This window comes from Nicotiana tabacum, chromosome 5 (assembly GCF_000715075.1).
Source record: "Nicotiana tabacum cultivar K326 chromosome 5, ASM71507v2, whole genome shotgun sequence".
NCBI classification, from domain to species: Eukaryota; Viridiplantae; Streptophyta; class Magnoliopsida; order Solanales; family Solanaceae; genus Nicotiana; species Nicotiana tabacum.
In genome coordinates this window covers 159114778-159186866 of record NC_134084.1, presented here as the reverse complement: position 1 = coordinate 159186866, position 72089 = coordinate 159114778, and the positions used below count along the sequence as shown (strand labels likewise).

General features: G+C 39.4%; 2 protein-coding genes and 1 long non-coding RNA gene across 3 annotated transcripts; 2 read left to right on the top strand and 1 right to left on the bottom strand.

Annotated features, from left to right (window-relative positions):
• The first annotated feature begins 22919 nt into the window (after positions 1 to 22919).
• On the top strand, positions 22920 to 25035 carry LOC107798931 (uncharacterized). The gene is made up of 3 exons (XR_001651028.2): positions 22920 to 23634; positions 24370 to 24527; positions 24827 to 25035. It is a non-coding gene; the product is annotated as an uncharacterized LOC107798931 (long non-coding RNA).
• A 3544-nt stretch (positions 25036 to 28579) lies between these two features.
• Positions 28580 to 31959, bottom strand: LOC107798932 (pentatricopeptide repeat-containing protein At2g15980-like). Its single transcript, XM_016621960.2, has 2 exons — positions 30105 to 31959; positions 28580 to 29330 (listed from the first exon to the last, which is right to left on the bottom strand). The coding sequence occupies exon 1, from the start codon at positions 31821 to 31823 to the stop codon at positions 30348 to 30350; it is 1476 nt and encodes a 491-aa protein (XP_016477446.1). The 5' UTR covers positions 31824 to 31959; the 3' UTR covers positions 28580 to 29330; positions 30105 to 30347.
• Positions 31960 to 44126: 12167 nt separating this feature from the next.
• On the top strand, positions 44127 to 45522 carry LOC107768678 (uncharacterized). The gene is made up of 2 exons (XM_016587819.2): positions 44127 to 44531; positions 45183 to 45522. The coding sequence occupies exons 1-2, from the start codon at positions 44274 to 44276 to the stop codon at positions 45414 to 45416; spliced, it is 492 nt and encodes a 163-aa protein (XP_016443305.1). The 5' UTR covers positions 44127 to 44273; the 3' UTR covers positions 45417 to 45522.
• Positions 45523 to 72089: the final 26567 nt, after the last annotated feature.

Here is a 72089-nt window from a genome sequence, read left to right as displayed (position 1 = left end):
TCTCGTCAGTTGAAGCCCCATGAGAAGAACTACCCTGTTCACAATTTAGAGTTGGTTGCCACTGTTCACGCATTGAAGATTTGGAGGCATTATCTTTTTGGTGTGTTTTGTGAGGTGTTTACTGATCATCGTAGCCTCCAGCACTTGTTCAAGTAGAAGGATCTCAATTTGAGGCAGCGGAGATGGTTAGAGTTGCTAAAGGACTATGATATCACTATCTTGTACCATCCGACAAAGGCCAGTGTGGCGGCTGATGCTTTGAGTAGGAAAGTGGTGAGTATTGTTAGTTTGGCATATATTCTTGTTGGGGAGAGACCTCTTGCAGTTGATATTCAGGCATCGGCCAATCGCTTTGTGAGGTTGGATATTTCGGAGCCCAGTCAGATCGTAGCTTATGTGGTTTCTCGGTCTTCCTTGTTCGATGATCCTCATTTGCTTGTCCTTAAGGATAGAGTTCATCATGACGATGCCAGAGATGTGACTATTAGTGATGATGAGGTGTTGAGGATGCATGGCCGGACATGTATGCCCAATGTAGACGGGCTTCAGGAGTTGATTCTGGATTAGGCCCATAGCTCGCGGTATTCCATCCATTCGGGTGCCGCGAAAATGTATCAGGATTTGAGACAGCACTATTGGTGGAGGAGAATGAAGAAGGACATTATGGGATTTGTAGCTCGGTGTCTCAATTTTCAGTAGGTGAAATATGAGCATTAGAGATCGGGTAGCTTGCTTTAGCGGTTAGATATTCCAGAGTGGAAGTGGGAGTGGATCACCATAGATTTCGTAGTTGGACTCCCACGGACTTTGAAGAAGTTCGATGTTGTTTGGGTGATTGTGGATCTGCTGACCAAGTCCGCGCACTTCATTCCTGTGTGAACTACCTATTCTTCAGAGTGGTTGGCAGAGATTTATATCCGAGAGAATGTTCGCTTGCATGGTGTCCCAGTTTCCATCATTTCAGATAGAGGTACTTAGTTTACTTCGCAGTTTTGGAGGGCTGTGCAGAGAGAGTTGGGTACTCAGGTTGAGTTGAGCATAGCTTTTCACCCTTAGACGGGCGGGCAACCCGAGCGCACTATTCAGATATTGAAGGACATGTTGCGCGCTTGTGTCATTGATTTTGGTGGTTTGTGGGAGCAGTTTCTACTGCTCGCGGAGTTTGCATATAACAACAGTTATTAGTCGAGCATTCAGATGGCTCCATATAAGGCTTTATATGGGAGACAGTGTAAATCTCCAGTTAGTTGGTTTGAGCCCGGCGAGGCTAGGATTTTGGATACAGACTTGGTGCAGGATGCTTTAGACAAGGTGAAGGTGATTTAGGAGCGGCTTCGTACAGCGCAGTCAAGACAAAAGCGTTGTGTTGACAAGAAGGTCTGTGATGTGTCTTACATGCTTGGGGAGAAGGTTCTATTGAAGGTTTCACCTATAAATAGTGTTATGAGATTTGGGAATAAGGGTAAATTGAGTCATCGGTTTATTGGGCCTTTTGAGGTGCTTCGAAGGATTGGGGAGGTGGCTTATGAGCTTTCTTTGCCACCCAGCTTATCGAGTATGCATCCGGTACTTCATGTTTCTATGCTATGGAAGTATATTGGTGATCTGTCTCATGTTTTGGACTATAGCACGGTTTAGTTAGACTATGATTTGACTTATGACGTAGAGCCAGTGGCTATTTTGGAGCGTCAAGTTCGAAAGTTGAGATAAAAGGATGTAGCTTCAGTGAAAGTACAGTGGAGAGGTCGGCTCGCAGAGGAGGCTACCTAGGAGACCTAGCGGGAGATGCGAAGCAGATATCCTCACATATTTGAGGCTTCAGGTATATTTCTTGACTCGTTCGAGGACGCGTTTGTTAAAAGGAGGAGGATGTAATGACTCGGCCAGTCGTTTCATGAGTTACCGCTCTGTTTCCCCCATTTCTGCTTTCTTATGTGTTGTTCAACTACATTTCATCGTATCGTGCTAGTTAGTTTAAGCTTGGGGTAGTTTTGGAGTGTTATGAGACACTTAGTCTCTAAAGTTGACCATTTAGTTGGAAAAGTCAATCGGAAGTTGACTTGTGAGTAAACGATCTCAGAATTTGATTTTTATGGTTCAGATAGCTTCGTTAGGTAATTTGGGACTTAGGAGCGTGTTCGGAATGTAATTTGAAGGTCCGTGGTAGATTTAGGCTTGAATTGGAGAAATTGAAAATTTGACGTTTTTCGGTCGGCAGTGGAAATCTTGATATAGAGGTTAAAATGGAATTCTAACAATTGGAGTAAGTCCGTGGTGTCATTTGTGACGTGTGTGCAATATTTCAGGTCATTCGGAGTTGATTTGATAGGTTTCGGCGTCATTTGTGGAATTTGAAAGTTTCTAAGTTCTTAGGCTTGAATCCGAGGTTGATTTGGTGTTTTAGTGTTGTTTTGAGTGATTCGAAGGCTCGACTAAGATAGGATGTGTTGGCATGTTTGGTTGAGGTCCCGAGGGCCTCGGGTGAGTTTCGGGAGGTTATCAAACCAAATTCTTAGTTTTGAGAGTTGTAGATTTTGCTGGTTTTCTGTTGCAGAGATTTTGTTCATCGCGTTCGCGGAGGGTGTCTCGCATTCGCGAACAGTGTCTTATGTGGTGGTGGATTTTGTTCTACGCGTTCGCGAAGGAGAGGACGCAAACGCGAAGGTTAAGACAGCATGTGCATCGCGGACGCGAGAGTGGGGTCGCGTTCGCAAAGAGGAGTGAGGCAGTTGGGGACCCCGGGTCTTTGGTCTACGCGTTCGCGAGGTGATGTCTGCGTTCGCGAAGGAGTAAACTGGTAAAGCATCGCGTTCGCGAAGGGTTAAGTGTAGGCAGTCTGAGTTTGGCCTACACGAGTGCGAGAGGACGGTCGCTTCGCGATGAAGAGAGCAACTGGGCAGAATGTATAAAAACCCATATTCGTGATTTTTAACCCATTTCTCACCATTTTGAACGGTTTTGAAGCTTTTTGAGAGGGATTGAAGAGGGATTCAAAGGGAAACACTTGGAGGTAAGGTTTTTGAACTCAATACTCGATTCTATGGTGATTTCTAACTAATTTAAAGCCTAAAATTGGGGAATTAGGGCTTGAAATTGGAGAGTGTAAATTGGGGGTTTGAGGGGTCATTTGAGGTCCGATTTTGATGTTCTTGGTATGTATGGACTCGTGGGAAGATAAGGATTCTATTAATGTAATTTTTAACGGATTCCAAGACGTGGGCCCGAGGGTCGGGTTTGGCCAATTTCGGAATTTTTGCGTTAATTTGATTATTTTCGCTTGGGCTTTGTTCCTTTAGCATGTATTAATGTTGTGAAACTAATTTTGGTTAGACTCGGAGCATTTGGAGGCTAATTCGAGGGGAAAAGGCATCGCGGATTAGAGTTTGGACTGGTTTGAGGTAAGTAATGATTGTAAATGTTGTCCTAAGGGTATGAATCCCCGGATTTCACATCGTGGTGCTATTTTGAGGTGACGCACACGCTAGATGACGAGCGTGGGATTGTGCACCATTGGGGATTATGACTTGGTCCGTCCCGTACAACTGTTAAGTCGTGTATTTGATTGAAAACTGTTTGATATCATTGTATTTTGGAAAGTATTACCATATTTTGGGTTGAATGTCATATTTGGGCCTCGTGCCAACTGTTTTGGATCCTTGGGGTTTTTTACTACTATTTCTCATTGTTTTGACTTAATATATTACTCAATCATGCTGTATTCTATTGTTTTCATAACTCACCCGTATTTACTCCGTTTTGATATTTTAAATGATATTTTGGGCTGAGCATCATGTTTTACTGTTGCCCGAGTGGCTTGAGAGGTTTCTGACTAAGTGAGGCCGAGGGCTTGTGTTGTGAGGATATTATGGGATCGAGTTGCGCGCCGCAGCATGTTGTACTAATTTGTGATATATGAGAAGCCGAGAGCCTGATCTATTATACCACGAGATGGCTTGTGATAGCGCTGGGGCTGTAGGAACCCCTCCAGAGTCTGAACATCCCCAACTAGCGCGGGTACCCAGTATGAGTGATGTGATATTGCCCGAGGGGCTGTTGTTGTTTCATGTTGTTGCCCGAGTGGCGGTTTATGGTACATGTTTTGCCTGAGGCTATTTATGTTTCTATCCTTTTACTCACCGTTTTCATCACTCGTTTGAAACTATTGAAAGATGTTTTAAAAAGGTTTTTACTGAACTGAGTTGTTTTTACGAGTTAATTGATTTACTGTATTATACTGGACATATACTGTTTTGTTGTAGTGCTATGACGTGGAATTACTTGCTTTCTTACTGCTCAGCTGCTTTTACTTTTATTACTTACTAAGTTGTTGTACTCACATTACTCCCTGCACCGTGTGTGCAAATCCAGGAGTCTCGGGACGCGATAGTGAGTGCTGATCAATCTTCCAGCAGGTCTCCGGAGTTGGCTAGGTAGTTGTTTGGCGTTCGCAACCCTACACTTCTCCTTCTTATCTTCTCAGGACTCAGCTTGTCTTAGTATTTTATTTTCGGACTATGTTAGCCTTTCTTGTTCCTAGAAGAGTTCGTAGTTGCTCATGACTGGTGACACCCCGATGTCGGGCTTGTGTTATATTTTCGCACTGTTTATTTTAACTTATATTATGGGATTTTAGTTAATTAATGACTTAAAATGACTTCTTATGATTTTCTGTTTGGTTTTGGGTTTGTGTCGGCTGGCCTAGTTTCACGATAGGCGCCATCACGACCGGGTCAGTTTTAGGGTCGTGACATCATGGACGGTGGCGGAGCCGCATTGAAGCAAGGGGTGTCAAGCGACACCGCTTCGCCGGAAAATTACACTATTTTGCTAGATAATATTTCTTTATTTTATGTATATTTACTATACGCTGACTTCCCTTAACTTTGCGATATATCTAATGATTTATGTTTTGACACCCCTTGATGAAAATTTTGGATACGCCACTGGTCATGGATACCACTTGTGAGCACGTGATTTTTGCCCTATATGAATTACTCCCGTAAATTCAAAACAAAATAACTTCTTTTCATTATTTGGAATTTTTAAAATTTGGTGGCATTTTCTGATAATTGTTTGCATTTGTCTGCGCATTTTTATTTTTGTTTAACTAATGAAAAATACAAAAAAATATAATAAAATATGTTGCATTTGCATTTAGGAATTAATTTTATATTTTTAGGATTAATTGACAAATTATTTTATAAAAATAGGAAAAATCACAAAAATAGTTTATTTTGCACTTTTTATTTGTAACTTTGAATTTTAGTAGTTTTTTTTAATTGGGTTTCTAATTATTTGTAGTAAAAATTATTAGAATTAATTAATTAATTTAATATGGTAGGTTAATTCAGTTTAAAAATTAGTATTAATTAATCTAGGATTTATTTTGATTTTGGGAAAAGAAAGGAATTGTGAATTGAAAAGAGAATGAATTAAAAAGGGGTAGGAAATAATGAAAAGGAAATTTGGGCCAAAATCAATCCCAACCCCCAGCCCAAACCTACATCATCTGCCTACCCGCCCCAATCACACAGAAACCCGGCCCAAACCCGCCTGACCCGATCCACTCCTCAAAAATACACACCCTAGATACAGAGCTCAAAATCAGAGACCCTAAACGATGAACGCTACTATTCGTCTTCTCCAAACTCGCGCGAACAAGCCCCAAATTCAGGCAAATCCATGGCGAGTGAGCATCAAACCCTTAACTCACGCGTTCCTCCTTCTCTCATCTCGCTGTTACTAACGGTTTCTGACCCAAGATTCCCCTCTTCTCTCACTCGTCCAAATTTGGATTTATATAACGATTGGAAGGTTCTGGAGGGGGATTCGCTGGATGAGTGTGAGGCATTGGATTGATTTCACTCAATCCGAGCCCCACATTCATCAAGGGGTTCATTCTCAAAATGACTCAACCCGATTTTTTGAGGAGGAGGATTTTTCGGAGAAGAGATGAAATTTTGAAAATGGTCTTACTTCTTCTTCTATACTGAAATTGAAGTTGAGTTCGAGAATAAGAAAAGAGATATATATAAATATGTTCATGATTCTTTGATTTTTTTTTTTGGTTTTCAATTACTTTCCAAAACAAAAAATCAAAAGAGATATTCCATCCTTTCCTTCTGGGTTGGAGGTGGTTTGAAAATGGTGCTTGATTGAGAGTCGTTGAGTTTGTTGTTGTCCGAGTTTTGATTTCTACTCGATTTTGTTGGTGGTTGTGCTGATATTAGCTATTGTATTTCATTTGTACGCAATGTTTGAGCACAGTTGATCGGAAGTATTTATTGATTCCAAGTTCATTTCTTCTTCATTTATATTTTTCTTCCGTGATTTTGTGTTGTGTGCGCATGTTCTGTTATGTTTTCAATCTAAGACTGCTTGAAAGTCAGTGTTTGGCTGTTTGAATTAAAAGCTGAGTCATGTTGGCCTTGGTTCAGGTCTATTTCTGGTTGTTCTTTGTATGTGTTTATTCTGTATTGGGCGAGCGATTGTATGCATTGGTATAATGGCTGCAGCTGTATGAAGTCGTCCCATTCGTTTGTTAAATTTAAGCATGGAAACAGATTCATAAACCTTAAGGGTTGAAGCTTTCTTATTCGACCATTTATGTCGGTTTAGTTGAGTTATAGACTATTCGGCTATATGTTTTGTTTGTGAAGAGGTATTAGTTTTCTGTGTGCAAATGTGAATCCATTGCGCTTGCTAGATTTTTACATGAATGGCCAAACTTCTGATCCACTCTATGGTTGTTAGATTAGACGTATTTGTTGTTTGTCGATTCATTGAGTCACAGAATTTCTCACCCATCTCGAGTGCAATATGAGTTTATGAAATAGACACTGGTCATCTTTTGTTGTTGTTGTGTTACTCAGTCAATGGTATTTACTAGGACATGCTACGAATGCACGAAGATAAGCGATTCAATGCTTGTTCTAAAGCAGTAGTTGGTCTAAACTTTGGCTATCCAAGTACAATTGATTTAAATTTCAACAATAGCTTCTTGAGGTTTGGTTCATTCCTGTTGTGTTTGGATTAGCTTTGCGTTGGTCTAAAGGGGTCGAAGCTCCATCGTGTCGCTGTTTGTATATGCTCAGATTTGCGCTATTTGCCTTATCTTGCTGGAAATCTATCTGTATTTTTACAGCTATAAGAACTTTGTTCTTTCGCACTGCCAAAAACAGTTGATTCAAGTGATGAATCATGCTGAAATATGCAGTATTGTGGGATATATGTTTGGATTGTTAGCCTGCAGAAAATCTGCCTTTGTTTCATTTTTGTTACTCTCCTTCAGACGTCGCTGTTATTTTTCTTGTGTGTTCCTCCTTTCAAGGATCGGCAGGCAGTCATGATTCACTCAAGAGTTTCATATGATATTCGAAAATGCCTACTTGTCTATCATTTCCTTTTCAAAGTAAATCTGCTTTCTTGTTGAAAAATGCATTAGTGTACTGTTCACTTGCTTCAGGATACAAGGAAAGTATCAGTGGTAGTTTTTTTTTTGAAACACAAAGAGCCTTCAGTTCATTTTGCAATATTGATTGATAAGTGATTACATTTGGTTTATGGGAAGCTTTGGAATGGCCTTGTAAAGGTTTATTTCTCACACTACTTCTTGGTTGAGATATGATTCATGAACATATGAGTTTATTTCTTATCTTGAGTTTATTTCTTATCTTGAGTTTATTTCAAACATAGGCCTGAAACGATTCTCGCTGTTACTTGTTATGGCTCATTTGATCTGGTTAAGCTTGTTTGTCCAGTTTGGGCCAATCTCAGGCCCAATGACTATGTTTATTAGAAATTCTACCCATGTGCAAATATTGAAGCTTGGGCCCTCTTGGCTTCCTGACTAATACGTCTGGCCCATATTTTAGTTAATTAAGTTTTCTTTTGTTTATTTTTAGAGATAAATAAGTAGAAAAAATATAGTTGCTTCTAAGTTTTCCCTTAAAATAAAATGAGACGAGCCTCGCCCAATAAACACAAAATTGTGGGGCCCTCAATAATGGCTATAAAATAATTAGAATTTGGGAGGGCCGTTTTGAGAATTTCATGGTCGTCCCTAAAAATAATGTTACGTTAGAACCCTTAGGCACGACTTAACTAAATTACTTCCTTAAACTCGAGTGCGCATTGATGCGACCCAAATTCAAATCTCGACGAAGTCAAAATGTGCCAACAACCACGGGTGCATTGATTGCAACGTAGTTCGAAACGCATTTTCACGACGTCGCAATTCTTTTAAAATAAATAATGATAAAAAGCGGTTTACGAATAAATGACACATAAGCTAGCATGTGTTAAAATCAGATAAAATCAAATGCAGCAGTTAAGCGACCGTGCTAGAACCACGGAACCCGGGAGTGCCTAACACCTTCTTCCGGGTTAACAGAATTCCTTACTCGGATTTCTAGTTCGCAGACTGTAACAGAGTCATATTTTTCCTCGGTTTGAGATTCAACCGGTGACTTGGGACACCATTAATCTCCCAAGTGGCGACTCTGAATAATTAATAATTAAATCCTGTTCCAATTGTCCTTTAAATGGAAAAACTCCTTTGCGCCCTTACCGGTGTAGGTAAAAAGGAGGTGTGACAGCTCTGGCGACTCTGCTGGGGACCGAACCCAGAATCTCTGGTTCAGGGTTCAGAATTCGAGCTTAGATAAATTGTTGTATTTAATTGTATCTGATTTTCCTACATGTTTTATGTTGAATGTGCTAAATGTTACCGCTTTGATATTATCTGAACTGTATATAAACTATGACGTCATCCTTCTCTCTTTACCTACGGGGATGTGCTTACTGGTTGAGACTCCCTATTCTGTTAGTGTCATGCCTTGAAATAAGAAAGAGGCCGGACAAGTTACGAAGCCGGATGGCCTTTTGGTTCCCGGTAAGTTGCCCCCTCCTCGACTCGAGTTGTTCGCTCGGGTACACAGTCTAGAACACTGACCCAGATTTTGAACATAGAATAACGTGACTTCATGCCGTATCCCTAGTAGGAACGCTTATTTGCATCACGTTGCATTTGACTTAGAGGACTCAACACAGGGGTTGGGTCCGTCCAGGACTAGCAACCTGAAATGAAAAGACCATCCTGATGCATTCTCTTGTGCTGTGCATTTATTTGTTCTGAACCTGCATGTTGACCGGTTTCTGAATCTCGAAAATGTTGGAAATTTGAGGAAAGAAAAAAAAGAGGAAAAGAAAAGAGCGAGAAATAACAGGTAGGGAGTTAAAAACCCAATGCCCAAACACTGTCGAAACTCTGCCGAAATTTTGAGAAAATGAAAAAAGAAAATGCTCTATTTCTAAGAGTCTGTTTTACTAGAAGCAAAAGAAAAATAGAAAAAAAAAAGTCTTTTATTGTTGGAAAAGTGTTTGTTGATAAAAAATAAAAATAAAAAAAAAGAAAGTTTTTTATTTTTTAGTTTGGAAAGTAGATTTATTGTTTGTTGAGAAAGAAAAATTGAAAATGGAAAAGAGTATTGTTTTAAAATAGTTCGGTTAATTGGCCCGAAGTACGCATGGTTTGATTCTCACAGGGCGTGAGATACGTAGGCAACCCTCATCGGGTCCAACCTCCCCTTTGCAAAAAATAACCAAAAAATATCAAAATTTTAATTTTTGTCATAAATAAACCAGGTGATGCCGTTTTTGTCAAAAATAGCCAAATGTTCCCAAACGGGGCGCCGGAAGGCTGACTTTGCGCAAATAGCCACCTTTGGTCATATTTTGATTCTGACCCTCACAGCCTTAAAATCTTCGTCCCCGAGGCGCTGGAAGGCCGTGTTTGCAATACCGGGTCATTTAATTTAATTTGGAAAAACAAGAAAAAGACTCAGTGGTCAAGTGAATATCGTTCAGATTTTGGGTCAAAATTGGCATATAGGGGAAAAAATCTGTCATTTTTGGGGTTTGTATTTCTTTTGATTAGAGTATATGGGTCGTTTGATTTTCGAGTCTGTATTTCATCATTAAGTTGGTCAGTTTTGTTGTTATTATGAAAATGGAAAATTCCAAAAAATGTTTTATTGTCGTTTACCTTTTATTTGCAAGAACTACGCACGGTCTGATTCATGTGGGGTCATGATACGTAGGCAATCTCCATAAGATTCGACCGCAACCAAAAAAAATGAAAAATGAAAAATGGAAAAGAAGAATTGAAAAAAATGGGAAAAGATGTTGTGAATAATGAGGACCGACCCAATCCATTCTAACATGTTTTGTTTTGAATTGTGAAGAAAGTTGAGGTGGTCGGTTGTGGTAAGCTGGAAACACAAGATCCAAGGAAAATGATAACTGATGTCGAAGCTATTACGAGTGCTCAAGAGACTCAGGGTCAGAGGGTTCGACAAGGGTCTACTGTGGTTGAGGAAAATAGAACACTGAAACAACAAATGACCAAAATGCGTCAAGCCTGGGCCAATGGCCAAGGACAGCCTTGTCACGAGTCACAATTTGCTACACAGCAAGAACAGTACCACTATCCCGAGTACCACTCGTACTCGTTTGAGCTTCCTGTAAACATCGAGAAACCTGCCCGAAAGAGAGTACATGAAGAAATAACCCAAAGAGTGAAAAGATTAGAACAACGGTTGAAAGACACGCAAGCAATGGCATGTCAAAAGAGTGTTGCCTTCAGAGATTTATGCATGTTCCCCGATGTCCACTTGCCGCCTGGTTTCAAGGTTCCAAAATTTGAAAAGTACAATGGACATGGAGACTCCATAGCCCACCTGAAAAGGTATTGCAACCAATTGAGAGGTGTGGGAAGAAATGAGGAATTGCTTATAGCTTATTTTGGGGAAAGTCTCACGGGAGTAGCATCTGAATAGTTTTTGGATCAGGACACATATTGCGGGTACATCTGGGATGACATGGCATGAGCCTTTGTCAAACAGTTTCAATACAACATCGACATCGCCCCAGACCGCATTTCCCTTTCTAACCTAAAAAAGAAACCAACTGAAAGTTTCAGGGAATATGCCATCAAATGGAGAGAGCAGGCAGCTAGAGCTAAGCCACCCATGGATGACCACGAGTTAATCACTGTCTTTCTACAGGCTCAAGAGCCAGATTATTTTCAATACATGACATCCGCAGTGGGTAAATCCTTCCCGAAAGCAATCAAAATGGGAGAAATGGTGGAGAACGGTCTTAAGACAGGCAGAATTATAAGTCAAACAGCTCTCAAAGCTGCAGCTCAAGCTGTCCAAATTGAATCTGGTAACACGAATGAGGGGGATGAAGAAATCATGGTGATATCAGGGTCGAGAAGAGGTCCTAGGAGAACATCCCGAAGGTATGTGCAGCCTCATCAAGTTTCCCATGACCCCCTTAAGCATTACTATCCACCTCCAAACCCCTCATACTCTGTTGATCCTTCCCAGTATGTTGCCCAGCCATCAAATCACCCAAGAAAGCGAGCACGAGTATCACAAAATCTCCACCAGCCTCCGCAAAATTTTCAATTACTTTGTAACCCACATCCAAGACAGGGGTATAGAAGGGAACAAAAGTTGAAAGATAGTTTTACACCAATAGGAAAGCCCTATGCAAGCTTATTTGAGAAGTTAAAACAACATGACATGATTGCACCCATTCCTCCAAATCAGGTGGACCGACGTGCGACAAGCTTTGACTCATCTAAAAGGTGTGAATACCACTCCAATGCTCTGGGGCACAATGTGGAAAATTGTCGGGATTTGAAAAGAGAAATAGAAAGGATGATCCAGGAAAATTTGATTCAAGACAGTGGCACCCAGAATATCACGCTGCATCCCTTACATGAGGAGACACACTTGGTGGGGATGATGCCCGGTGACATGGGGGATGAGAATACTCTTGGGAACTTGTTGACTGAAGTTGAAGATACTGAAACAGATAGTGGTCATGGCAATATGGATGTGAAGCTTAGTGGCTAAGATGTCATTCTTGTAATTGGAAAGACGCTCCATTCCTAAGTCAGCTGGGGAGGAGCTTTGGTGGTCCATTTGGCTGTCATTTCTGTTGTCCGGATTATTTGCAGGGTTGTAATCCGGCTATTGTCTTGTGTTCAAACCCTCATATCCTTTCATTTTTGTCTAGCTTGTTTAGTCGTAATGGTTCGTTTAAGTGTTGTCCATGGATGTTTCAGGTTCATTCTAGGGTTGTACTCCAGTTTGTTTGCTTGTTTTGTTATTCGAGTTATTTCGTCGTTGTCTAAATGCAAAATTCTGGTCTTTTGTTACTTCCAATCATTGTTCTTCGTTTAGTTCTTTTCTATCCTTTTGTTTTGTCTTTTGTCTAACGCTGGTTCTAGTGCCATGACATGCACGCATAATTCTCAGTCGGATCTTTAAAAGCTATGTTGGTCGGGAAGCAAGGAAACCATTTTTGAAAACGATAAGGGCACTTGAGGGAATAAGAACAGATTGATATGTCTTGAGATTGTTTGACACCCGAACCATGTGAAACTGGGGCAAGTAAAACATAAAAATCCCCGTAAAAGCAAGTTGGCCACCGGTCGGAAATGGCCGTCAATTCCGATGCGGTCAAGAGATGATGTGTATGGTTTCTTTATTCTGATTGTACTTGCTTTGTATTTGGCATATTTTGAAGTCTGAAATGACGAAGGCGTTTTGTTCTGCTATCTAAACACTTTACCCTTTTGTCAACCTCTTTGAGCCTTATTTGTTTTTTTTTCATACTCCTCTTTCGGAATCAACGGCACAATTAAAAAAATGCAAGTGCCGGAGATACGCAAATGGAAAAAGAAGGAAAAAAAAAGGAAAAGGAAGAAAGGAAAAGGAGAAAGAAAGAAAGAAAGGAAGAAAGGAAAAGAAAAAAAAAAGAAAAGGGGAAGAAAAGAAAGGAAAAGAAAAGAAAGAAAGAGAAGAAAGAAAAAGAAAATGAAGAAAATAAAGGAAAAAGAAAAAGAAAAAAAAAAGAAAGAGAGAGAAAGAAAATCGCAACAACGTAGTTTCTATGACGTGAACTACGTATTGACTTGATCCCGAAAGGGTACGTAGGTAGCCTCTCTGAGGTTCAGTCATACCGAAAAAAAAATCCAAAAGTCCCCAAGCAAGAAACTAGGGCAGAAATTGTGGTTGTTGTGAGAAGTCGGATTCCGAAAGTTGTAAATTTAACCCATTTTGAAATTGTTTTGAGCCTTTTGATACCCTTTCTTTCTAACCATCCAAAAGCCTACATTACTATCCAAAGAAAGACCTTCTGATCAGTCTATGAGAGATGCCAAGTCAAGCAGGTAAGGTAATTCATGTCAGGGGCAACACTCCGGTCCAAGCAAAGAAAATGAAAATGAGAGAATCTTATTAATAAAAATCCTCATGGATATCGCAAGGTGATGAAAGCTGAGAGAAATAAAAATGAGAGAGTATTATTGGTGAAAACCTTCACGGGCACCTTGAGGCGATAGTAAGTTGAGAGAAAGAACGAAATGAGAGAGGTTTGATGGTGAAAACCCTTTGGGCACTACAAGCCGAATAAAGAATGCGAATCAAATTGGATAAGCGGAGCAATGAAGCCCAGTTTCACGGCAAAAAAGAACAACAAGAGCTGAACATCAGATTTGCTTAACAGAATAGGTCGCAGGTGCATGTCAAGGTCATTAGAGTCGGTATCCACATCCGATAGGTTTCTACTGTATAGTTTTCTTGGTAGGAATCATCTCTTTCTATTGTCCTTTACTCTGTTCTTTTTGTTTTGTTTATTTGCCCTTTCTGAGTCTTTTGGTCGTAACAAGTGAGGAATGACTTTAAAATTGGCCACCAGCTTTCCAATTGCACAAAATGGGGTCTCAAGTCTGGAAAAATAACAAGAACACTGAGCTGGTAATAATCCACATACTTTGGGATCCTTATGAAACACAAAGTTTGGTAGATGTTGGTTCAGGAATAATGCAACAGATAGAGGGTATTGGGATTGAACGGGGAAAAAGGGTATTTTAGTGACACAGATGACGGGGAAAGTGGTTAATCAGTAAACATGCAAGACCTTCATGAAGAATCAGTTGTCACAGAAAACATATGGGGTCAGATAAGAAGACTAGAACTAATAATTAAGAGATAATCGTCAAGAAGGGTGGAATTTATCAGCCAAGTTTCAAAGATGGTCGGACAACGAAAAGCATGGAAAGGATAAAAGGAAAGTCATCCCAGTGGGAGTACCACAACCAACCACCGCACTTTTAAACTGACAGAATTTTCTTTGATTTGAAACAGGGGCATGGAAATATTATTTATGGCAGAATATATGCTACAGGAGGATTATCAAACTGGGGCAGAAAATTTTCTGTCGTGTTGAAATTTTTTTTCGGGTACCCATCTGAAGAACATGAAGGTCAATACAAGTGTCTTTAAAAAAAGAGAAAAAGATAGGGAAGTAGTTTTCAGGAAAGAAACACCAGTTCTAAGAAAAGTAATTTTTGGAGGAATGAAACACTAGTTTTTAGGGAAGTGGTTTTTTGAAGGAGGACAACACCAGTTTTTAGGGAAGCAGTTCTGAAGGAAGATAATTCAAGTTAGTGGGTAGATAAAACAAATTTTGAAGGAAAATGGTTAAAAGAAATCTTAGTCTGATGAATTTTTCACCTTGGATAAAGAAATCTTAGTCTGTTGAATTTTTCACCTAAGATAAAGAAATCTTAGTCTGATGAATCTTTCACCTAAGATAAATGCAAAAGTTGGAAAAACGAAAGGAAGGCATAATTTGGAAAAAGATAAAGGCAGAAGTTGGAAAAGAAAGGAGGGCATAATTTAGATAAAGGCAGAAGTTGGAAAAAAGAATGGAAGGCAAAATTTGAGGAAAAAGAAAGGAAGGCATAATTTAAAGAAGGAGAAGACAGAAGTCGAAAAAAAGAAGAAGAAAAGAAGACATAATTTGGGAACAAGAAAAGAAGACAGAATTTGAAAAGAAAAGAAGTTGGAATTTGGAAAATTAAGAAAGTCGGGATCACATAAAAATGGACCTAGTCTGATGAATTATCTCCTAGAGTCAAAATCTCAGTCTGATGAATTTTCCTCCTGAGACCACACAAAAATGGACCTAGTCTAATGAATTAAGATAAAGATAAATCTTAGTCTGTTGAATCTTTCTCCTAAGATGAAAATCTTAGTCTGATGAATTTTTCACCTAAGATAGAGATAAAAATCTTAGTCTGTTGAATCTTTCTCCTAAGATGGAAATCTTAGTCTGATGAATTTTTCACCTAAGATAAAGATAAATCTTAGTCAGTCGAATCTTTCACCTAAGATGAAAATCTTAGTCTGATGAATTTTTCGCCTAAGATAAATTTTAAATTTTAAGATACATTTTAGTCTTTAAATTTTTAAAAGTTGCATTTCAGTCTTATCACAATTCATGTTTTAGTTCTTATTAGTATGTGGTAACAAACACCCAGTTTCCAAACTGGGGCAGAAAGTTTTCTTTGTTTTGTCTATTTTTGTGAAGTCAGGAACCCGCCTGGATAATAGAGGAATACATTCAATTTCAAATTCAGCAATCAGGAGCCCGCCTGAAGAGTTTTCAATAGACCTTTTGTCTTTTGAAGTCAGGAGCCCGCCTAAAGAACAGAGGCATACAATTCAAGTTTCGGAAGTCAGGAGCCCGCCTGTATAATAGAGGTATTTCAAGTCAAGTTTTAATCAAATTCTTATTAATATCAAGTAACATGTACCCAGTTTCCAAACTGGGGCAGAAAGTTTTCTTGGTTCGTTTATTTTTATGAAGTCAGGAGTCCGCCTGGATAACAGAGGAATACATTCAGTTCAAGTTCAATAGTCAGGAGCCCGCCTGAATAACAGAGGTGATACATTCAATTTCAAGTTTCGGAAGTCAGGAGTCCGCCTGGAGAATAGAGACATACAATTCAAGTTTCAGCAATCAGGAGCCCGCCTGAAGAACAGAGGTGATACAATTCAAATTTTTAGTTCTCAATCGATTTCTTTGTCTTTTTGAAGTCAGGAACCCGCCTAAAGAACAGAGGTATACAATTCAAGTTTCGAAAATCAGGAACCCGCCTGGATAATAGAGGAATACATTTCAAATTTCAGAAGTCAGGAATCCGCCTGGAGAATAGAGACATTCAATTCAAGTTTCGGAAATCAGGAGCCCGCCTGAAGAACAGAGGTATTACAATTCAAGTTTTAGTTTTCCATTAATTTCTTTGTCTATTTTGAAGTCAGGAGCCCGCCTGGAGAACAGACGCATACATTTCAAGTTTCAGCAGTCAGGAGCCCACCTGGAGAACAGAGGCATACAATTCAAGTTTCAGCAGTCAGGAGCCCGCCTGGAGAACAGAGGCATACAATTCAAGTTTCAGCAGTCAGGAGCCCGCCTGAAGAACAGAGGTATTACAATTCAAGTTTTAGTTTTCCATTAATTTCTTTGTCTATTTTGAAGTCAGGAGCCCACCTGGAGAACAGAGGCATACATTTCAAGTTTCAGCAGTCAGGAGCCCGCCTGGAGAACAAAGGCATACAATTCAAGTTTCAGCAGTCAGGAGCCCGCCTGAAGAACAAAGTCAGGAGCCCACCTGGAGAACAGAGGCATACATTTCAAGTGTCAGAAGTCAGGAGCCCGCCTGGAGAACAGAGGAATACATTTCAAGTTTCAGCCGTCGGGAGCCTGCTCGTATAACAGAGGAGATACGTATCAAGTTCAGCAGTCTGAAGGAAAGGAAAAACATCTTAGTTTACAATTCAAGATGGCAACAAACGGATGTCTCCGAGAGAATAGAGAACAACAAGGCAACAAGAAGCACAAGATTAAGTTTGAAGATACAGATAGGACTTTTTGTAATCCATAGATCATAGTGTAATAAGGGGGTTCAGTAAGCAGCAGCTGCAGCAGCAACAGTGGAAACCCAACTTCATGGTAGTCCCAGCTACCAAACACTCCCGAACTACACTGACCTGATTCCTTTATAGCCAAGGATATGTAGGCAACCTCGGAAGTAGGGTGCGGTCAAATCTTTCAAAAGATGCTTCCCACGGAGTATTCAAATGGGCAAAAATCGCTCGTGTCTGCTCACTTATCTTTGCACGTAAACTCTTCGTGTTTTCGGGCAAAGAGGGGCAGCTGTGAGCACGTGATTTTTGCCCTATATGAATTACTCTCGTAAATTCAAAACAAAATAACTTCTTTTCATTATTTGGAATTTTTAGAATTTGGTGGCATTTTCTGATAATTGTTTGCATTTGTCTACGCATTTTTATTTTTGTTTAACTAATAAAAAATACAAAAAAATATAATAAAATATGTTGCATTTGCATTTAGGACTTAATTTTATATTTTTAGGATTAATTGACAAATTATTTTATAAAAATAGAAAAAATCACAAAAATAGTTTATTTTGCACTTTTTATTTGTAACTTTGAATTTTAGTAGTTTTTTTAAATTGGGTTTCTAATTATTTGTAGTAACAATTATTAGAATTAATTAATTAATTTAATATGGTAGGTTAATTCAGTTTAAAAATTAGTATTAATTAATCTAGGATTTATTTTGATTTTGGGAAAAGAAAGGAATTGTGAATTGAAAAGAGAATGAATTAAAAAGGGGGCAGGAAATAATGAAAAGGAAATTTGGGCCAAAATCAATCCCAACCCCCAGCCCAAACCTACATCATCTGCCTACCCGCCCCAATCACACAGAAACCCGGCCCAAACCCGCCTGACCCGACCCACTCCTCAAAAATACACACCCTAGATACAGAGCTCAAAATCAGAGACCCCAAACGACGAACACTACTGTTCGTCTTCTCCAAACTCGCGCGAACAAGCCCCAAATTCAGGCAAATCCATGGCGAGTGAGCATCAAACCCTTAACTCACGCGTTCCTCCTTCTCTCATCTCGCTGTTACTAACGGTTTCTGACCCAAGATTCCCCTCTTCTCTCACTCGCCCAAATTTGGATTTATATAACGATTGGAAGGTTCTGGAGGGGGATTCGCTGGATGAGTGTGAGGCATTGAATTGATTTCGCTCAATCCGAGCCCCACATTCATCAAGGGGTTCATTCTCAAAAGGACTCAACCCGATTTTTTGAGGAGGATTTTTTGAAGAAGAGATGAAATTTTGAAAATGGTCTTACTTCTTCTTCTATACTGAAATTGAAGTTGAGTTCGAGAATAAGAAAAGAGATATATATAAATATGTTCATGATTCTTTGATTTTATTTTGGTTTTCAATTACTTTCCAAAACAAAAAATCAAAAGAGATATTCCATCCTTTCCTTCTGGGTTGGAGGTGGTTTGAAAATGGTGCTCGATTGAGAGTCGTTGAGTTTGTTATTGTCCAAGTTTTGATTTCTACTCGATTCTGTTGATGGTTGTGCTGATATTAGCTATTGTATTTCATTTGTACGCAATGTTCAAGCACAGTTGATCGGAAGTATTTATTGATTCCAGGTTCATTTCTTCTTCATTTATATTTTTCTTCTGTGATTCTGTGTTATGCGCTCATGTTCTGTTATGTTTTCGATCTAAGACTCCTTGAAAGTCAGTGTTTGGCTGTTTGAATTAAAAGCTGAGTCATGTTGGCCTTGGTTCAGGTCTGTTACTGGTTGTTCTTTGTGTGTGTTTATTCTGTATTGGGCGAGCGATTGTATGCATTGGTATAATGGCTGTAGCTGTATGAAGTCGTCCCATTCGTTTGTTAAATTTAAGCATGGAAACAGATTCATGAACCTTAAGAGTTGAAGCTTTCTTATTCGATCATTTCTGCCGGTTTAGTTGAGTTATAGACTATTCGGCTATATGTTTTGTTTGAGAAGAGGTATTAGTTTTCTGTGTGCAAATGTGAATCCGTTGCGCTTGATAGATTTTTACATGAATGGCCAAACTTCTGATCCACTCTATGGTTCTTAGATGAGACGTATTTGTTGTTTGTCGATTCATTGAGTCACAGAATTTCTCACCCGTCCCGAGTGCAATATGAGCTTATGAAATTGACACTGGTCATCTTTTGTTGTTGTTGTGTTACTCAGTCAATGGTATTTACGAGGACATGCTACGAATGTTCGAAGATAAGCGATTCATTGCTTGTTCTAAAGCAGTAGTTGGTCTAAATTTGGCTATCCAAGTACAATTGATTTAAATTTCAGCAATAGCTTCTTGAGGTTTGGTTCATTCCTGTTGTGTTTGGCTTAGCTTTGCGTTGGTCTAAAAGGGTCGAAGCTCCATCGTGTCGCTGTTTGTATATGCTCAGATTTGCGCTATTTGCCTTCTCCTGCTGGAAATCTATCTGTATTATTACAGCTATAAGAACTTTGTTCTTTCGCACTGCTAAAAACAGTTGATTCAAGCGATGAATCATGCTGAAATATGCAGTATTGTGGGATATCTGTTTGGATTGTTAGCCTGCAGAAAATCTGCCTTTGTTTCATTTTTGTGACTCTCCTTCAGACGTTGCTGTTATTTTTCTTGTGTGTTCCTCCTTTCAAGGATCGGCAGGCAGTCATGATTCACTCAAGAGTTTCATATGATATTCGAAAATGCCTACTTGTCTATCACTTCCTTTTCAAAGTAAATCTGCCTTCTTGTTGAAAAATGCATTAGTGTACTGTCCACTTGCTTCAGGATACCAGGAAAGTATCAGTGGTAGTTTTTTTTTTTTTGAAACACAAAGAGCCTTCAGTTCATTTTGCAATATTGATTGATAAGTGATTACATTTGGTTTATGGGAAGCTTTGGAATGGCCTTGTAAAGGTTTATTTCTCACACTACTTCTTGGTTGAGATATAATTCATGAACATATGAGTTTATTTCTTATCTTGAGTTTATTTCAAACATAGGCCTGAAACGATTCTCGCTGTTACTTGTTATGGCTCATTCGATCTGGTTAAGCTTGTTTGTCCAGTTTGGGCCAATCTCAGGCCCAATGACTATGTTTAATAGAAATTCTACCCATGTGCAAATATTGAAGCTTGGGCCCTCTTGGCTTCCTGACTAATACGTCTGGCCCATATTTTAGTTAATTAAGTTTTCTTTTGTTTATTTTTAGAGACAAATAAGTAGAAAAAATATAGTTGCTTCTAAGTTTGCCCTTAAAATAAAATGAGACGAGCCTTGCCCAATAAACACAAAATTGCGGGGCCCTCAATAATGGCTATAAAATAATTAGAATTTGGGAGGGCCGTTTAGAGAATTTCATGGCCGTCCCTAAAAATAATGTTACGTTAGAACCCTTAGGCGCGACTTAACTAAATTACTTTCTTAAACTCGGGTACGCATTGATGCGACCCAAATCCAAATCTCGACGAAGTCGAAATGTGTCGACAACCACGGGTGCATTGATTGCAACGTGGTTCGAAATGCGTTTTCACGACGTCGCAATTCTTTTAAAATAAATAATGATAAAAAGCGGGTTTACGAATAAATGACACATAAGCTAGCATATGTTAAAATCAGATAAAATCAAATGCAGCAGTTAAGCGACCGTGCTAGAACCACGGAACCCGGGAGTGCCTAACACCTTCTTCCGGGTTAACAGAATTCCTTACTCGGATTTCTGGTTCGCAGACTGTAACAGAGTCATATTTTTCCTCGGTTCGGGATTCAACCGGTGACTTGGGACACCATTAATCTCCCAAGTGGCGACTCTGAATAATTAATAATTAAATCCTGTTCTGATTGTCCTTTAAATGGAAAAACTCCTTTGCGCCCTTACCGGTGTAGGTAAAAAGGAGGTGTGACACCACTTATTGATAGTGGTGGCAAAATGGTTCAAAGAAAACAGTTAGCCACCCATATTATCCCCAAAAAAATGGATTGGATAATGAACTTTTTAAAAACGGGTAAAATATGGATAAGAACCATATTATCCATTTAGAAAATGGATAATAAATGGGTAACCAATGGATAACCAATGTGTCTAACTTTTACATTTGTAAAGCCTCAAATTAGGGGTTCCTCAAATTAGGGGTTCCTCAAGTTAGAGACACTAAGAATTCTGCCAAATGTGATTATATGCAATAAGTCATGGATAATATGGTTACTCTTATTATCCATCGATTATCCCGTTTTTTATCCGTATTAAATATGAGTCTAATCGAATAATTTATTCGTTTTTTATTACCCACTTTCAATCCAAATCATATCCGATCCGACCCACCCGTTTGTCACTCCTACTTATTGATATGAAATTCGGAGACAAGTAATGCAGAATGGTCATAATAAAGTTCATAAGTCATTTTAAAAAGTACTTGAAGGAGAGAAGATTTCGTGAGACTCTACTCGACAAATAAACCAATTATTGTCGTGGGTCGTTTGTGACATGGATTTGTAAAGCAAGGAGTATATACAACTGTGGGCCAGAAAAGGATAAAAGGGACTAAGCACCTAGTTTTCCAATTCCCGGGGATACCACAATTACTTTACTGGCTTTATCCAAATCCTTAATCTAAAAGCACACAGATATTTTTGAATCTAACAGCTAAAAACTATAACGCATATGGAAATTAAATATGTGGGCGGCCTACACTTCGTATCCTGTCGTTGCGGTTTCACCCTTTATATAAACAAAGACTTCAAATCATAACAAAAGCATCTACAAAAATATTACTACTACCTTTTTTTTCTCCTCTGTTGTGAAATTGAAAAAGTGATAGATATTTGAACAAGAAGAATGTCTGGGCTAATTGATATGTGGTCAAATGAGGTAGCCAAGTTGCGAAACAAGACAGGTCAAGATCAAACTGGATCAATAGCTGCTGAACCCATTTTCTCAAACGCAACTAATTATAATGAAATGGTTCGTGGAAATCATGAATCTCTCTCCTTATTTCAAAGATATGGGTTGGCATCCAACTTGGGTAAACTCAATAAGTTGGTGAATTACTCTGAGGCTTCAGTCTCTATGATTGTGGATTGTGTTAGTCCCTGAGCAAAGCAATTAAGCATATATATCTTTCTGTTTTTCTTGAGTTGAGGAAACTGTACTATTACTACTTCCTTTACTCATATTCCAACCTTTTATGTTATGGTGGGTATAAGTTAGGTTCTTGAATAACTTGTGTACATATACTTACAGTTAATCGAAATCCTTCAATGCAATTTCTTTCGATTTTTTTTTTAATTTAAAATACTAGTTTTTCTTTCTTTCAAAACATCAGCGCGTGGTATACAAGTTTAGATCTAACGACTGGTCTAGTAACCTTTCGGATTGGGGATCCACGTTGGCAACAACCACACCCCCACAATATTTCAGTTTATGCTCATATCGTCACCTTAGTAGGGTTTAATCACCAAATCAGAATGAATTAATATGATTCCTTTACACTTAGGACATCAAAATACCAAACCATGAACGAAGAAAGTTACGAGAAGAAAGCATATTGACGTAAAAAGGTGATATAATTTTTGCGATAGAATTAAAAGGTAAAGTATGTTAAATAATTTAACCAGCGAGTATAAAAGCTAGTTACAGTCGAAAATAGTCTGCCTTTAAAATAATAATCGAAAATATGTATTTTTATATAGTTTTTGTATATGTATCCACTTTGTATGTTATAAAAAAATTATATAAATTTTATACACTTTTTGGCTATCGAATATAAATAGTTTGTGGTGCGGACTAAGTCGGGTTTAAACAGCCCAGTCCAAATATGTGACCAGCTCACCCAGCTTTAATTAATCACGAACTCATCAAAGCTAGGGTTTAAGCTCGTTTCATCTCTCCCTCAGAAGAGAAATCTTGCAAACGACGAAACCATGTTTCCAGGATTGTTCATGCGTAAACCTGACAAAGCAGCTGCTCTCAAGCAGCTCAAGACTCACGTCGCCCTTTTCGGAGCTTGGGTCGCCGTAATTCGGGTCACCCCATACATCCTTCACTATTTTTCGGATCAGAAAGAAGAACTCCTCCTCGAACTCTAAATCCCTATTCTTTTTTGAACTTCTTTCTACTCAGGTAAAATTTTCTCTTCTAATAGAAATTATATACTCAATTAGGCTCAATATTATTAAGTGATCATGTCCGAATTGGAAGATTAGATACATTCACTCAGATATTCTGCCTTGACTTTGGATTAGAAGGATTATAGACTTAGTCCCGGTTATTCAGTTCACTATCTGTAGTTCTATGGAGACTTGTGATTTTTTTGTTGGGTCAGCTTGATAATCTGGTTAATTGCTTATGTTCATGTATAAAACTCAAGTGGATTAGGGCGCATCTATCTTTTCCACTTAAATACCAGACTTAGTTTGGTCGCATGATTCGAACTCGTGAAATGCGCCTCCAACACATTCACTGGTGTATTAACTTTGCCCGTTGAACCAAAGGCCTGGGACGCTTCCTAGATTAACATCTTTTGCTAGTGTTATCGTTGTCCTTCATTCTTTTGATTTTCCATACTGTATTTGTTGTGTCTCAATAAGAGTGGCTTATCCTGGGGTTTTTCTCTTCATGTCACCATGTGTCAGCATATCTTTTGGGGGCTGTAAGGCCGTTTGAATCATCTTCTGCACTAGAGTGTTCCAAGGTTGTGAATTTCAGCTGAATAAGAAGTAGTTGGTTGGTAAGAGTGCTTGAGCTTTAGCAACAATGAGTTGGTTCATGGATGGATGGACATTTATGCTCCTTTCAAATTTCAAGAACCTCCTAATGTGATATTAAAATCTAAGCCACTAAGGTAACTCGTAAGTGCAAAATCTAGTTTCATGAGCTTGCTGAATCAATATGAAGAATGATATAGTTTTCATTGAAAGATAACTTGGAGGCTCGTTCGATGTTGTGTTTAGTTATATTGTTAATGTGATTGAGCAATAATGGAATAGAATTGCTTTATCATCCTAGTAAATCTTTTGTGGGTTGACAATCTTGCCTCTAATGTTATTCATATATCAAAATTTGAAATTAAGAAACACATGACTGAACCAAGGTCGTGGCGTTTCTTGTGTTTTTGGTGTTGTATGTAACTTAGGTTCTGGTGCATAAAGTAGTTGGATTGAGTTGTGTAAGTTGCCGAGCACCAATTATGAAATGATCTATGATTTGGAGTACTCTGGTTGAGGGTTAAGGAATAAACTTCTACCGGAAATTCCTATGTGTTTATTTTTTATGAGCTTTATATCTACTAGAATATGAAAGTAATCTTAAGCTCTTTACTAATAAATGCAAGAAGAAGCTTGTATGGCGATGGTCCCTATCGCCTGTGCATGAGTTTGGATTTCATGGTTCTATTTGGTAGGTGATTAGAAGTTTGAAAATATGAATTTTACAATGCAAGTGGATCGAGTTGATTCTGTAGATGCAAAGTAAAGTACTAGGAATTGAATGATTATATGTGTGTGAGTACGGCAAAGTTGATGAAGTAACATGTTTCATCATCTTTTCTTGAATCTTGTGAATATTACTGTTGTTCCAGGACTTTGTTCAACAGCAAAGGATGTGTGGCAGGCGCACATCATGAGTTCGAATCTTGGGCGGTGAACCAAGTCCGGTATCTAAATGGAGAAGAGTAGAGGGGCCCCTAGCCCATTATCTACCAAGTGTCGAACCGTGGCACCAATGGCCCTTAATTTAGTATGGCTTTCGTGCAGTTCCTTAATCTTGATATGTTTAAGTTGCTTACTCCTAGTATATCAGTTGCTTATAATTTCAGTTTGGACTAGAATTCATGCATGTGCTCACATAGGTAATTATGGATTGGGATTGCTGTGTTGTTGCTCGAGTACAATTTCTGATGCAATTCCATTTTAGGCCCTTTCAAAGTTGTACCATTCTTCAGTTAATTGCCTGATTTAAATACAACTTAAGGTCTGTCTTTCTTTATATACAAGTCTCTGATAATGTCCTTATCTTCTTGTCTTTCCCTTCTGCAGTTTCTCTAGAGGAAGGAATGTTTGGAAGAAAAGGAGCTAGTGTTCTCTACACATCTGTTGACCCTCTTCTCAGTCATTTCTGTCTCTACTTTTCATTTTCATTTGACGATATGATTCCGAAATTTGTTAGGTTGGCATATAATTGGGAATTGTATGGTTGTACCCTAGTTATTTGAGATAAAATTTGCTGCGGAAACTCTCTTTTGGTTTATCGACACCAAAGTCATGTGTGAATTTGATGGCTTTCCCACCTAGATTAGATACCCATCTTCCCCAGTAATCTTTGCACTATGTTAATGCATAAATGATCCCATAAGTGAGATTTAGCGTGGTTCTATCTGTAATGTTACCAATGCAATATGGCCACCAAATCGCCTCTTGTTATGTTTTTTCATCTGAAACTTTCTTTCCCAACAATTTCTGAACTCAATGCAGTTCTAAACAGCTTCTAATAATCGATTATCTAAGGCCTAACAGCTTCAGCAATTCAGCCATATCCATAACTGTTGTATTCCTATTGAATCTCTGTGGATTCACTTGTCTTGTCACCAAGTAATGTGTCAAAATACAAGTTACATATTAGTCTATGTATTATCTCTAACAAATTTCATAAATCCTTCAAGGTCCGGAGGAATTTTTGTTGGTGGTGGCGGAAAAGAAGCTTGTTCATCATCGCTTCCGGGCGAAGTAGCATCCTGCGCAAGTTTCGCTAGCATTTCTTCATAAGCTTCGTCTATCTCCGGTTTTGATTCTGCAAGTCTAAAATTTCTTCTTTCCGAACGGATCCAATCTTTGAAGAGTACTGATTTTCTAAGCTCTCCCTCATAGACGCTCTATGATCACCGATTTGAAGTCTTGCTTGACTGAAAGCGCTCTCCGATGCCACTGTTGAAGCTTGAACACTTAAAATATCTCGAGTCATCCTTGAAAGAACCGGATAGTGTTTTTGTTTGTCCTTCCACCATTCCAAAACATCAAAGGAGCCGTCGGAATTCTCTGATTTAAGTCCCTGCGACAAATAAACTTGAAGCTCATTTAGTTGTGAACTATCACCAATATTATCACCTTGAGAACCCTGAACTCCATCCAAGCACTAAGGGCTTTTAGGCCCGCAGTTCTTTTAGATGATTGCGAACTAGACGAAGTAGGAGTTGGAACATTTGGTCTAGCATAATCTAAGGCAAGTTGATAAGCATTATAAATTGTTTAGCATTTATTTTAATTGAGGCTTTTGCATCTCAAGTGTAGCAAATTCCTCATCTGAAAGTGATAAAGCGTTACAATTTTTTGTGTACCAAAAGTGAGTACCTCCTAATTTCATTGTAGGATTTAACATGGCAGCAACACCAAAAATAGGGGGGATAGGGAAAAAATATTTTTTAAACTTATCTTTCATAGAATTAATAGCAAGTTGATAAATTACCCCACCCTCTGAAAATTGAGTAAACAAATCTGTAAGTGCTGCAATATAAACTAAACAATTAAAAATAGTAGGATAATATTGCCTAGATAATTCATTTGTAGCAACATGAAATTGTTCTAAAAAGTCTACAAGCATTTTAACATTAGTCCAATCCTGATTTATAAGGTGTTCATCATCATCACCACCAACACGAGCATTATACGTTGTGTTTATTGGGTTTCTATATTCATATGCAACAACTAAACTTTCATACATGTAATTCCATCTAGTCGGACAAGGTTTAGGAACTTTTCTTTCTCTAAGGCTAAATTCATCACATTTTTTAAAATATTCTCTAAGTCTACTTCTACGGTTTAAATAAAACAGTCAATTAAGAGCCATTTTAGCCTTTTCAATTTCCACATTTAAAACTTTCATACCATCACCGACGATTAAATGGTAAATATGACAAATACATCTAACATGAAAAATATTACTAAATGCAGGATTTAGTGTAGTTCTAAGCAAGCCTATAGCATTAGTGTTACTATAAGTATTATCCATTGAAACTGACATTATTTTATCTTTAATACAAAAATATCTACAAATATTTGCAACTGTGTTAGCAATAAACTTACCTGTGTTGCGTGAATTAATTATTCTATAAGCAATAATGCGCTTTTGCATTATCCAGTCCTCATCAATCCAATGACTTGTAACAGTTAGATAATCACAGTCATTACCACTTTTATAACTATCAGCAGTAATAGCAATGCGACAATCTATATAAGTAAATAAATAGCGCAAATATTGTTCATTATGTTTATATTTATAAATATCGCTCTTTACGGTTGTGCGAGGTCATACTTTATAAGTAGGATTAAAAACTCTTCTAATATAATGCACAAAGTGAGGGTTAGAAGGAAAACTATAGGGTAAGCACATAGCAATAACCATTTTTGCCAATTCTTCACGATCTTTATTTGGATCATAATATAAAATGTCACCGGTAATAGTGTTAATTCCCGACTGTAAAATAGGGTTAACCTCAGTATCTAAACTTCTACCCTCTTGCGCAACTTTCATTTGTAAATATCTAGCTTTATCTCTAGGGTGTTTCTTTATGTGTCTAGTCAAAGTACTCGTACCGCTACGCTCTCCAATATATTTATGAGCCATCAAAGACCCACAAATTTTACACTTAGCCTTATTTTGTTCTCTTAGTTGAGTAAAAAAGTGCCAAATAAGAGATGTTTCGGTCCGTTTAGAAGGTTGTCTATTAAAAGTAGGGGTTACTACAGGAAGGTCAGGCGGAGCATCATTTGGATTATTATCAGTTGGGTTATTAACAGGACTAGTAGGTGTATCATCTAAATCCAATTGCATTTCATCTAAATCATCATTTTCAAAGATAGTTTGATTAGGATAAAGAGCATTCATAACTTCATCATTTAATTGTTGACCTGGTGCAACATCATGACAAAATTGACTATCGAAAAATTAAAAACAAGGGTTATCACTATCAAGAATAACAAGTGGAGGAGGACGGGTAACAGGTCTGGGTCGGGGAGCCGCGGGAAGAGTAGTAGCTTGGCGACTAGATTCACCAATTTTAAATTTTTCCTTACCCTTACCACCAAATATTTTTTTTTCAAAGAAAAGTCCATATTAATTATAATTAGACTAGCTAAAACAAACAAAACTATAATATTAAAACTTAAGAGTTGGAACGAGTTTACCGAATTGACGAACAACTTCTTGAAAATTGAATATCTTTGAAGACTTGAAGACTTCAATTCACCAACTAAACAATTTTTCACAAAATTGCAATAATAAAGTAAACAATTATAGAAGAAAATTAGAGAGAGATTGATGAATTTGTGAGTAAAAATGAAAGAATGAGGTGGTTTTTATAGTTGAGAATAGAGAAAAAGTGTAATTATAAAAAGTTTGGGGTTAAAACAAAGTTTGGGGGCCAAATGGCTATTTTTTAAAAAGCCAAACTGCTAAAATTGCAGGCCAACGGCAAGTTTTTAAATTTCAGACCGTTGGCCTTTATTTTATTTTTTTTGAAAAATAGCTCTGTTGGGTCCTCTTGGCCCGTTAGGCCCGGTTGAACCGACCCAGGCTCGCCTGCCGGTCCCCGGCTAAACGGTCCCGGGCTCGCGGTCTATTTGATGAGGACCGGCCCGTTTGGCCCGTTTGCTAGCGGTCCCAGCCCGGCCCACAATACACCCTTATCGTATGGTCTTTTGACTTGTCAAAACCACCCAATAGAAAAGAAAGAATGAAGCAGATAAACAAGTACTCAATACCATACCATCAACACTGAAAACTCAGTTATAGAAATGTTGCATCAAAAAGTTAATCTCTCAGTTTAGTTCAGAAGCATGCCCCCTTAACTAATTACATTAAGCAAAATCAGAGATGATATATGCCAAGGAAAGCACCAACTGCTGATGCAATTTATCTATACAAAGCCAATGTTCATGAGTAGGTTGAGAGTGATAATAGAAAGATTACACAATGTCTGAATTAGTTAGAGTTCCATACTGTGAGTGATGCATTGCATTTTACACAATCTCATTTTGGCTGCCGGGCAGCTACTTCATAACATTCAGGGGTTTGGTTTGGTCATCTCCTCAGCCTCTCTGTCTTCTTAAAGGCAGGGGTAAGGTCTGCGTACACTCTAACCTCCCCAGACCCCACTTGTGGGACTACACACTTGGTATGTTGTTGTTGGTTTGTTCATCTCCTGTTTTATACTGTCTGGATCTGGCACCCCGTTTGTCAGCCAGCTCAATCTTTTAGAAGATTGGATGTGCCGAGGATACACATCAAGTCATTTTTGAATAACTGGGAAGACTATAAAAAGTTGATCATCAACCAGCAAAAACAGCAGATAATGAACCAATTCATCACTTAGAGCCAACAGAACATTATGTCCTTCAAAGTTATGCAGTAGTTAACAGATATATGCAGGATTGGCCTTCTTATCATGGAATCTCCATGGCTTTATGACATTCTAATCTTCGGTTACTTTTGTGTCAAGCAGCTGGAAGTCTTCTCCAACTTTCACAGCATAATAGCTTCAGGAAACAGCTGTAAATTTTTCGAAAAGCCATCTTTGTGGTATTGTCAGTTTGTAAAGAAATAACATAAAAGATATTGGAAGAGCATTCATTTTCTGTATGGAGCAGTAATAGTAAAATCAGTTGTTACTCGGATATAGCAGAATTTGACATTTCAAAAGTAAAAATCATCCTAGAAAAACATCTAATGCAACAACATTGACTTGTGAGCCAAACGAATTTGTTACATGTCTTGACATACCCTTAGGGTGACAAAATTAGCCCATGAAAACATGACCTGCCCAACCCGTCTATTGTTCCCAATCTTAAAATGTAGGAACACTTACTTTTGCAGCCCTCCGTTCTTAAACTCAAACCTCAGAGACTCATGCTTAGGCAAACTTAATCAGCTATTTAACTATGATAATGGTATTAAAGTATCTAAGCAGGTTATTCAGCTCTGTGAGAAAAGCAGGCTATCCTCTAGGCATTCCACAAATAGGAATAGGACAATAGGTAATAAAGCCTCAATTGTAATTTGAGTGGTGAAACATAAAGCGCACTGTGGGAAACATAAAGCACATTGTGGGATGTAACTTTTATCTCCGACTAGGAAAGCGATGAAAGAACATTTATGCTGGTACACTGCAGGAAAGAGTCTAGGATGAATCATCTTAAGATCCTGACCTGTAGCGAGAACTCTTCAAGCAGTTAGAAAAAACAACAACAACAACAACAACAACAACAAACCCAGTGTAATCTCATATATGGGGTCTGGGGAAGGTAGTGTATATGCAGACCTTACCCCTACTTATAAAGGTAGAGAGGCTGTTTTCGATAGACTCTTGAAGCAGTTAGTTAGTGTTCATATTCTTCAGCAAGAATGCACTGCTCATGTTCGAAAAATCATGAAGATGCCCTTCAGAGAGTACCGTGCTTTGATGTACAGATAGACTTGCACCTCGACAAAGTCACCTTGTCTGTTCTTAACTCATAGCCTGAAGTCAAACTTAAGATTTGGTTAAAACTCTGGATGCTATACGAACTTCTAGCTATCTTTACAAGGGATCTTATTCGTAAGCATTTCATTCCTCAAACTTTCAGCCATTTTATCATCCCCTTGCTTGATGTACCCGTCAATGAAAGCACTATATATTTCCAAATTTGGTGCAAATCCTTTCCCCACCATCTCCACCTGAAGTTTCCGAGCTTCTTCCATCCACCCCTCCTCACACAAGCTCCGTATCAGAAGTTCGTATGTTGTCTTCCTTGGTACGATATCATGTTTCTTTATTACACCTCTCACAAATTCCAAGGCTTCAAGAACTCCACTTTTGTCACAGAGCACCTGAGCAATTGCATCTATCATTGAACTTTCTGGCTTGAATCCCTTTCGACACATATCCTTATACAAGACCAGAGCTGCTTCAGCATTCCCGCTCATACAATGTCCATTTGTGAGATGCTCAAGTGTAACACAAGTACACTCCACCCCATTGAAAACCATCTCCGTGTACATCTCCTCAGCTCTCTCAACCTCCCCAACTTTACAAAACCCCCCAATTATGGTATTATAAGCTACAATATCATGTTTCACGCCCTTATCACCCATCTCCTCCCAAACTTTCATGGCATTTTCAATCCTTCCATCCTCACAATACGCAGCCATTAAAACGCTATAACTATATGTATTAGGGGCGCAATTTTTTTCCATCATTTCCTTCCAAACCTCCTCAACCTTCTCCACAACTCCTTCTCTATGAAAAGCAACCATAAGAATGTTAAACGTATAAGCATTCGCGATCACACCCTTCACCACTCTACCTTTAAAGATTTCCCGATACATATCATAAGCACCAAAAGGGCCTCGACTTTTCGCAATCAACTCAATCAAAGAATTGCATATAACAACATGTGGAAAGATATTCTTTTTAGCTAAAATCCTCACAAGTTGAACAGAAAGATCAATTTTTTTAGAATCTAAATAAGCTTTAATCAACAAATCAAACACAAAGGGAGCTGAATCACAAGTCCTGTAAGTTTTAACCAAGATTTGGAAAATCCTTGGTGGGTTTGTTAAATCAGGTTGATGGATTTCAGGGAATTTACGAATGGCGGATTTTAGTAGCTCTAAAGCTTGGGATTTAAGGCGGGATCGGGAGAGGATGTGAATGATAGTGGCGTAGGAAGAAAGAGAGTGAGAGCAAATGGAGCGAGTGATTGTGAAATGAAAGAAACGGAGGGCAAGATGAGGTGTGTTGCGGAGTTGAAGAATGATTTGAGAGACTTGGGTGGGAGTGAAGCCGGAAGGGGGTGGGGATAGGGAAAGAATTTCAGACCATCTTGATTTTGAGCGATGGTGTTTGAGGATTGTTATGGCTGTTGAGACTAGAGTTTCATCTTCGTTTGAAGACGATTGAGTTGGAGAAGAGGAAGTAGGAGAAGAGAAGGAAGAGGAAGATGCGTGTTTGGTTAATGGGGTTGAGAAAATAGTGCGTCTTGCAATAGTTGATAGCATCGCCATCGATGGCTATTTGCTGCTCCGTTCCGGCATTTTGTCGAACAGCTTCTGTTCCAAGTATAAGACATTTAACAATCTGTACCATGAAGTTTATTGACCAACTGTGCCAAGAAGTTATGCTGGAAAAACCTTTTTTTAAAAACGGAAAAAGGTAAAAAAAATGCCCCTTTGCTATGCAAAAAGGTTATATATGTCTTCCGCTATACTTTTGTTCTATTAGTACCTCGACGTTATAAATTTGGTGCAAAAATACCCTTTGTCCGTTAAGTACTCTATTGTAACCAATGTATTAGTCAAAATCTAATCGTCACGACCGAACTGACCAATGTCCCGCCAAAGTGACCGGGCAGTGAAAGATAACATAGCCCACTCTATATACCTTTCCCGACATCCGTCGAGTCGGAAAGAGCAGCGCCTAAAAGGACGACCATGACACATTGGAGGAGAGAGAGCGTCGGACCAAGTAAAGGGCAAGGGTGTCTTGACTATATATAGTAAGGGAAAACCTTCGATTAAAGGGGGTTTTGTTCCCCCCCCCCCTCTCTCAAACTCTCTTCTTGTAATTTTGATAGAAAAGAAGAAATCTACAGAAAAACATGTAAAGTTGTCCCCCTATCGATCGATGGGAGGCACAATGTTGAATTTCAATAAGATCGTTTACATCTTTCTCATCATATATACAATCCACACTATTAGCTCTTTGATCTGGAATTTATTATGTCTGACTAAGATTTACCCATTCATCTTCTTTGATTGATTTGTTCAAAAAGGTTTTGATATCTTTTGAGTCAAACAATTTGGCGCCGTCTGTGGGGATTTCTTAGTGAAATTTTCTAGTCTCTCCCAGATCAAAGACAAGAAAGACGATCACCCACCGAAAGGAGCGCGAAGGAAAAACCCAACCCACCTGAGACAAAAGCACAACACGGTAGGGGGAGGAGAGCCGAGTAGAATTGCCGAATTTAGAAGTCTCTGCCCCATCAACCATCGAAATGTCGAACAAGACGAACAATGTTACCAACCTGTTCTCCCCCATTGGACCACCAGGTAGGGCAAGGAAAGTATTATTTTAACTCACATTCTGCTCTTTGCTCAAGTAGGAACACAAAGGCCGCGGGGAAGAGCGAGTAAAGAAACATCTCAATTAAAGAAAGAAAACCTACTGCGAAACAACCGAAATACTACCCGCCAGTGACATCTCCAAGCAGGAAAGCAGAATTCAGACAAGGAAACTACAATGTGTGCGCAGAGCAAACCTAAGCGAAGTAACCACGTTTCATATTCTCCAACGTTGCACCCCCTGATGCAAGCAATGTCAAACGAACTGGGACTCTCCCAGAAAATGTCTGGCTCTCCAAAAACTGGGACTGACAAAGGGTTACTATTTTGATAAGTTCGAAATAACACATTTTAAGGCCAAGGTACTTCTCTAAAAAGAAGAGTTCGACCTCGATCGAACGACGATGGGTTACTATTTCAATAAGTTCTAAATAACACCCTTTAAAGCCAAGGGCCTTCGCCAAAAAGAAGAGTTCGACCTCGATAGAACGACAACGAGTTACTATTTCGATAAGTTCGAAATAACACCCTTTAAGGCCAAGGGCCTTCGCCAAAAAGAAGAGTTCGACCTCGATCAAACAACGACGGGCTACTACTTCGATAAGTTCGAAATAACACCCTTTAAGGCCAAGGGCCTTCGCCAAAAAAAAAAAAAAAATTCGACCTCGATCGAACGACGACGGGTTACTATTTTGATTAGTTCGAAATAACACCCTTTAAGGCCAAGGGCCTTCGCTAAAAAGAAGAGTTCGACCTCAATCGAACGACAACGAGTTACTACTTCGATAAGTTCAAAATAACACTCTTTAAGGCCAAGGACCTTCGCCAAAAAGAAGAGTTCGACCTCGATCGAATGACAACGGGTTACTATTTCGATAAGTTTGAAATAACACCCTTTAAGGCCAAAGGCCTTCGCCAAAAAGAAGAGTTCGACCTCGATCAAACGACGACGGGTTACTACCTTGATTGAACGACGACAGGTTACTATTTTGATAAGTTCGAAATAACACCCTTTAAGGCCAAGGTCCTTCGCCAAAAAGAAGAGTTCGACCTCGATCGAACGACGACGGACTACTATTTCGATAAGTTCGAAATAACACCTTTCAAGGCCAAGGGCCTTCGCCAAAAAAAGAAAGAAAGAAGAGTTCAACCTCGATTGAACGACGACGGGTTACTATTTCGATAAGTTCGAAATAACACCCTTCAAGGTCAAGGGACTTCGGCAAAAAAAAGAGTTCGACATCGATCGAACGATGACGGGTCACTATTTTGATAAGTTCGAAATAACACCCTTTAAGGCCAAGGGCCTTCGCCAAAAAAAAGAGTTCGACCTCGATCGAATGACGACAGGTTACCATTTCGATAAGTTCGAAATAAGACCCTTTAAGGCCAAGGGCCTTCGCTAAAAAGAAGAATTCGACCTCGATCGAACGACAACGGGTTACTATTTCGATAAGTTCGAAATAATACCCTTTAAGGCCAAGGGCCTTCGCTAAAAAGAGAAGAGTTCAACCTCGATCGAACGACAATGGGTTACTATTTCGATAAGTTCGAAATAACACCCTTTAAGGCAAAGGGCCTTCGCCAAAAAGAAGAGTTCGACCTCGATCGAACGACGATGGGTTACTATTTCGATAAGTTCGAAATAACACCCTTTAAGGCCAAGGGCCTTCGCCAAAAAGAAGAGTTCGACCTCGATCGAACGACGATGGGTTACTATTTCGATAAGTTCGAAATAACACCCTTCAAGGCCAATGGCCTTTGCCAGAAAAAAAAGAGTTCGACCTCGATCGAACGACGATGGTTTTCTATTTTGATAAGTTCGAAATAACACCCTTTAAGGCCAAGGGTCTTCGCCAAAAAGAAGAGTTCGACCTCGATCGAACGACGACGAGTTACTATTTCGATAAGTTCGAAATAACACCCTTTAAGGCCAAGAGCCTTCGCCAAAAAGAAGAGTTCGACCTCGATCAAACGACGACGGGTTGCCATTTCGATAAGTTCGAAATAACACCCTTTAAGGCTAAGGGCCTTCGCCAAAAAGAAGAGTTCGACCTCAATCGAATGACGACGAGTTACTATTTCGATAAGTTCAAAATAATGCCCTTTAAGGCCAAGGGCCTTCGCCAAAAAGAAGAGTTCGACCTCGATCGAACGACGACGGGTTACTATTTCGATAAGTTCGAAATAACACCCTTTAAGGCCAAGGGCCTTCGCCAAAAAGAAGAGTTCGACCTCGATCGAATGACGACGGGTTACTATTCGAGAAGTTCAAAATAACACCCTTTAAGGCCAAGGGCCTTTGCCAAAAAGAATAGTTCGACCTCGATCAAACGGCGACGGGTTACAATTTCGATAAGATCGAAATAACACCCTTTAAGGCCATAAGCCATCACCAATGAGAAAGTGCGAAATATTCCAAAGGCCAAAGATCATCGGAAAGTGCAAAAGATCGGGACTCACCATGCAGAAATCTATCTTGTACCAGAATCACGCGAAATGAAAACAAGAGTAGAATACAAGACAAATAACAGCAAAAATTCTCCTTTATACAAAGTCTCCGCGCAAATGGTCGCGGATTACATAAGACCCAAGTCAACAGTCTAAAAACAAAAAAAATAAAGGAAAAAAGGAAGAAAGGAACAATGACAATTGACTATGAACGAAAAATTGGGAAGAAAATAACTAATGGAAAACAGATCAATATCACTATCCCTCTACTCTGCATCGTTATCGCCACCCTCGCCACTGCCATCTTCGGGAAGTTCTCCTTCAGTATCCGTGCCCTCATTAGCTTCTAGCGTCGTGGCATCATACCCGTAATTGACGCAAGCCTCCCGCGCTTTCACTCGCGCCTCTTCATATGCAGCCTCAGTCACAGTACCTGCCTCCCACAAACTCTTGTATATATCCCATTGGGCTTCGGCGTAAACCCAAAACTCGTGCATGTGGCGGAGAACGGAGATGGAGGAAGACTCAATCTGAGCCAACAACCGCCTATTTTCTGCCTGCAGTGCTGCGACCCGATGTCCCAGAATCGATGCCTCTTGATCAATCTCGCTAATGCGCTCCTCAAACCTTGCCTCCATAAGGGTAGCCGTAGCTCTTTCCGACTCCTGCTCGAACTGGAGGACTTGGATGGCATTCTCCAAGGCCTCCACCCTCGTCGAAGCCGCATACCAAGCACTCTCAATGCTCTTTAACCCAGCAACCTTATTCTCTAGCCCAGTCAATTTCCCTATCCATTCCGTGCTCAGCACCTCGACCTTAATCAAGTTCTGATCCATCTCCAACTGCATTGACCTCAATTTCTCCTGCAGATGCTCTCACTCTGCTACAACCCCCTTGCCCAACTCGAGCTCATCGTCCTTTATTCGAAGTTGCTCCTCAAGCACACTCCTGCTACAGATAGCCTGCATCAATTCCTGGTCCCTGTTCTTTAACTCCTCACCAAGAGCCCGATTGCCGGGGTTTGCCTTCAGCCGCTCATGCATCTCGTGACACTTGTTGTGGTAGCGATGATATTTCTCTAATATCTTCAAGAAAATCTTTTCCCGAATAATGGCCCTGCGGATGCTTTCCACTTCCACCATATACATTTGAAAAATGTAAAGGCCGATTAGAATCGTATCATTAAGAAATGTGAGGGAAAACAGGAAGTAAGTTAACATACCCTTAAGCCCATAGCGGCCACCTCATCCATCAAATCAATATCAGGAACGGACCGAAGGGCCACATTCTCAGATGTGGAGCATAACATGCTGAACTGCGACACCAGATCCTCCGTGTCCCCCAAGAGATTGGTATCTGAAGGGATCTCAAGAATATGGGCCGAGCCTCTCGCATGAACCACCAAGTGAGTAAGGCCCTCCTCAAACATCCTGACATCATCAGGGTCGAGGTCCGATTCGGATTTGTAATCGTCGACCACCATGCCTTTTCCTCTTTCAGCAGCTGAAGAGGAAGCACGCCCAACTGCAGAGGACGAGGGTACGTTCGAAACTACAACGTCGGCCCCAGAAGTCTGACTTTCTGCCAAGAAAGGTTGCTGACCACCGACAACGGCGGGAATCTCTAATTGAGCCGAGGCAACGGCTGGTTCTGTCCCTACGGTGGGAGCCACGACAACCCCCTCTCCAGATCCCGTCGTAGGGGAGTCATCTAGATGAATCACTGTTGGGGGCGCGGTCTCAAACTCCACTCGTCGTCTTTTCGATGGCCCCTCCTCTTCCCCAATAGATGGAGATTCACCCGTCGTGAGAGTGACACAGGTCGGAACTTCGGCTTGAGAAGCATCCCTCGCAGGAGTAATCACGGCCGCAGACTCAACTGAAGCAGCCCTCGACGAAGGTCGGGCTGTAGGTACCGCGATAGGGTGAGTAGATGAGGCGGGCTGCCGGAAAGCCAATGGAGGAGCCCTGACTCTCCTCACCCTCCCTGACACCAACGAACAACACGTGAGGAATTAAATACAAAGAGGGAAAAGAGAAAAACGGCGAACAGAAACGACATCTTACCAGAAAGAGGCATGTGCCCATACTTGTCATAAAAGGCCGCCCATGTGTGGACCCCCGCCGTATGAGGGAGAATGGCGCTCACCTACTCGCGAATATTTTCGACAGGGGGAGGCGGCAATTTCTTAGCTGCAAAAAAAAACATAACAGGATTTAGTATTGTAACAAAAATGGTCGGATATATCTCCTACTAGAAGCATGAGACTTATGTGTAAAGTTCCATTTCTCAGAGAACCTCGTCGGATCCGCCACAATGTGCTCAGTCCGCACAAAGAAATAATTCTTATAAAAATGGCGATTGGTCCTATCGTCCATTTTCACCACCAGACTCTTAGACCCCCGAGGACGCATGTGAAGCATCGTGCCGCGGATGAGTTGGGGGGCGAAGAAACTGAGCAGATGGTCCAAATTGATCTCATGACCGGCGAGTTCCGCAAACTTGAGCAACACAAGGAACAACTTGTACATGTACGGCGAAAGTTGAGCGAGGCATACCTTATAAAAACGACAGAAGTCTACCACCAGGAGAGGGAGAGGAAGCGTATATCCAATAAGGAAGGGGTAGGCGTAAAATATACAGTACCCAGATGGTCAAAATGAACAATGTCGATTCCTACCGCCGGTCGCATGTCGACGTAGCCGGGGATCCCCCACCTGGTTTTCAACTCTGCAATGTCCGCTTCTCTCAGAACATAATGGACAGGCTTCGGTTCCGCCCCGACGCGAATGCTGAAGTCGGTCAATTCTCTTCCAGGGCAAGGTAAAATCTCGACTATCGACGGGACCTCCTTGTTTTCCACCGCCATCTACCCCTCCGGTGGCCTGAGCAACACTTTTCGGTGCCAACTGTGGTAGGAAGATCGGTGGAAGAGGAATCACCAACTATTTTGTCCAGATGATGCGGCAAAAAGACAACGGTAAGAAAGGCTGGAGATTTTCAGTTGATTAACGACAAGCGAAAACTTGGAGTGTCAGAAAGAAAGTATATCTGCAGAACTCTCTCCAGTAAAAGGTAGAGAAGTGTGTCAATCGAATGATAAGCTCCCTCTATTTATAAGAGGCATAAATCCCCCAAGCACGAAACCCAAGAGTCGCTAATCGAATCTGATAGGGCACGAAACGTTTCAGTCCTCTAGGAACATGTGTCATAATGGCAGTAACCACGAAATAGCTCTTTGATACCAAATGATGTTTCGGTTTTGAAACCGCCGCAACGGTCCATGGGTATCGAAAGAACGCCGATGTCAGATTTCGCTCAAATTCATAGCAATCATGATCCATCTGCTGAGCCCGATAGAGGACGACCCTGACAGATGGAGGGACTAACTATATTGGTCAAAATTTGACCGTCACGACCGAACTGATCAATGTCCTGCCTAAGTGACCGGGCAGTAAAAGATAACATAGCCTACTCTACATCCTTTCCCGACATTTGTCGAGTCAGAAAGAGCAACGCCTAAAAGGACGACCATGACACATTGAAGGCGAGAGAGCGTTGGACCAAGTAAAATGCAAGAGTGTCTTAACTATATATAGTAAGGGAAAACCTTCGATTAAAGGGGGTTTTGCCCCCCCTCCTTTCTCTATACCAAGCTCGCTTCTTTTAATCTTGATAGAAAAAGAAGCAATCTACAAAAGAACATGTAAAGTGTCCCCCCATCGATCGATGGGAGGCACAATGTTGAATTTCAATAAGATCGTTTACATCTTTCTCATCATATATACAGTCCATACTATTAGCTCTTTGATCTGGAATTTATTATGTCTGACTAAGATTTACCCCTTCATCTTTTTTGATTGATTTGTTCAAAAAAGTTTTGATATATTTTGAGTCAAACAACCAACACCATCCAAGGTGGCCTAATATTGAACGCCACACCATATGCCACATCATCGCCCCAATCCAGTTTTAACCCCAGCCCCCCACTTTTCCCTTCACCTAACTACCACCGCCCCTATTAGATCTTCCTAAGGTTCCTCCTCTTTCTATGGTAATTTCTTCTTCCTTTTACTCTTCTTATAAGCTAATAGTTCGTTTCTTTTATTTGTAATTATAGTATATGGTTACTAAAAAATTGGCTGTTTGCTACTAAATTCTTTCACTCTCTAATTTTTTCCCACGAATTTTTTTTTGTGCTTGTTTTGACATTGGTTTTACACAAATATTGATTTAAGTTTTAGCCTTTTTGGTTGTATAATTAGAAAAGCTCTGATTCAACAGCCAAACAAAGGGAACGACTGCTGCGTAGTTTAATTTACTAGAATGTTCTCTTTTGTATTTGTAAAAATTGAAGTGAAGAAACTTAGTGTATCTAAGATTTGATACATTTGTAACCATATTCTTCCTTAAAAGGCCATAGATAATGACTAGGAGCTCTTTCGTTTTTCGCTTACGGCACCATGGATGATGCACAAAGCTCTTTATTTTTTCCGTACATATTATGAGTATAAATTGGGTAGGGAATAAGTCTTTTATTTGTTTTGTATTTGAATTATGTAATGGGAGTTTATTAGAATCTTTCAGTATTATAGAATGAAATGAGTTACAGAAAAGAGAAGAGTTTTGGAAGGTAAGGTCCTTGTTGTGAACCCACACATTGAATTCCTTTTCTAGTTATGCTTTGTTGGGTGAATTGTAGCGGGGCTAGTTTTAATGGGCAACTATGCAAGAAGAGTTGCTAATGCGAATTTAACCTTTAAATTTTGTGACGGAAATGTGGCATTAATTTAGATGCCCATTGAAATTATTGGAGGATATGGTATTGGATGGATTCGAACCCAGTTGGGTGGGGGAGGGATGGTGGAAGAAGTGATAGAAGAGGGTTAAAATAGAATTGGGGCAGTGAGGTGGGATATCATATGGCGTGTACATCATTAAAGTTTTAGGCCACATAGGATGGTGTGGCCATGGTGGAGGACTTAACGGAGGAAGGGTAATAATAGACCGAAAGTATAACACAGGGTATATATGATCATTTTTGTATAGTAGAAGGGTATTTTTTAGGAAGAATTACATCTTGTGTCAGTCGGCACAATCTCACAACTAAAAAGAGCCCATATTTTTAAATTTTTTCCGACATAGCCCATTTTGCATATAATGTGTAAAAAGAATTTTATCGGTTAACCTAGCGTGAAGAAGAGAAGTGGACAACCTCCTTTATCCATTTTATTTTTTCTTCAACTTTTAGAGTAAAGATGTCGACAACGAAGTCAATCAAGAGGCCGCCGGCAAAGTTAATGATGTCATCGGAAAAATAAATCTCCGGCGTGGATAACCTCATCTACCCATTTTTTCCCTTCTATTCAAGGTAAAGAGGTTGACGACAAAGTCATTGAGGTCATCGGAGAATCAATCTCCGGTGGTGAATAGCCATTTTTTACTCACTTTATGTTATTTTTGTTCTGCCGAAAAAAGTCCATTTAAAATTGAACCATTTTTGTGTTTTAGCAAATGATTTGCTCTGGTGTTGCATTCAGACAATTTTCAAGTTATTCAGATGATGTTCAAGTGATTTATCTTACTTCTTTTATGAAAAAAATTTCACCTCCATCTTCTATCCTCTTTAATTTCTAGATCTAACTTTCTCTTAAAAACTCTCTCTTTTGATATTTTGGTGCTGAAATGGAAGTGTAATAGTGAACACAAGATATTTTCTGGTATAAATATTGTATAGCCACTGTTTATACACACTTATACATTGTTGTATAATTGTGTATATATGTTTATAACATTATATAATTATTTATTTCTTAATGTATAAGGATATATATACATCGTCATTATATAAGAGCCCTCCATGGAAGTTTGACACTTCTCTTCTTCTTCTTTCTCTTATTTTTCTGATATATATTATTATACATTCCATATACAAGTTTTTACATAGTTTATACATCATTATACATGTACTGTATATGTATAATAAAATTAAATTTTTTTCATGTTTTCTTACTTTTTCTAGAACAAATCATGTATAAATGTATTTTCCTTGTTGATTTCTCCGCCAAATCACAAATTTGCAGCAATTGTTTTTCAATTTACCATATAAGTTGAATCAACGAAATTGAAAAAATGTAAGATGCTCAGTTTTTTATATTGTTTACCATTTTTGAGGAAGAATTCTTTGGGAAAGGTTACAAACTTATCTATGCTCTCTATTTGTGATGATCTTTTACAATTATGCATAGTATGTTTTAGCTCAAACTCTTTATTGTAATTATATAATTGCATTTTCCGCAAGCAGCTCTTATGTTTTGATTTTAGGATGATATAATAGGAGAGATTACTAAAGACAAATTAAGGGAGAAAGATCAAAATCAGATAATGGAAGAATAAAAAAATCCCCAAGACTTCATAAATAAGATAATAGTCCTGATGAAACTCCTTTGTTGAATAAAGAACCCAAAAAATCTCTTTTTCAAACATTAGCCTATTATTTTTGGGTTATAGATTTGTAAAGTTGTAACTGGCTATTATATTGCAACATATGTCTATGGGTTGTACTTATGTGCAATTCTCCATAATTTTTACCCTTTTCCGTGTAAAAAATGTTTCGAGAAAATGGTCTTACACCAGAATTTTAAAGTACATTGGACAGGATTTTATTCGATACTAGAATTTTGAAGCATCACTTCCAACAGTCACTAGAATTTTACTATATTGTGGCTGAAAATTCTAATGATTCGTTGGGATTTATGGCAAAATCGTATTTTAAAATTTTGACGCTTAGGGAAAATCCTACCTAGCGTGCTTTAAAATTCTGTTATAGAGTTTTTTTTCTTATCAAAACTCTCATTATCAGAGCCAAAAAGTTGGAAAAATAATTTTAGGTAGTCACTTTTAAGCATGTTATTTAAAATATATTCATAGTTTACAATGTATTTAAAGATTATCCAATTTGCTCAAACTTCAGAATACTGCAAACTTCAGGACATTATGTCCTAGAGTTCGAATATAGTGTCCACAAAATTAGAATTTTATATCCTGAATTTTAAATTGAAAATTTAGAAATTTAGGACACTAAATTCTGAATATTAAATTAACAGCTCAAAAATTTAGGAGACAAAAATTAAAAATACTTAGTTATGAAATTTGGCTAACTAGCTTATCTTTAAACATATCGTAAATTGTAAATATATCTTTAGTAGCAGACTTAAAAGTAGTGCACTTCGTCTAAAAAAATTAATATTTGCACAAAAGTGTCCTATTTGTATATCATTAGCCTGTGCATAGCACCCTCGGCCCAAAGGGAAAATAATGACAAAAAATTGTAGAAATGACACTTTTTTGGGTGGTTTTAACCTTTTGACCTCGCTTGTCCTATGAGCGGAATTTCAAGGTCAAAAATTAAAAGTATTGTTTATGGGACAAGCAAAGCACAACAGTTGTTAAATTTATTTCTGCTCACGAGACAAGTGAGCATAATTTAAAATTTAAATTTAAAATCCACTTTAAAGTCTATTTGTGTACTTCACCCCTTATATCAGAAAATTGTGTACCATCCACTCCTATATTTTATTTTATTGGTGAAATTTCATCTTTTCAGTTAAGCAATAATGAGTTAAAATTTGAGTACATCAACTTGTTGACCCATACTTTAGTGCTAGTCACTCTAGCAAATCCTTTTGTCTTTCGTTCGATATGGATGTAAGCACCAAATTTTCTTTATGTTGCTTGAATTCTAATATAGTGCTGCTTTTGTCTTTATGTTATCAGTATATATAATTTAAATATTTTTGTCTGCATACGACAGGAATAATTTGAAACTGAGAAAACTAGTTTTAAATCAAAAATATAGTTAATGTGAAGAGTAAAAACTCAATTAAGTTAGAATTCAAACTGGTGACATTAAATTTGAAATTAAGATCTTTTTTATCAATAGATTGTCATCGTGTGACCTGAGAATAATCAAAGATTTAGCTGGAAGAAAAGATACTTTAGGCACTGTTATTTAAATCCTAAAACATTAACCAAATTATACCCAAAGAAAAAAGATCAGTAAACATGTCAATACAAAAGGAAGTGGAAGACTCAAGATTCTGAAAGTGATTCGGCCATACGAATTATCAGGAAGGTAGATTCAATTCCAGTATTAAAGAAGGAAAAAATACCCTATATAGCTGCCGTAAAAATAATAGTCAAAAAAATATATAAAATTTGTAATTTATATATATATATATACATTTTGTATGTTATATACAAAAATTATACAAATTTTATACACTTTTTCAGCTACCAAATATAAATAATTTCTAGCGCGGACTAAAAGTAATAATACCCTCAAAGAAGGAATGAATATGCCTTATCTTCAATGGAATCTTTATTATATTAGCGTCCATTACTCTTAATATTTAATTGAACTTGAAAGCATTTAAATTGTATGAAGTAACAAGCAACGTTGTTCTTAGTATGATCTTGCCGAATATGAAATATTCCATAGACCACCGGCAATTTCAACGCGACAACAAAGAAAATTAAGAATGAAGCAAACAATAAGACTTTTTTTTAAAATTATCTTTTCATTCAGTATCTGATATTCGTATTGAAGTCTCAGATAATTCAATTTCACATTGTATAAAGTTGATCAAAGGACGAAGTACTCCCTATTAAGATTTTTTTATTTACATGGCTCGAATTCGAGACTTCTAGTTAAGGTTGAAAAACCGTATCCATCTCACCATAGCTCTAATTAAGGTTGAAAAAACCGTATCCATCTCACCATAGCTCCGGTAATAACCAATAGACTCTTTCTACGAACAATAGACTCTTTCCTTAATTTCAAGAATAAACTATAACTCTATGACCTAGAATATATAACACCCTACTCCAAATAGAACCACATTAAATCTATTATATTTATGGGAATATCAACTTATTAGGCAGATGGGAAATTGTGGTTCTTGTAAATCGAGGTCTAAGGTCACGGCTAAGTTAATCCATGTAAATGGTGAACTTGAAGAATTCTTTTCTCCTATCAAAATCTTTAACTTGCTGCAATTAGAAACCCCCACTACTTTCATATGTAATTCAGATGAAATGGATTTTGATGGATTCGCTTCTCCGCTCGGTGATGACGATGAGCTGCTGCCTGGTCAGCTTTACTTCGAGCTGCCGCTGAATTGGTTGACTCATCGCCTTCAGGTCAGTGGCTGAACCACCTTTGACACCCCTCGCCGAAGGTATATGGTTAGGTAATTTTTTCATTTTAAGAGAAGAAGCATAGAAGCCACAGTTAGAAGATGCGAGATGTTAGCTTTGGTGGGTATTACGAGGGTAGAGGGCCTAAAAAGTTCTGGGGAGAGGAGATTTGGCGGGACATGGCGCAACATGACCCTAGATAGAAAGGTATGGAAGTTAAAGATTAGGATAGAAGACTAGTAGGTTGTCAAACGTCTCTCTTTGTCTTACTCAGTTAGCTAGCGTTAGTGTTAGTAAGATATTATTTTATTCATAGATTGCTATTACTACATATTTAACTGCTTTCTTGGCTTCGGTCTTATTTTTATCTTCTTGTTGTTTTTACTTATTGCCATTACTTTTTTCCATTCTTTCTCCAGCCGAGGGTCTATTGGAACAGACTCTTTGCTTTTCTTGGGTAGGAGTAAGGTTGCATATGTCCTACCCTTCCCAGACCCCACTTGTTGGAAATCACTGGATTTTTTGTTGTTGTTGTTGTTGTTGTTGTTGCTGCTGCTGTATATTATATGTTGAATCCCCTTGATTTTTTCGCGTGTTTACTTATTTATAGTGCTACTTCACTTAATAAAAATTCTGGCTCCACTAATGCTTCAGGTGGAGGACATGGCTACTTTGGCCGTAAAAGCCATTGCTGCAATAAAAACAAGTGATAAAAAGAGCTGTGGTAGTTGTTGTTGGATGAAAAGGGTTGATCCCTTGATGTATTTTGAAGGATCAGAAGATCATGTCAAGTACTACACAAGACTACAGGATCTTGTCCCAATCGATGGTTCAGGCTTGAAACGAAAAAAAATTACTGCTAAATTAAGTGTGATTCTTGAAGAGTGAAGAATTAATGTTACTGAGTTTTGATTATAATTAATAAAGTTAGGAGTACTATCTATTAATGAACGAGTTTTTTTTTTTCATGTTGAAATTACTTTACGAGAAATCATTTCATTGTCCAAAGTTTTTTAATCAAATGCGCTCGATCATTATTTGTTACTTCTTACTAATTGAATAAATAGACATCCACTACGCATTTGTCCATAGATTGTTTTTCCTTTTTTCTGGAACATATTTTCAAAAATGTGTTTGTAGGCATACAAAATTTATTGAATTTAAATTCAATAAGTAATTTGGATTATATTTTAAATTCAAGATATATTGGTCCAAATAAATATTATGGGCTAATATAATTGACCTAATTATATAAGTACAATAAATATGGATTAAATAATAAGTCTTAATCTATTGGGCTATTTATTTAATCCATTGGGCTAGCCCATTTAAATTGGGTTAAAGTGATGAGCCTACTTCATTAAACCCAAGATGTCATCTTTCTAGAGACCCAGTTTGTTGCCATGTGTCAAATGACGTGGCGGACCAAGTCAAGCGGAAGAGCCAATAGGATCATGCCACGTGTCAAAATGACAAGGCATGCCCAGTCACACTAAAAGGTCAATGAAATCGTGCCACGTGTGCAAGTGACATGTTCTGGCCAATCAAATGCAGCCATGTCACACTTTAATTTGATTGGTCGGAAAGAGTTTTGTTATTATCACAACTCTTCCCTCCCACAACTATAAATATGGGTCTTCATAACCCAAAAAAGGGATCAAAAGTTATAACAAGAAAAAAAAAAGAGTTCGTGGATTAAACGCCGCAAATTTCTCTACAAGTTTCAAGCTTCAAGCAATCAAGTTCAAGTTCAAGCTCAATAACAAAGAACGAATTAAGATCAAGTTCAAGCAGTCAAGCTCAAGCTCAAGAACAAGATCATCGTTCGTGGAAACAAATATAGATTCAAGATCAAGCTCAAAGGCCCTTGAATTTATTTACTATTGGAAGGAAGAATCAGAGGATTCACAGAGATTGTACACTCAAATATTCGAAATCAAATACTACGATTGTTGCGATATTTTTTGGTCTTGATTTTATTTTCTCGACGTAAATTTATTGTCTACAAATTCTATGCTGATGTGGAAAGCATCCTCGATGTTACCTTTGAAAGCTTTGGACCAGTTACGAGGAGCAAAGCAAGCTCTTTAGGACAACAAGCACCCCAAGTGCCGTCCGCATCAACCCCTGTTTTCGGATCTTCATCCTCAAAAGGAGCAAGATCTTCCACAAACACCCCTAAAGGAGGAAGCGATGTTGCTGAAAAGATCAAGAAAACTCTTGCTATGGTTGACCTCTCCGGATCCAAGCACTCTGCTGTGAAGGAAGATGATGATGCTTCAAGTGATGGATCCTCCCCACTTACACCATATAGACTGAGCCAATCAAGGATCAATCTGTGTGAAAATCCACGCTACTTTCCATCGTCCACGACAATCATGCAAGCCATGGTGATAAACACTTCATCTGTGGAGGAGCAATTGGCAAACTTGACGGAAGCAATCGCTGGCTTGACCAAATGCATGCAAAATCAAGAGGCTAGAATTGATAAGCTAACAGACAGGGTGGGAATCTTGATGGAAGAGGAATCCACCCATGCACCCGACAAACTCCCAGAAGTTCAAGAGATTGATCCTCCCCCAAGACAAGCAGCATCCACTAAGGCTATCCAATCGATCAACTGAAGGAGTTCATCGAAGGAACTATTAAGAACAAATATGAAGTTGCTGCCAAATCCTCCCTTACATATGCAAAGCCGTACACTGCAAGGATCGATATGTTGAAGATTTCTACTGGCTATCAACCTCCAAAGTTTCAACAGTTTGATGGTAAAGGTAATCCAAAGCAACATGTTGCGCACTTCATGGAGACGTGCAATTATGCTGGGACTTATGAAGATTACCTCATCAAGCAGTTTGTCCGCTTGCTAAAAGGAAATGCTTTTGACTGGTACATGAACCTCGAGGTTGGATCTATCGATATCTGGGATCAACTAGAGCAAGAGTTCCTCAATCGCTTTTATAGTACGGGATGTACTGTGAGTATGATAGAACTTACAAATACTTGTCAACGAAAGGGGGAACCAGTTATTGACTTTATCAATCGTTGGAGGAATGCAAGCTTCAACTGCAAAGACAGGCTTAGTGAAGCTTCAGGCATAAAGATGTGCATCCAAGGCATGCATTGGGGATTGCGCTACATCATGCAAGGTATCAAGCCTGGCACATTTGAAGAACTTGCAACTCGTGCCCATGACATGGAATTGAGCATGACCTCCACTGGAAATGAAAGGCTGCCCATCTATGAACCTTGCAAAGGGAATGACAAGCAAGAAGTCAGGAAGTGGGGCAAGTTCGTACCCAAGTCTGAAAGCAAAGAAGCTATGAATGTCAACACGTCACCTGTGAAGTTCACAACGAAGGAGAGCAAGAAGCAGAGTATGAAATCCACTTCTTCAAGATAAGCCAAGTGGGAAGCTAACTCTAAAAGAAATGCAAGAGAAGGAGTACCCATTTCTGGATTCTGATGTGCCAGCCATTTTCGAAGAACTCCTCGAGTTAAATCTTATTGAGCTTCCGGAGATGAAGCGACCAAATGAAGTTGGGAAAACAAATGACCCAAATTACTGCAAATATCACCGACTTATAAGCCACCCTCTGGAGAAGTGCTTTGTCTTTAAGGACAAAGTCATGGACTTGGCTCGCAAAAAGAAGATCGTGCTTGAAGATGAAAAAACAAGAACATGTCACACCTCCTTTTTTTACTTACACCCCCGGAAGGGGTATAAGGGGAGTTTTTCCAACTTAAAGTGACAATCGAAACGTGATTATTTATTTATTAAATTCAGAGTCGCCACTTGAGATAATTTTATGGTGTCCCAAGTCACTAGTTTAGAATCCCGAATCGAAGAAAAGATTGATTCTGTATTACAGTCTACGAACCAGAAATCCGAGTAAGGAATTCTGTTAACCCGGGAGAAGATGTTAGGCATTCCCGAGTTCCGTGGTTCTAGCACGGTCGCTCAACTGTTATTATTGGCTCATTATCTGATTTTAATACATCTTTAAAACCTATGTGCAAATTTTAACTTTTAACCGTTTTTATTCATTCTTAGAGAAATTGCAATGTTATTAAAACATGTCTCAAATCACGTTACATAAATGCACCTGTGGTCTTTGACATATTTTAACATCATTGAGATTTGGATTTGGGTCGCATAAATGCGCACCCGAGTTTAGGAAGGTAAATTATTAAAATAATGCGCCTAAAGCAACCACGCGTTTGCAACTTTGTGAGGGCCATGACAATTTGCTAAATGGTACGCCTCGAATTCTAAGGATTCACATATTAACTAAGCGAGGGCCGTGCAATTGAGATTTTGTTTGACACGACACATCTCGATTTATTCCAACCAAAAGGTTTCTAAACTAACTAATGAGGGCCATAAGTTATTTGTGTTATCTAATATGGCTCACCTCCACTATTCAAGAAGTTTAATTATCCGAACATTAATGGAGTTGGGATTCTGTTACTGCTTAAGCTAACTAAAAATGACGTTGCCACTAGAAGGAAAGGCTGATTATTTAAAGACTGCTTGGACGGGGCGTGAGGCCCAATAGCCTACGAATACAAGGCTGCCCCATATTAACAATTTATAGTAAAATCATGTTGGGCCCAAATGAGAGCCCAGACTGGGGAATAAACCGGCTCCAACAGACTTAGAGACTCGAGATCGAGTCTCCACATGGTACAAAGTGTAAGGCGTTTGAATTTGAGGTTGCCAGTCACATTGTTGCCTGAGAGTCGAAGCAAATGTTGATCCTCTTTTTCAAAAATCTACAGCATGCATAACATCATAGTGACAAAATATGAGAAACATATGCTATTTTATGCTCCTACAGGAACTCATACTTCAACCTAAAAATTGGACAAAGCTAAAATCAACAATCTAAAACCAAGCTTAACCCCATTCAGAAATCCTTTCAAGATTAAAGATGCTCATTCATTATCAAAAACATAATTGTACTATATGTTAATCGATGCAAAACAGATCTGAAATGAACAATGGAGAATAAACCCAAGTTTTCTAAACCAACATCAGGAAGGGTCTAACGTTGCAATTCAAATCACAACCATGAAACATGCATCTGAACCAACATTTTATCATACATAATTCCATCTAACAAGATTAACTGCAATTCACCAAAGGTTTCAGACTCGAGATTTCATATGTAGAAAAGAACCAAATGACAAGGTAGCGTACAATGTTCATAATCCCGATCGCTAATCACCTATTCAAAGTTAGAAAGACAATAAGTGAGACTCTCTAAAAGATGCATATAGGACATCAATCATCCAACTTAACTCATCAAGTGCAGAATCAAATAAACCTTTATCCCTTATTTCAAACCAAATACAACCTGCAACATAGTATTTTTCAACACCTAACAAAATGTCATGTACCATAAAACTAGGAATTAAACAAGTAAACAAAGTAAACTAAGCTATGAACACAACTAATTATGACTACTACTCAGAAACTCCAAATTCATATTTTGATTCCAACTCAAGCTTTACATTAGGTGAAATGCAGAAGTGTGTACCTGAATAACAGCAGAATAGACCAAAAATTAGTCTGAAACTAAGATGAAGCAGCAGTAATAGGCCAACAGCAACAGAAATCGGCCACAGCTTATAATTCAAACCATTTTCAAAACCAGATGGATCAAAAGTTTATTCAGAAATAAAAAAATTAAGAAAATCGCAGGTAGTTCAATGGAACAGTAATTTTCAGTGAATTTTTAGCTCTTAAACTCTACCTTGAAAGGCAAGAAAAGATGCCTTTATAGGCAAGGCAAGTAGGGCAGCCTTAAGGAAACAGTTTCTGCACTCAGGCCCTTTGTGAATTTTGTTTTTTTCTACTTAGTCCTTGGCTAGTTTTTTTTCCTGAACTGCCCTTAATGTATTTATTAACTAACACAACAGCCCCCACCCCAGCTTCTAGGAAGCTTCCTAGTTCAGTTACCATGAGATTCCCTATACCAATTTCCCTACATTGCCCCTGAACCCTTGTTTATTACCCCAGAAATTCAAACAAATACGGGTCAAATTGACTCAAGTCCGTACTGACCTGAGTTTACAAATTCTGGGCTAATCTTTTTCTTTTGGGCCCAAATTCGACTCGGAACTTCACATAAGATTTGATGAAGAAGGGAAAGAAGGAGGCCAACCGGAGTCATTAGACTCTCTGAACTAAGGTTTCAAAGGCCCAAAATAAACAAACAAATAAAACTACAATAATTCATGAAGATACTAATTAACCTAAAAAGAAACACATGTAGAAATGATTGCAAGAATAGAAAAACAGAAAAAATCAAAACACAAACAAAAGAAACAGAGGAAGATAAGAAGGGAAATGCACATGAAAATTAAAACTCAAAAGGTAAAGAACAAAATACCTAACCATGGCCTGGACCGTAAGAAATGCAAAGACCTTCGAACCTTCAAATTTTCCGGCCAAGTTTGAGATTAATCATGCGTTCTTATCAAGAACACATGAATAAAGTCGAACTAGACCTAAATCCTTATTGAAATCTCGAATTCGAGGTTTAGGGATTTTAGGGCTTGACTTAGATTTAAGATTCGAGGAGCTTGGTCCGATTCGAGGGTAGCTAGTCTGTGATTTAGGAAGAGGGGCTCATGGGGCTCATGGGGTGTAATTTTGGGGCCGATCGGATGAGTTAGGTTTTCAGTCATTCCTTTCGATTCAAGATAAGACGAGTTCTAGTAGGATTCGAGGGAGGGGTTTGGGGATTTGGGAAGAGGAGAAGGAGGGGGATCTATGGTGTAAAAATGGGGTCGATTGGAGTAACGCTGCCGGCGGAGACGATTTCCGGCAGGCGGTTCGCGGCGGAGGCGGTGAGGGTTCTGTGAGGGAGATGAGAGACGAGACGGGGGGTTTTTGCGAGGGGTGGTCTATTTAGGACACTTTTATAGTAAATAGATGACGAGTTTCGAGCCGTTGGATGATTGAAATCCAATGGCTGTGATTAGAGCTAATAGAAACAGGGTCGTTTGGTTAAGTGAGGGCGTGAAACCGGGTATTGAGCGGGTTTTGGGCTGGGTTTCGGGTGGTTTGGACGGGTTTTAGATGGAATTAGGTTTGCGCCATGGGAATTTTGAAGACTGGCCCAAATTTGAATGCACTCTTTTGTTTTCCAATTTTTTCATGCTTTCTTTTTCTTTTCTTTTGTTTTCTTTTTTTTCTAAAACAAATTAAAACTAGCATCCTAAATTAAAATATCAAACCAAATTATCTTAACAAAATACTAATTAAACCTAACTAATTACCATAATTAACAAATTAAAGAAAAGCTAACTCAGAAATCAAAAATTAGAATTAAAAGGTGCAAGATGACTATTTTTGTGATTTTCCTTTTTTTCCTTTTTATAAAATAACCTAATTACTCAATTAATCCTAAAATGCTAAATTAAATCCTAGAAACAAATGCACATATATTTTTGTATTTTTTTATTAATTAAAATGCACAAACAAAATGCAAACAATTAATAGAACATGTCACGAAAATCCAAACAATTGCAAATGCTGAAAGAAATTATTTTATTTTGAAATTCTGGGAGTAATTCATATAGGGCAAAAATCACTTGCTCACAGCTGCCCCTCTTTGCCCGGAAACACGAAGAGTTTTCGTCCAAAGATAAAGTGAGCGGATACGATCGATTTTTCCCCGTTTGAGTACTCCGTGGGAAGCATTTTTGAAAGATTTGATCGCACTTTGCTTCCGAGGTTTCCTACATATCCTTGGCTAAAAAGGAATCAGGTCAGTGTAGTTCAGGAATGTTTGGTAGCTGGGACTACCATGAAGCTGTGATTTCACTGTTGTTGTTGTTGTTGCTAGTACTGCTTACTGCATCCCCTTATTACACCATGATAAAATAAAAGAAGCCAGCCTAGACTATGATCTATGAGTTTACAAGAGATCCTATCTATATCTTCAAACTTGCTTCTTGTGATTCTTGTTGCCTTGTTGACTTGTATTCTCCCGGTGATATCCCTTTGTCGCCGCCTTGAATTGTAATCTGAGTTGTTTCCCTTTCTCCAGGTGGATGCCTAACTGCCAGCTACACTTTGAGATGTTTTTCTTTTCTCCAGGTGGACGTTTGACTGCTGAACTTGAATGTATTCCCTGCTCTCCAAGCGGGCTCCTGATTGCTGAACTTAAAATGTATTCCCTGCTCTCCAGGCGGGCTCCTGACTGCTGACTTGAAATGTATTCCCTGCTCTCCAGGCGGGCTCCCGACTTCAACAAAATAGACAAAAATAAAGAAAATTTTTCTGCCCCAATTTGGGTATCTGGGCACATATGTAAGTGTAAAACGAATCATATTACCAAATATCAATAAGAACTTGAAAGCTAAAACTTGAATTGTACTCCCTTGTTCTCCAGGCAGGCTCCTGATTGCTGACTTGAAATGTATTCCCTGTTCTTCAGGCGGGCTCCTAATTGCTGAACTTGAAATGTATTCCCTGCTCTCCAGGCGGGCTCCTGACTGCTGAACTTGAACTGCTTCTCCCTATTCTCCAGGTGGGTACCTGATTTCAACAAAAATAGACAAAACAAAGAAAATTTTCTGTCCCAGTTTGGTAATTGGGCACATATGTGAGTGTTAAACTGAATCATATTACCAAATATTACTAAGAATTGAAAGCTAGGTCCCATTATCCAGGGAGGTTCTGAAAACTCTTAATTAAACGACAGTTTTAAATCTAAATTATATCTTCTAAAGGTGTGACTTCTGCTAAATCTTGTTATCTAAGAGGGTCTTAAACTACTCCCCATTATCCAGGAGGGTCCTGAAAATCAAAATCAAGTATTATCTTAAAAGTGACAATTTTTATAGCTGAATTATACTATCCTATAGCAGAATTTATGCCAAATGTTGTTATCTAATCAAAATCTTAAAGCTAAGTCCCATTATTCAGGAGGGTCCTGAAAACTCCTAATTGAATCCTATCTCGAACATGCGAATTTCTAAGCCAACTTATATTCCTTTGGGATACATTTATGCTAGATTATGCTATTTCTGAACTTTAAACTAGGTCCCATTTTCCAGGAGGGTCCTAAAAATTAAAAATCAAACCTGTTTGGTGACTGCCTTTCTCCACGGAGGGTTTCTCCGAAACAACCGAAATTTCCTGCCCCTGTTTAATCAAAGAAAAATTCGTCAGTTTAAAATGTGGTGGTTAATTTATGGCATTCTTTGCTGAAGGTCTCTCCGCTGCATTGTTTTGTTTTGACTAGCTTCCTCGAATTGGCACTGAACCGCTTAACTTTCCGACTGACTTTCAAACCTCCATGACTTTGGATGACCCGAGTGTTCTATACCTGAACCGTTGTTTCACACCTATGACCCCTTTAACTGAACCTCTGCATCTCCCATGAAATTACTAAATCATTTTGCCGATGGAACTTTTGCTTGCACTTTATCCCACTTTACATCATGCTATCTTTGGCATGCTCTGGCCATACTGTGCTTTGCCATCTTGAAGCTGGTAATGAGCTTTGAAATTCTTTCTTTTTGCTTAAATAGAACTGACATCAGGAATATCTTAGAGAAATAAACCCAAAAGAAATGAAATGCAATGACTTTCAGAGTTAAGGATAAGAAAATCCAAAACTGGAAGACTATCTGAAGAGGGAGAGGAAAAGAGACTTATCTGAGTGGAGCAGTTGGCACCAATGATCATGACATACATTTCAGATTAATCAGCCCAATCTGTCCGACCAATCAACTTTCAGTTGCCATACTTTGCTGCCCCGGAGTTTCCATAACCTGATTTCTTCACCAAAACCTTGACCTCGTTCGGCATGCGGTGCCCTGAAGGGTTTTCTCCAATAATCCTTTCTCATTTGTTCATCTGTCAACTCACTCTCGCCTTAAGGTGCCCGTGAGGGTTTTCACCAATAAGACTCTCTCATTTTTTATTTCTCTCTGCTTCCGTCGCCTTATGGTGCCCATGAGGGTTTTCACCAATAAGACTCTCTCATTTTTATTTCTCTTAGCTTTTGTCGCCTTGCGGTGGCCGTGAGAGTTTTCACCAATAAGACTCTCTCATTTTTTATTTCTTTTTCCTGTTTGGACCAGAGTGTTGCCCCTGCTATGAATCACCTCTACCTGCTCGACTTGGCATTTCTCGAAGACTGATTAGAAGGTCTTTCTTTGGACCGTAATGTGGGCTTTTGGATGGGGTTAGAAACAAAGGGTATAAAAGGCTCAAAACAACTCAAATGGGTTAAAAATTACAACTTTCAGAATCAGATCTCTTGCAACGATTGCAACTTCTACCCCAGTTTCTTTGCTTGTGGACTTTTGGATTTTATTTTGATGGGACCTAACCGTGAGACTGCCTACGTATCCTTAAAAGGAATCAAATCGAACGTAGTTCATGTCATAGAAATTACTTTGTTGTTGTGGTTTTCTCTTTTCTCTTTCTTTTCTTTCTCATTTGCCTTCCTTTCTCTTTTTGTTGTTTTTCTTCTCCTTTTTTCTTTTTTGTTTCTTTTCTCTCTTTTTTTCCATTCTTTTCTTTTCTTTCTCTTTTTCTCTTCTTCCTTTACTTATCTTTCACGCTTGTGTTTCCGATATTCACTACTGATTCCGAAAGAAGGGTATAAAAGAAAATAAATAGGCTCAAAGGGGGTAACGAAGGATAAAATGTTTTAGATAGCAGAACAAAATGCCTTCGTCATTTCCAAATCTTCAAAAATATGCCAAGTACAAACAAATATAAATTAACCAAATAAAATCATACATAGTATCTCTTGACCGCATCGGAATTGATGGCCATTTCTACACACTTGCCTTCTATATCTGTTAAATACAAAGCATCATTTGACAACACTCTAGTTACGATGAATGGCCCCTACTAATTTGGGGCGAAATTGCCTTTTGCTTCGGCCTGATGAGGAAGGATACGTTTCAATACTAACTGACCCACTTCAAACTTTCGTGGGCGCACCTTCTTGTTATATGCTCTTGCCATTCTTTATTGATACAATTGGCCATGACACACTGCTGCCAATCTTTTTTCATCGATCAAACTCAATTGTTCCATGTGGGTTTTGACCCACTCATCATCATCGATCTCAGCCTCCGCGACAATTCGAAGGGATGGAATTTCCACTTCTGCGGGTATCACAGTTTCGGTGCCATACACCAACAAATAAGGAGTCGCCCCTACTGAAGTATGGACAGTAGTGCGATAACCCAGTAATGCAAACGGCAGCTTTTCATGCCACTACCTCGAACCCTCCACCATTTTCCGAAGTATCTTCTTTATATTTTTGTTGGCTGCCTCGACTGCTCCATTCGCCTTGGGGCGATATGGAATGGAATTTCAATGTGTAATCTTGAACTATTGACACACCTCTTTCATCAGATGACTATTGAGATTAGCCTCATTGTCTGTAATGATCACCTTTGGTATCCCAAACCGGCAAATGATATTTGAGTGCACAAAATCAACCACCGCCTTCTTGGTTACCGACTTGAATGTTTTAGCCTCTACCCACTTAGTGAAGTAGTCTATGGCTACCAGAATGAACTTGTGCCTATTGGATGCTGCTATCTCAATTGGTCCAATGACATCCATGCCCCAAGCAACAAAGGGCCATGGTGCAGATATCATGTGTAATCAGATAGTGGAGAATGAATCAAATCTCCATGCACTTGGCACTGATGACATTTACGCACGAAACTGATACAATCTCGCTCCATAGTGAGCTAATAATAACCTGCTCGGAGAATCTTCTTTGCCAGCACATACCCACTCATGTGCGGTCCACAGACTTTAGAATGTACTTCTATCATAATAGTTGTAGCCTGCCTAGCATCTATGCATCTCAGCAGCCCAAGGTTTGGAGTCCTTTTGTACAGAACCCCTCCGCTGAAGAAAAAACCGCTTGCCAATCGCCTAATTGTTCTCCTTTGATCACCTGTGGATTGTACTGGATACACTCCCATTCTGATGTATTCCTTGATATCGTGGAACCACGGTTCGCCATCAAGTTCTTCCTCCACCACGTTACAATAAGCATGCTGATCGCGGACCTGAATATGCAACGGTTCAACATAAGCCTTATCCGGATGATGTAACATCGACGCCAGAGTAGCTAAAGCATCGGCGACCTCATTGTAGATCCTCGGAATATGCCTGAACTCGATTGATTGAAACCGTTGACAAAGATCACACAAATATTGCCGGTACGGTATGAGTTTTAAATCCCGTGTTTCCCATTTTCTCTGAATCTGGTGCACTAGAAGGTTTGAGTCACCCAAGACCAAGACTTCCTGGACACCCATATCCACAGCCATCCTCAAACCCAAAATGCATGCCTCGTACTCAGCCATGTTGTTAGTACAGTAGAACCGAAGCTGAGCTGTAACAAGGTAATGATGCCCTATTTCAGAAACAAGTACCGCTCCTATCCCAACGCCTTTCATGTTAGCAGCCCCATCAAAGAAAGGTTTACATCCTGGACTTTCAACCTGTTCCAACTCATCAATGTGCATTACCTCTTTATCAGGGAAATAAGTCTTCAAAGGTTCGTATTCTTCATTCACAGGATTCTCAACCAAATGGTCAGCCAATGTTTGTGCTTTCATCGCAGTCCGAGTCACGTAGACAATGTCAAATCTTGTAAGCAAAATCTGCCACTTTGCGAGTCTTCCCGTGGGCATAGGCTTCTGGAAGATATACTTCAACGGATCCAAGCAAGAGATAAGGTAAGTAGTATAAGATGACAAATAATGTTTCAACTTCTGGGCTACCCAAGTTAGGGCGCAACACGTCCTCTCAAGATGAGTGTACTTAACCTCGTAAGATGTGAACTTCTTGCTGAGATAATATATGGCCTGCTCCTTCCTACTAGTGATGTCATGCTGTCCCAACACACATCCAAATGAATTGTCCAAGACTGTCAAATACAGAATCAAAGGTCTCCCTGGTTCTGGCGGGACCAACACATGTGGGTTTGACAAGTACCCATTTATCTTATCAAATGCTTCCTAACATTCGTCTGTCCACTTGCCTGCAACATCTTTCTTTAACAGTTTGAAAATAGGCTCACAAGTTGTCGTGAGCTGATCAATAAATCGGATGATATAACTCAATCTCCCCAACAGACTCATCACCTCAGTCTTATTCTTTGGGGGTGGCAACTCCTGGATAGCTTTGATCTTTGACAGGTCTAATTCAATACCTCGGCGGCTGACTATGAATCCCAACAACTTTCCAAACGGAACACCGAATGTGCATTTTGCAGGATTGAGCTTGAGATTGTACCTGCGAAGCCTTTGGAAGAACTTTCTCAAATCTCTGACATGGTCAGACTGCTTTCTAGACTTTACAATCACATCATCCACATAAACCTTGATCTCCCTGTGTATCATGTCGTGGAATATGGTCGTCATTGCCCTCATGTAGGTTGCCCTAGCATTTTTCAGACCAAATGGCATAACCCGATAGCAGTACGTTCCCCATGGCATGATGAATGCTGTCTTTTTTGCATCTTCCTCATCCATTAAGATCTGGTGGTAGCCCGCATAACAATCCACAAAAGAACCAATATCATGTTTGGCACAATTATCGATCAATATATGGATGTCCGGAAATGGGAAGTTATCCTTTGGACTTGCCTTGTTGAGGTCTCGATAATCAACGCACACCTTGGTCTTGTCATCCTTCTTCGGCACAGGTACAACATTGGCTAACCAGGTGGGATACCGGGTGACCCGAATAACTTTGGCCTCGAGTTGCTTGGTGACCTCTTCCTTAATCTTCACACTCATATCAGTTTTAAATTTCCTCAGCTTCTGCTTGACCAGGGGGCATGCCGGGTCAGTAGGCAATTTGTAAACCGCTAAGTCAGTGCTTAGACCCAGCATGTCGTCATAGGACCATGCAAAAATATATTTAAACTCGAACAGTGCTTTTATTATCTCTTCTTTGAGTTGTGGTTCAAGATGGACGCCTACTTTAGTTTCCCGGACATTATCTTGGTCCCTTAAATTGATTGCTTCTGTATCACTCAGGTTAGGCTTGGGTTTTTCTTCAAAATGGCTTAATTCTTTACTTATCTCTTCAAAGGCTTCATCCTTGTCATATTCCGATTCAACATCACATTCTATTTCTTGAATTACTATTTCAGAATTAGATTGGCTTTTAAGACTGGGCCAGAGATTCTGCATGCATGTCATATCATTGAAGCCAGCATAAAAAGAACTGTACAAGGAAGAAAAAAAAATAAAAATATAACTATCAGGAAGGGAGAAAAAAGGAAATTACATTTCATTGAATTTAGAGATAACAAGGCTTATACATCCAAACGGACGGAACATAGAATCTGAACTACAACCCTGGGATAATCCAGATAAACTGAAAGAAAATCAAAGCAAACTACCAAAACTCCTTCCTGGTGGGGAGAGGAGTAGCTTCCCAATTGTTAATCTTTGCACTGGGCCCAACAAATTGCACATCCGCCTTGCTAGAACCCTCTCCCGCTTCCACCATGTTCACTTCGTCGAATATCCTCTCGAAATTTTCCATCAAATCTCGATCCATATCAACCACCGAATTGGGATTCGTCGTCATCGGGCGCTTTCTGGTACCAGGCCTGACAAATGATCTGGAAAGACACGGGACTGGCTTTGGAAGGGCACATGCTCTCTATTTCATTTTTCTGGCTCTCCTCACATCTGCGATTGTGGACTTGAACCCCAGACCGAATGTATCCAAATTTTTAAGAAGACAAACCGGCTGTACAATACCTTGCAGGGATGCACCCAAACCCTTGCCCGGTATAAAACCATTTTTCAACATTTCAACGGCTACCATGACTGATGCAGCAGCTACCCTGGGAGTTGGAACGCACTTCTCTTCTGGAATTTTCTCTACCGGTACTGTGTCAAAAACCAGATAAACCCATGGCCCCTTGTCGTCTTCAACCTCTATGAGCGGAACAATGGCATCATTAGGGACACACAAATTATCTTCGTCGTGGACAACAATTTCCTATCAATCCCATTCAAACTTGATCATTTGATGCAGAGTAGACGGGACCGCTTTGGTAGCATGAATCCAGGGGTACCCCAACAAAAGATTATAAGAGACTACCACATCCAACACTTGAAATTCCATAGTGAACTCAACGGGCCCTATGGTTAACTCTAGTATTATATCACCCACTGAATATTTGCCCCCGCCGTCGAACCCCTGAACACAAATGTTGTTCTTGTGAATTCTATCATTGTCCACTTTCAGCTTGTTCAATGTGGAGAGAGGACAAATGTTCACACTAGACCTATTTTCAACTAGCTCTCGGGTGTCCACAGAATCTTCGCATTTCACCGTCAAATACAGGGCCCTATTATGCTCAGTGCCCTCCACGGGAAACTCCTCGTCCCTATTCACCTCAAATATCTTGTTAGCTATCTTTTCCAAGTGGTTTACTGAGATTTTGTCAGGAACGTGGGCCTCGTTTAAGATCTTCATCAAAGTCTGACGGTGTTCGTCTGAATGGATCAATAATGACAACAATGAAATCTGAGCCGGTGTCTTCCTCAACTGATCCACGATGGAATAATCCTGCACTTTCATTTTTCTCAAGAACTCCTCTATTTCTTCCTCGGTTACAGCTTTTTTCCCCAACACTGGGTTATCTTTGGAGGTCTTAGCTTTTCTCAACTCTTCGGGGGCAAAGCCTCTCCCAGATTGAGTCAAACCATGGGTCTCACACACTTCTTCTTTAACCTCTTTCCCCTTGTAAGTCACCGTCACTCGTTCATAATTCCATGGGACTAACTTTCTGTTGACTATCGGTAATTGAGTTACCGATTTGATAATGACAGGATCTGTGCGGGCACCCTTCACAATTACCACAGGCTTATTTGTCACTCCTGGCACAACCACTTTCGCTCTTTCATGTTTTCCTTCAACGTCACTTGAGGACCCTTCTTGACCCCCACAGTCAGTTCATTATTTCTCCCATTCAACTTGATCACAGACTTCTCACTTGTTGACTTTTCAAACGGTTTGGCTTCACTGGCCCGAATCATCATGACAATTTGCGAAGGCTTCTTAGGCTCCCTTCCCTTATGCACTATCTCAATCATATTTGTCTCACGATAGGTTGACAATGGGTTCTGGTTGATATTGAGTGCCTTCGGAGCTTGGACTTCAATCCTATTAGTAACAATGAGCTCTTGAATAGCTGTTTTCAATTTCCAGTATTTCTCTGTGTCATGACCCGGGACCCCAGAACAATACTCTCAACTTACCGAGCGGTCAAGATTTCTGGGAGGGGGATTTGGCAGTTTAGCCTCGATCGCATTCAACATACCCAGCTGTCTCAATCTGTGGAATAGACTAGTATATGATTCTCCCAATGGAGTGAAAGTCTTCTGCTTCTGCAACCTCTCATTCTTATAGGCTTGATTTGGCCGAAACCCTGTTCCAGGGGGATTTCTATAGGCTCTTGGGGGGTGGATAGGTATTTTGTGGAGCTGGGTATGGATTTTGTGGAGCTAGTACACGCCATTGTGCGTGAGCAGGAGGTTGGGTATAGGTTTGTGCGTGATGGACGGAAAAATGGCGATCTAGTGGTGGATAGTAGTGTTGTGGTAGGCTATATGGAGTGTGGGGGTAAGTTTGGGGATAGGGTCGAGGCTGGTTGTAGTAACGTGAAGGGCCCCTGGATCCAACCCAAGCTCCTGACTCAATTGTCGCAACATCCTCTTTCTTCTTCTTCCCGAGTACACCTCCAGTACCATTTTGAATGGCCTGGGTGGTCGCTTTGATTGCTGAATAACTCATGATCTTATTGGACTTGAGTCCCTCCTCAACCATGCCTCCCATTTTTACAACCTCATTAAAGGACTTGCCCACTGCTGATACCAAATGACCAAAATAAGTGGGTTCTAAAGTCTGCAAGAAATAATCAACCATCTCACTTTCTTTCATCGGAGGGTCAACCCTCGCTGCTTGCTCTCTCCAACGGAATTCATATTCCCTGAAACTCTCACCGGGCTTCTTCTCAATATTTGTTAATGACAGACGGTCTGGGATAATTTCAAGATTGTACTGAAAATGGCAGGTGAAGGCTTGGGCCAAATCGTCCCATGTGTATCACCTGCTGTGATCTTGTCTGGTATACCATTCCAATGCCGATCCACTCAAAATTTGGCTGAAATATGCCATTAGCAATTTGTCCCTTCCGCCTGCTCCTCTCATTTTGCTACAAAATTATCTTAAGTGTGCTACTGGGTCGCCATGCCCATCGTATAAATCAAACTTAGGCATCTTGAACCCTGTTGGTAATTAAACATCTGGGAATAGACATAAATCTTTATAGGCCACACTTCCTTGACCTCCCAGCCCCCTCATGTCTCTGAATGATTGTTCTAAGCTTTTGACCTTTCTGATCATCTCCTCATGTTCGGGATTTTTGGGTGGCTTCTCGATCTCTGCTGGGAGATCAAGATGAGGGGTGTAGGAATATGGTTCCGGAACTTTGAAGGTGGGTTCAGGGGGATAATACTGGTTGTCATGAGTCTGGAATAGAGGTTCACTGGAAGATCGGTGTAATGCAGCAGGTAGAGGTGCCACAAAAATAGGTGTGATTGGTGGGGGGTGCGGGACTTGTTTGGGTGGAGGATCTTGTGATGTATGGGAAGTGGTGCTGTGGCATTGTTGGTAGAGGGGAAAGGCTGGAGATGAGTTCACAGTGGGAGGTTCCTGAGATTGAGCCAATGGTGGGATATAAGCAGGGTTGGCGGGATAAACCGGTGGCGGATGCCCCTTTGCCCAGGCTTGGTACATTTCAGCCATTTCCTGCTTTAACTTATACATCTCTTCCCTCATAGCATTAACATCCAATTCTTCCACCTCTTTTGACGGGTCAACAATACTTGCCTCCAATTCTTGGTTGGCCATGTTCAGCTTGTCTTTTGATCGGGTGTTGTATGAGTGAGTTGCCAGAATGCCAATCAACTAACCACCTGCCTGAGTTCAATACATCAACAACAACCTTGTTAGCGATTAGGGCTTTAACATATTGGTAACCGCACATTTTGGGTAATGAATGCACCTAAATAGTTAACCGTTTTTATTATGCATTTGATCGGCTGCTTGCGTCATCCCGACTTTTCCATTTGCAACTTCCTCCCTTTTTTCTCTTTTTTCATTCTGGCCTTTGCTTTTCTTTGTTTTCATCCTCCCATTTCCCTCTGGTTTCGCCATTGCCTCTTTCTCTTAGTTTTCTTATTCTTCTCTCTTTTCCTTTCTTTTCCTCTCTTGTTTTTCCTTTCTCTTTTCGTTTTTCTTCTTCTTCTCTTCTTTTTTTCTCTTTTGGTTATGGTCGAATCCTATGGAGATTGCCTAAGTATCATGACCCCGCATGAATCAGACCGAGCGTAGTTTTGGGAGATAAGTGTGAAAGTAAATAATAAAACATTTTTTGGGATTTTCAATTTTCATAAACGCAAATGCTTTGATTACAAAGACTCAGAACTAACAGACTCCAAGGGAAACTAATAGACGCTGATGAAAAGACAAAATACAAACTTCAAAAATAAACTATCATACTCAAAAGAAAATACAGACTCGAACACAACTGACAGACTCCAGCAGAAAGGAAATACAGACTTAAAACAACTGACGGACTCTAACAGAAAAGGAAATACAGACTCAAATGAAAAAATCATGAATACATTAATGCTCTTGGTGCCCCCGGGACATCATTCAGTCTCGCCGTGGGCCTATAAGCAAGATCCCTTTGAAGTCGATCCAAGTCACTCATTATCTGTTTAACAAATGTCATCACTAGCACGAAGAAGGTGGTGCGAGTCATATCCTCACAAGCTTGGCACTTCACAATAATGTAATCGGCAATGGTTCTAATTCTTTCTCTTATGACACCTTTTTCTTGCAATAGCGCCCGATCTGCTGGATCCTAGCTTCCAAAGTTTGCTCGGCCGCATGATTCTGCTCCTGAAGTTATTGCAAATCTATTTCTAATTGTGCCAATGCTGTATAACAATGTCCCCTTTCAACCTTGAAGTCTTTCGCCTGTTTGATCATCTTGTTTTCCGTGGAGATGACCCTTTTCTTTAATCTCGAGACCTCATTGTCGTACTTCTTATTCAACTGCTTAACCAGGCGTGCTCGTTCATCTGCATTTTTAGCCAATTGCTTTCAAACCCTGGCTAGTTCACTTTCTGCCTTGTTCAAATAAAAACTATAGTCACTTACTTTCTGCCTCAGGTTATTTATGAGTTTTTCATCTTTGGCACTTCGGGCGATGGTTTTTTGCCACTATTTGTATTTTCTGAATTTGGGTTCAAAGGGCCTCATTTTCTTTGGCTAGCCTTTTCTTTTCACCTTCGTCCACCGCTGCTTGCAAGCTATTCTCGAATTGAAGTTCTTTGACTTGTTTTTCCAACCTTCCTATTGTGGCTCTGTACTCATTCTCCTTAGTCAACCAAACCCATTGTTCCTGTGACGCCTCGACGAATTCCTGAAGATGGGGTCTTTTAGCCGGCCTCCCAAACTCAATTTCTCTCCTATACAATGCAAGGTACCCTGGTGAAACCTCACCTTTGGATCGATCACGTACACAGGTATTGGCTGTTAAATATTGACATTCGCTCCAAATTTGGCGGACTGATGCTTCATGAAACTGACCGTTAGGTCCGATCTCGACTACTTGGGGACTAAGATCTTCATCTCTCGGAATTATCTGGCATCTCCCCAGCTACCTCAAAACCCGATATAGAGCATAAGGCTGGATACTCCTTAGTCCCATCAAGAGGAAATGAGGCCCGGTGGCTGGCATGTATATGACCTCATCCACATATAGTCATCCAAATGTCCACTCTATTTGGTTTGCAGTGATGGAATGGAGGTGTGCTACCCACTCTGTGACCCCCTCCGGCAGGCTGATCCCGTTAACCCTTGTGTAAAATTCTTCTATGCATATTTTTTTTGTCGACCCATAACTCATAAATTGAGGACGCTGGCATAAGTGTTCGATCATCCACATCTGCAACAACACGTTGCACCCCACGAAAAAGTCTCCTCCGACTTTGCAGGCTGTGAGAGCGCGGAAGATTTCAGCTACTATCATGGGTACGAGGGTGCTGTTGGACTAAATAAGCAAAGTGCTAACAACTCCGACTACTTGTATGTCAATATTCCCATCTTTTCTAGGAAACACCAAAAGTCCCAAAAAGACCACCATAAATGCAAAACACCTGTGATCTTCCCACTTAAGGCGGTTTTCTTTGCTGCAGATTTTATTTTTTGGCTTGTTGAACCCTCTTATATGACCATATCTGTTGTATATAAACTACAAAGTACAAAAACCAGCTGCCAAGTCTGGGTTGTGGACCCCCTGCTTATTTTCAAAAAGTCTAAGAACCTGTGTACGGCTACGACCATTAGAGCAATCAGGTATTGGTGTCTCAGGGGAACTTTGGGATTCCCAATATATCCGGCTATTTCTTCAAATGTTGGGGTAAGTTCAAAATCTGAGAAATGAAATACGGTGTGGGCCGGGTCCCAAAATGTAACCAACGCCTTTATGATGTCTCCCATAGGATTAATCTTCAACAACCCAGTGAGGCCTCCCAAGTATAGATTGATCGTGTCTTGTCCCAATTTACCCAGATCATCCCATCACATATGCAACTCCAAAGGGATCTTGTTCACGATTGTTATTGGCAAATTCTGACTTGTGCTCATTCTACACATTTATTAGGGTGGTTAAGCAAAAATCGCGATTCAATTGACTCAAAAACAAATTGACACTTTTTTTCAAATTAAATAAAATCCAGTTTTGCAAATACGACCTTTCAGCACCTTAGAGACGAGGATTATAAGGCTTTGTTGGCTAACCAGTGAAAACATTGAAAAATGGCCACGGGCGGCTGTTCTTGCAAAAGCAGCCTTCCGGCGCCCTTTTAGGGACATTCGGCTATTTTTGACAAGAATGACATCACCCTAATTATTTTCAAATAAAGTAAAATTTTATTTCTTTTGGGCTATTTTTGCAAAAAGAAGTTGGACCCGATGAGGGTTGCCTACATATCTCACACCCTATGAGAATCAAACTGGCGTAGTTCGAGAAAATTTGTCAAAATAAAACCAACTATTTTTCCTTTCTAAAACACAAAGATTTTCCTTTTTTTCTTTTCTTTGAAAACTACAAAATTCTTTTTTTTTCAAAATTTCGGTAGAGTTTCGGTATGTTTGGGACATTAGTTTTTCAAAACATGCACTTACCCCTCTCAACTGTAAAAGCATCATTTAACACATTAGGCCCAAGCATCTAATCAGATAACAAATAAAGCCAAATACAACAATTCATCTAAGCTCGAATTCTAAACCCTGAACTAGAGATTCTGGGTTCGCTCCCCAGCAGAGTCGATAGAGCTGTCACACTTCCTTTTTTACTTACACCCCCGGAAGGGGTATAAGCGGAGTTTTTCCAACTTAAAGTGGCAATCGAAATGAGATTATTTATTTATTAAATTCAGAGTCGCCACTTGGGATAATTTTATAGTGTCCCAAGTCACTGGTTTAGAATCCCGAATCGAAGAAAAGATTGACTCTGTATTACAGTCTGTGAACCAGAAATCCGGGTAAGGAATTCTGTTAACCCGGAAGAAGGTGTTAGACATTCCCGAGTTCCGTGGTTCTAGCACGATCGCTCAACTTTTATTATTGGCTCATTATCTGATTTTAATACATCTTTGAAACCTATGTGCAAATTTTAACTTTTAACTGTTTTTATTCATTCTTAGAGAAAATTGCAACGTTATTAGAATACGTCCCAAACCACATCACATAAATGCATCCGTGGTCTTTCACATATTTTAACAACATTGAGATTTGGATTTGGGTCACATAAATGCGCACCCGAGTTTAGGAAGGTAAATTATTAAAATAATGCGCCTAAAGCAACCACGCGTTTGCAACTTTGCGAGGGCCATGAAAATTTGCATGCCTCGAATTCTAAGGATTCACATATTAACTAAGCAAGGGTCGTGCAATTGAGATTTTGTTTGACACGGCACATCTCGATTTATTCCAACCAAAAGGTTTCTAAACTAACTAATGAGGGCTATAAGTTATTTGTGTTATCTAATATGGATCACCTCCACTATTCGAAGAAGTTTAATTATCCAAACATTAATGGAGTTGGGATTCTGTTACTGCCTAAGCTAACTAAAAATTACGTTGCCACTAGAAGGAAAGGCTGATTATTTAAAGACTACTTGGGCTGGGCGTGAGGCCCAATAGCCTACGAATACAAGGTTACCCCAAATTAACAATTTATAGTAAAATCACGTTGGGCCCAAATAAGAGCCTAGACTGGGGAATAAACCGGCTCCAACAGACTTAGAGAATCAAGATCGAGTCTCCAAATGGTACAAAGCGTAAGGCGTTCGAATTTAAGGTTGCCAGTCACATTGTTGCCTGAGAGTCGAAGCAAATGTTGATCCTCTTTTTCACAAATCTACAACATGTATAGCATCATAGTGACAGAATATGAGAAACATATGCTATTCTATACTCCTACAGGAACTCATACTTCAACCTAAAAATTGGACAAAGCTAAAATCAACAATCTAAAACCAAGCTTAACCCCATTCAAAAATCCTTTCAAGATTAAAGATGCTCATTCATTATCAAAAGTAGAATTGTACTATATGTTAATCGATGCAAAACAGATCTAAAATGAACAATGTAGAATAAACCCAAGTTTGCTAAACCAACATCAGGAAGGGTCTAACATTGCAATTCAAATCACAACCATGAAACATGCATCTGAACCAACATTTCATCATACATAATTCCATCTAACAAGATTAACTGCCATTCACCAAAGGTTTCAGACTCGAGATTTCATATGTAGGAAAGAACCAAACGACAAGGTAGCATACAATGTTCAGAATCCCAATCGCTAATCACCTATTCAAAGTTAGAAAGACAATAAGTGAGACTCTCTAAAGATGCATATAGGACATCAGTCATCCAACTTAACTCATCAAGTGCAGAATCAAATAAACCTTTATCCCTCATTTTAAACCAAATACAGCCTGCAACATAGTATTTGTCAACATCTAACAAAATGTCATGTACCATAAAACTAGGAATTAAACAAGTAAACAAAGTAAACTAAGCTATGAACACAACTAATTGTGACTACTACTCAGAAACTCCAGATTCCCATTTTGATTCCAACTCAAGCTTTACATTAGGTGAAATGCAGAAGTGTGTACCTGAATAATAGCAGAATAGACCAAAAATTAGTCTGAAACTAAGAGGAAACAGCAGTAATAGGCCACCAGCAACAAAAATCAGCCACAGCTTATAATTCAAACCATTTTCAAAACCAGATGGATCAGAAGCTGATTCAGAAATAAAAAAATTAAGAAAATCGCAGGGAGTTCAATGGAACAGTAATTTTCTGTGAATTTTTAGCTGCCTTTGTTTTTCTGTATTTTTAGCTCTTAAACTCTGCCTTGAAAGGCAAGAAAAGATGCCTTTATAGGCAAGGCAAGTAGGGCAGCCTTAAGGAAACAGTTTCTGCACTCAGGCCCTTTGTGAATTTTGGTGTTTGCTACTTAGTCCTTGGCTAGTTTTTTCTTTTTTTCTGAACTACCCTTAATGTATTTATTAACTAACACAACAACCCCCACCCCAGCTTCTAGAAAGCTTTCTAGTTCAGTTGCCATGAGATTCCCTATACCAATTTCCCTACATTGCCCCTGAACCCTTGTTTATTACCCCAGAAATCCAAACAAATACGCGTCAAATTGACCCAAGTCCGTACTGACCTGAGTTTACAAATTCTGGGCTAATCCTTTTCTTTTGGGCCCAAATTTGACTCGGAACTTCACAGAAGATTTCATGAAGAAGGGAAAGAAGGAGGCCAACCGGAGTCATTAGACTCTCTGAACTAAGGTTTCAAAGGCCCAAAATAAATGGGCAAATAAAACTACACTCATTCATGAAGATACTAATTAACCTAAAAATAAATACAAGTAGAAATGATTGCAAGAACGGAAAAATAGAAAAAATCAAAACACAAACAAAAGAAACAGAGGAAGATGAGAAGGGAAATGCACATGAAAATTAAAACTCAAAAGGTAAAGAACAAAATACCTAACCATGACCTGGACCGTAAGAAATGCAATGATATTCAAACCTTCAAATTTTCTGGCCAATTTTGAGATTAATCATGTGTTCTTATCAAGAACACATGAATAAAGTCGAACTAGACCTAAATCCTTACTGAAATCTTGAATTCGAGGTTTTGGGATTTTAGGGCTTGACTTAGATTTAAGATTCGAGGAGCTTGGGTCCGATTCGAGGGTAGTTGGTGTGTGATTTAGGAAAAGGGGGTCATGGGGCTCATGGGGTGTAACTTTGGGGCCGATCAGATGAGTTAGGTTTTTTCAGTCATTCCTTTCGATTCAAGATTCGACGAGTTCTAGTAGGATTCGAGGGAGGGGGTTTGGGGATTTGGGAAGAGGAGAATGAGGGGGATCTATGGTGTAAAAATGAGGTCGATTGGAGTAACGCCACCAGCGGAGACGATTTTCGGCAGACGGTGAGGGTTCTGTGAGGGAGATGAGAGACGAGACGGGGGTGGGGAGGGTTCTGGGGGGGTCTATTTCGGATACTTTTATAGTAAATAGATGACGAGTTCCAAGCCGTTGGATGATTGAAATCCAACGGCTGTGATTAGAGCTAATAGAAATGAGGTCGTTTGGTTAAGTGATGGGGGAACCGGGTATTAACCGGGTTTTGGGCCGGGTTTCAGGGGGGAATTAGGTTTGGGCCATGCAAATTTTGAAGACTGGGCCAAATTTGAATGCACTCTTTTGTTTTCCAATTTTTTCATGCTTTCTTTTTCTTTTCTTTTGTTTTCTTTTTTTTCTAAAACAAATTAAAACTAGCATCCTAAATTAAAAAAAACAAACCAAATTAATTTAACAAAATACCGATTAAACCTAACTAATTATCACAATTAACAAATTAAAGAAAAGCTAACTCAGAAATCAAAAATTAGAATTAAAAGGTGCAAGATGACTATTTTTGTGATTTTCCTTTTTTCCCTTTTTATAAAATAACCTAATTACTCAATTAATCCTAAAATGCTAAATTAAATCCTAGAAACAAATGCACGTATATTTTTGTATTTTTTCATTAATTAAAATGCAGAAACAAAATGCAAACAATTAATAGAACATATCACGAAAATCCAAACAATTGCAAATGCTGAAAGAAATTATTTTGAAATTCTGGGAGTAATTCATATAGGGCAAAAATCACGTGCTCACAGTGCAAACCAAGTCTCTATCACCTTTGGCTCATTCAGTCCGGATGAATTATGTGGTTTTAAAGAAAGTAAAGATGAAGAATTACTGGAGAGCGACAAAGATGAAGTCAATCAACCGGATGATGATGAAGGTTGGACATTGGTGACTCGTCGTAGGCACCACAAAAGGAGCCCATGAAAAGAATCAATAGAACAACCAACAAGGAAAATAATGGTGAAAAGACCAAGGAGATGAAATCCAATTAAATATTTGAAGAAAGCAAAAGTGGAGGTGCACCATCCTCAAAAGCCATGACATCCAGTGACCTTGGAGGAGTTCTTACCAAGTTGGTTCCACACGAAGATTTCCCATGAGGGCATTGATGCCTTTTGTTGCCATGCTGACAAAGAAGAAGAAAAGAGTGATGATCTACCATTGGCACCAGCTTCGGAAAAGCCCATCGAGCCCTCCTTAAGAAGTTAATGCTTGTGAGGAAAATGTCACGTTCACAAATGACGATCTTTTGCTAGGTGACACTCCTCATAACCGCCCATTATACCTGATTGTCTATATGCACGATGAAAGGGTAAATCGAATTTTGGTTGACGGAGGATCCTCAGTGAACATTTTGCCAATCCACACTGTGAAAGAACTTGGTATTCCCATGAACGAATCAACCAAAGGGGGCAAAGAGCCATAGGTGCGATCAGGCTGGAAATCACCATTGAAGATATGCAATCAAGTGCATGGCTATATGTGATCGATGCAAAGACTTCATACAACGTCTTGCTTTAAGGCCTTGGATACATGAGAACAAAGTGGTTCCATCTACCTACCATCAATGTTTGAAATACTATGAGGGTGAAGTCGAGAAGAAGATAGTTGTTGATGATGAGACATTCACCGAAGCTAAGTCACACTTCGCCGATGCAAAGTTCTACTTGAAGAACCGCATTGTGAAGGAGCTAAAATTTGATGGTGGCATGAAAAGCGAGAATGACGAGCCCATAACTAAAATAGCTGAGGTGACTACTGGTAAAGCCAAAGCTGTTACTGAGGAGGTATACGCCAACGTGAATAAATCTCATAAAAGGGGTATTGCATCTTATGGAAAGAAAGTAAGTCTCGCACTCCAATATGTCCCTAAAAGGAAGAAAGACGAGGGCGAATCATATAATCTCCAAACCAAGACGCTAAGGGAGTACTCTTTCGGTAAAACGAATTGAGGCAGTAAAGTTGTCCTCAAAGCCGCTTGCAGGATTTGTAGCCCAAAATCGTTTGTAGAATATGGCACTCCCTACAAAACGAACAGATGAAGGTTTTGATCCTAACACTTACAAGCTATTTGAAAAGGCTGGATACAATCCCAATAAGTCATCAAAGTTAGGGAAGCTCCCGTCAGAAGCTGCAATGAGGAAACCATGTGAAGGTATGGGATACAAGCAACCGTCACCAGTGCGCATCTCAATAAGAAGGGCAAGTAGCAATTATATCAGTGTAGAAGACGAATCTGCCGCTTCTAACAGGCCTTCTGTCTTTGATCGGCTTGGAAAATCAACTGTGACAACTTTCGTGTTTGAGAGATTGGGTCTAATAAAGAAGGGGAATAAGTTCCAGAGAAATTATCGAAATACAAGAACACCCGCTTCACCCAAAATTAACAAGATCTCTAAAGATTTCCAAAGTTTGGTTCCTTCTAGTATGAAGCGATAAACAAAAGTCATGGTTTCGTGTGATAAAGTACTGAAGGTGAAGCCATACACTGTGGTCTACACTAAATAACGTGATGAAGACGAAGAAAGTGTGGGTTCTTCGTATCATGTTACTGCACAAGGCGAGCATGATGTTTTATCTCTAATGGAGGATGACGAGAAATTGGACGATGTTTCACCATGTTATCACATATCCTTCAATAATGGGGACCCTCAAGAAGATGAAGATGCAAATGATGCTCCTCCAGAACTTGAAGAAGGGGTGAAGGCAACGATTAATGCCTTAAAAAAAGTTAACCTTGGCACTGATGAAGAACCAAGACCCACCTACCTAAGTGTTTTACTAGAAGTTGATGAAGAAAGCACTTATATTGAGTTACTCAAGGAGTTCAGGGATGTCTTCGCTTGGAGTTACAAAGAGATGCCTAGCTTGGACCCGAAAGTATCAGTCCATCACCTTGCAGTCAAAAATGGTGCTCGCCCTATTAAACAAGCTCAA

Bases quoted from the DNA above. Each gene is read 5' to 3' on its own strand.
- LOC107798932 (XM_016621960.2), bottom strand. From the start codon at position 31,823: ATGGCGATGCTATCAACTATTGCAAGACGCACTATTTTCTCAACCCCA.
- LOC107768678 (XM_016587819.2), top strand. From the start codon at position 44,274: ATGGGAAATTGTGGTTCTTGTAAATCGAGGTCTAAGGTCACGGCTAAG. The intron at 44,532-45,182 runs GTCAGTGGCTGA...CTAATGCTTCAG, and splicing joins GGTTGACTCATCGCCTTCAG to GTGGAGGACATGGCTACTTT.